At 43.6% G+C, this 72,089-nt stretch overlaps 4 protein-coding genes across 7 annotated transcripts in view; 2 read left to right on the forward strand and 2 right to left on the reverse strand.

Moving 5' to 3' along the window:
• Positions 1–5,786: 5,786 nt before the first annotated feature.
• Positions 5,787–36,748, reverse strand: cep76 (centrosomal protein 76). The gene is made up of 12 exons (XM_071395611.1): positions 36,489–36,748; positions 35,435–35,590; positions 32,932–33,019; positions 32,601–32,825; positions 28,459–28,644; positions 27,117–27,214; positions 26,859–26,987; positions 25,718–25,906; positions 21,491–21,657; positions 16,084–16,417; positions 7,006–7,223; positions 5,787–6,320 (listed from the first exon to the last, which is right to left on the reverse strand). The coding sequence occupies exons 1-12, from the start codon at positions 36,549–36,551 to the stop codon at positions 6,182–6,184; spliced, it is 1,992 nt and encodes a 663-aa protein (XP_071251712.1). The 5' UTR covers positions 36,552–36,748; the 3' UTR covers positions 5,787–6,181.
• Positions 36,749–42,466: 5,718 nt separating this feature from the next.
• Positions 42,467–43,105, forward strand: LOC139572257 (keratin-associated protein 12-2-like). Its single transcript, XM_071394901.1, has one exon. It carries the CDS (start codon positions 42,467–42,469, stop codon positions 43,103–43,105), a length of 639 nt encoding a protein of 212 aa, XP_071251002.1.
• Positions 43,106–43,356: 251 nt separating this feature from the next.
• Positions 43,357–57,389, reverse strand: ptpn2a (protein tyrosine phosphatase non-receptor type 2a). Of its 3 annotated transcripts, XM_071395612.1 has the most exons (9): positions 57,162–57,389; positions 54,382–54,472; positions 54,145–54,245; positions 53,375–53,473; positions 49,174–49,311; positions 48,882–49,091; positions 48,070–48,231; positions 46,938–47,686; positions 43,357–46,687 (listed from the first exon to the last, which is right to left on the reverse strand). In XM_071395612.1, exons 1-9 carry the CDS (start codon positions 57,216–57,218, stop codon positions 46,498–46,500), a joined length of 1,797 nt encoding a protein of 598 aa, XP_071251713.1. In that variant the 5' UTR covers positions 57,219–57,389; the 3' UTR covers positions 43,357–46,497. The 3 variants fall into 3 exon arrangements, with proteins under 3 accessions (XP_071251713.1, XP_071251714.1, XP_071251715.1); XM_071395613.1 differs by lacking the exons at positions 54,145–54,245; positions 54,382–54,472; positions 57,162–57,389 and adding an exon at positions 53,889–54,090; XM_071395614.1 differs by lacking the exons at positions 54,145–54,245; positions 54,382–54,472; positions 57,162–57,389 and adding an exon at positions 53,696–53,744.
• A 4,073-nt stretch (positions 57,390–61,462) lies between these two features.
• Positions 61,463–72,089, forward strand: part of LOC139572825 (nucleoporin SEH1) — a 22,687-nt gene continuing 12,060 nt past the window's right edge. The window contains exons 1-7 of one of the 2 annotated variants that reach the window (XM_071395615.1): positions 61,463–61,682; positions 62,043–62,093; positions 62,282–62,428; positions 62,628–62,839; positions 66,948–67,046; positions 69,547–69,687; positions 70,685–70,839. In XM_071395615.1, the coding sequence (XP_071251716.1) occupies positions 61,572–61,682; positions 62,043–62,093; positions 62,282–62,428; positions 62,628–62,839; positions 66,948–67,046; positions 69,547–69,687; positions 70,685–70,839 (916 nt within the window). In that variant the 5' untranslated portion in view covers positions 61,463–61,571. The remainder of the gene's footprint in view (positions 61,683–62,042; positions 62,094–62,281; positions 62,429–62,627; positions 62,840–66,947; positions 67,047–69,546; positions 69,688–70,684; positions 70,840–72,089) is intronic. The other variant, XM_071395616.1, reaches the window with a different exon arrangement.

The raw sequence follows: 72,089 nt of genomic DNA on the forward strand, positions 1-72,089 counted from the left end.
CTGTATTAACACCAGGCTAAATCCCCCCCTAAGATCTGTATTAACACCAGGCTAAATCCCCCCTAAGATCTGTATTAACACCAGGCTAAATCCCCACTAAGATCTGTATTAACACCAGGCTAAATCCCCACTAAGATCTGTATTAACACCAGGCTAAATCCCCCCCTAAGATCTGTATTAACACCAGGCTAAATCCCCCTAAGATCTGTATTAACACCAGGCTAAATCCCCCCTAAGATCTGTTTTAACACCAGGCTAAATCCCCCCTAAGATCTGTTTTAACACCAGGCTAAATCCCCCCTAAGATCTGTATTAACACCAGGCTAAATCCCCACTAAGGTCTGTATTAACACCAGGCTAAATCCCCCTAAGATCTGTATTAACACCATGCTAAATCCCCCCTAAGATCTGTATTAACACCAGGCTAAATCCCCATAAGATCTGTATTAACACCAGGCTAAATCCCCCCTAAGATCTGTATTAACACCAGGCTAAATCCTCCCTAAGATCTGTATTAACACCAGGCTAAATCCCCCTAAGATCTGTATTAACACCAGGCTAAATCCCCCTAAGATCTGTATTAACACCAGGCTAAATCCCCCCCTAGGATCTGTATTAACAACAGGCTAAATCCCCCTAAGATTGTATTAACACCAGGCTAAATCCCCCTAAGATCTGTATTAACACCAGGCTAAATCCCCCTAAGATATGTATTAACACCAGGCTAAATCCCCCTAAGATCTGTATTAACACCAGGCTAAATCCCCCCCTAAGATCTGTATTAACACCAGGCTAAATCCCCCTAAGATCTGTATTAACACCGGGCTAAATCCCCCTAAGATCTGTATTAACACCAGGCTAAATCCCCCCTAAGATCTGTATTAACACCAGGCTAAATCCCCCTAAGATCTGTATTAACACCAGGCTAAATCCCCCCTAAGATCTGTATTAACACCAGGCTAAATCCCCCCCTAAGATCTGTATTAACACCAGGCTAAATCCCCCCTAAGATCTGTTTTAACACCAGGCTAAATCCCCCTAAGATCTGTATTAACACCGGGCTAAATCCCCCCCTAAGATCTGTATTAACACCAGGCTAAATCCCCCTAAGATCTGTATTAACACCAGGCTAAATCCCCCCTAAGATCTGTTTTAACACCAGGCTAAATCCCCCCTAAGATCTGTATTAACACCAGGCTAAATCCCCACTAAGGTCTGTATTAACACCAGGCTAAATCCCCCTAAGATCTGTATTAACACCAGGCTAAATCCCCCCTAAGATCTGTATTAACACCAGGCTAAATCCCCCTAAGATCTGTATTAACACCAGGCTAAATCCCCCTAAGATCTGTATTAACACCAGGCTAAATCCCCCCTAAGATCTGTTTTAACACCAGGCTAAATCCCCCTAAGATCTGTATTAACACCGGGCTAAATCCCCCCCTAAGATCTGTATTAACACCAGGCTAAATCCCCCTAAGATCTGTATTAACACCAGGCTAAATCCCCCTAAGATCTGTATTAACACCAGGCTAAATCCCCCTAAGATTTGTATTAACACCGGGCTAAATCCCCCCCTAAGATCTGTATTAACACCAGGCTAAATCCCCACTAAGATCTGTATTAACACCAGGCTAAATCCCCCCTAAGATCTATATTAACACCAGGCTAAATCCCCCTAAGATCTGTATTAACACCAGGCTAAATCCCCCTAAGATCTGTATTAACACCAGGCTAAATCCCCCTAAGATCTGTATTAACACCAGGCTAAATCCCCCTAAGATCTGTATTAACACCAGGCTAAATCCCCCCTAAGATCTGTATTAACACCAGGCTAAATCCCCCTAAGATCTGTATTAACACCAGGCTAAATCCCCCCTAAGATCTGTATTAACACCAGGCTAAATCCCCCTAAGATCTGTATTAACACCAGGCTAAATCCCCCTAAGATCTGTATTAACACCAGGCTAAATCCCCCTAAGATCTGTATTAACACCAGGCTAAATCCCCCTAAGATCTGTATTAACACCAGGCTAAATCCCCCCCTAAGATCTGTATTAACACCAGGCTAAATCCCCCTAAGATCTGTATTAACACCAGGCTAAATCCCCCCTAAGATCTGTATTAACACCAGGCTAAATCCCCCCTAAGATTTGACCCTCTTCCAGCTTCATGCTTAGCCAATGAGACTTAGCCAGCACTCATCACAGTTTAATTGAGTGCTGATAACAGCCAATAAGATAATGAAATAGTCATCACAGTTTAATTGAGGGCCGATAACAGCCAATAAGATAATGAAATAGTCATCACAGTTTAATTGAGGGCCGATAACAGCCAATAAGATAATGAAATAGTCACAGTTTAATTGAGGGCCGATAACAGCCAATAAGATAATGAAATAGTCATGACAATTTAATTGAGGGCCGATAACAGCCAATAAGATAATGAAATAGTCATCACAGTTTAATTGAGGGCCGATAACAGCCAATAAGATAATGAAATCGTCATGACAGTTTAATTGAGGGCCAATAACAGCCAATAACCGGCTACCGGGAAGGACAGTACCGGCTACCGGGAAGGACAGTACCAGCTTCCGGGAAGGACAGTACCGGCTACCGGGAAGGACAGCACCGGCTACCGGGAAAGACAGCACCGGCTACTACTTGGGAAGGACAGTACCAGCTACCGGGAAGAACAGTACCGGCTACCGGGAAGGACAGCACCGGCTACCGGGAAGGACAGCACCGGCTACCGGGAAAGACAGCACCGGCTACTACTTGGGAAGGACAGTACCAGCTACCGGGAAGAACAGCACCGGCTACCGGGAAGGACAGCACCGGCTACCGGGAAGGACAGTACCGGCTACCGGGAAGGACAGTACCGGCTACTACTTGGGAAGGACAGCACCGGCTACTACTTGGGAAGGACAGTACCGGCTACCGGGAAGAACAGTACCGGCTACCGGGAAGAACAGTACCGGCTACCACTTGGGAAGGACAGTACCGGCTACTACTTGGGAAGGACAGTACCGGCTACTACTGGGAAGGACAGTACCGGCACCTACTGGGAAGGACAGTACCAGCTACTGGGAAGGACAGTACCAGCTACTGGGAAGGACAGTACCAGCTACTGGGAAGGACAGTACCGGCTACTGGGAAGGACAGTACCGGCTACTGGGAAGGACAGTACCGGCTACTGGGAAGGACAGTACCGGCTACTGGGAAGGACAGTACCGGCTACTGGGAAGGACAGTACCGGCTACTGGGAAGGACAGTACCGGCTACTGGGAAGGACAGTACCGGCTACTGGGAAACCCAGTACCGGCTACTGGGAAGGACAGTACCGGCTACTGGGAAGGACAGGACCGGCTACTGGGAAGGACAGTACCAGCTACTGGGAAGGACAGTACCAGCTACTGGGAAGAACAGTACCGGCTACTGGGAAGGACAGTACCGGCTACTGGGAAGGACAGTACCGGCTACTGGGAAGGACAGTACCGGCTACTGGGAAGGACAGTACCGGCTACTGGGAAGGACAGTACCGGCTACTGGGAAGGACAGTACCGGCTACTGGGAAGGACAGTACCGGCTACTGGGAAACCCAGTACCGGCTACTGGGAAGGACAGTACCAGCTACTACTTGGGAAGCCCAGTACCAGCTACTGGGAAGAACAGTACCAGCTACTGGGAAGGACAGTACCGGCTACTGGGAAGAACAGTACCGGCTTTTGGGAAGGACAGTACCGGCTACTGGGAAACCCAGTACCGGCTACTGGGAAGGACAGTACCAGCTACTGGGAAGGACAGTACCAGCTACTGGGAAGGACAGTACCGGCTACTGGGAAGGACAGTACCGGCTACTGGGAAGGACAGTACCAGCTACTGGGAAGGACAGTACCAGCTACTACTTGGGAAGGACAGTACCAGCTACTGGGAAGGACAGTACCAGCTACTGGGAAGGACAGTACCAGCTACTGGGAAGGACAGTACCAGCTACTACTTGGGAAGGACAGTACCAGCTACTACTTGGGAAGGACAGTACCAGCTACTACTTGGGAAGGACAGTACCAGCTACTGGGAAGGACAGTACCAGCTACCGGGAAGGACAGTACCAGCTACTGGGAAACCCAGTACCAGCTACTGGGAAGGACAGTACCAGCTACTGGGAAGGACAGTACCAGCTACTACTTGGGAAGGACAGTACCAGCTACTGGGAAGGACAGTACCAGCTACTGGGAAGGACAGTACCAGCTACTACTGGGAAGGACAGTACCAGCTACTACTGGGAAGGACAGTACCAGCTACTACTTGGGAAGGTCAGTACCAGCTACTGGGAAGGACAGTACCAGCTACTGGGAAGGACAGTACCAGCTACTGGGAAGGACAGTACCAGCTACTGGGAAACCCAGTACCAGCTACTGGGAAGGACAGTACCAGCTACTACTTGGGAAGGACAGTACCAGCTACTACTTGGGAAGGTCAGTACCAGCTACTGGGAAACCCAGTACCAGCTACTGGGAAGGACAGTACCAGCTACTGGGAAGGACAGTACCAGCTACTACTTGGGAAGGACAGTACAAGCTACTGGGAAGGACAGTACCAGCTACTGGGAAGGACAGTACCAGCTACTACTTGGGAAGGACAGTACCAGGTACTACTTGGGAAGGACAGTACCAGCTACTGGGAAGGACAGTACCAGCTACTGGGAAGGACAGTACCAGCTACTGGGAAGGACAGTACCAGTTACTACTTGGGAAGGACAGTACCAGCTACTGGGAAGGACAGTACCAGCTACTGGGAAACACAGTACCAGCTACTGGGAAACACAGTACCAGCTACTGGGAAGGACAGTACCAGCTACTGGGAAGGACAGTACCAGCTACTTGGAAACCCAGTACCAGCTACTGGGAAACCCAGTACCAGCTTACTGGGAAGGACAGTACCAGCTACTGGGAAGGACAGTACCAGCTACTACTGGGAAGGACAGTACCAGCTACTGGGAAGGACAGTACCAGCTACTGGGAAGGACAGTACCGGCTACTGGGAAGGACAGTACCAGCTACTACTGGGAAGGACAGTACCAGCTACTGGGAAGGACAGTACCGGCTACTGGGAAGGACAGTACCGGCTACTGGGAAGGACAGTACCGGCTACTGGGAAGGACAGTACCAGCTACCGGGAAGGACAGTACCAGCTAATGGGATGGACAGTACCAGCTACTACTGGGAAGGACAGTACCAGCTAATGGGATGGACAGTACCAGCTACTGGGAAGGACAGTTCCAGCGACTGGGAAGGACAGTACCAGCTACTGGGAAGGACAGTACCGGCTACTGGGATGTCATAAGATCCCTCACTTATCTGTGGTTTGAATCCTAAAGTGCTTTAGCAATACCATCAACTTAGTTCTAAAGTGTTTAACTGGTGTTTTATGAATCCTGTTGTTTGTCAGTGCAGTAGATGTGAATGTGAGGAGGATGAGAGATGTTCTCTAGACAGTAATTACACTGAACAGCATTACTGCTGGAGGAATGGAGCCTTCAGTTCAGTCAGGTCAACCGTCTCCGCTGGTCTTCACTCGCCACCTAGTGGTGGAACCACGCATTACACATCTACTGTTTATTACCTTCATGGTCTTCACTCGCCATCTAGTGGCGGAACCACGCATTACACATCTACTGTTTATTACCTTCATGGTGAACTTAAACTCATTACACCTGGCTGACTAGATAACAGGAACAAGTTCTGATCAATCAAATTTAGTTCAATTACAATTCAGACTCACTCATTAAAAAAAAAGTTCTTTATTTATTTAGAAAAAAATATATGTAGCTATAAATACATTCTCATATTGTAAACAAAGTCTGTAAATAGACAATATAAAGATAAAACATTGTAGTGACGGGGGGATCAATAGTTACATATCAGGATATGACATGTTATGATATGTTTGGACAATGGGGATCAATAGTTACATATCAGGATATGACATGTTATGATATGATTGGACAATGGGGATCAATAGGTACATATCAGGATATGACATGTTATGATATGATTGGACAATGGGAATCACAATAAAATCACAGTATCGAACCGCAATACATACAGAATGGTGAGAATATGGCTTCAACTTGATGTTCCTCCAGCGCTGGGGGCGTGTCAAAGGTTAGGGGTCAGGGGTCAGAGTACAGAACGATACTTGCAGGCGAACATCACCCAGACGGCACAGGCAGACTCAGGGTACGCAAACACCCGGACACGCACCGCCAGCCTCACGTGGTCCCCACGGCAACACACTATCTCATCGCAGAACGGAGACCTGCCCAAACAACGACAGTCACACATCACTTCAGTATCCATGACAACACACACTTCTCCTGTCGTTCAGCTCTTCATTGATCTGATCAACTTGTAAAACTGTGAGGTGTTTATAGGCTGGACATATTCAGTGTTGCCGTGCGTTGCTATAGTTACCTGAGGCAGGTAGCGAAGGCTCGCCGTGTGTTGCGGTGCATTGCTATAGTTACCTGAGGCAGGTAGCGAAGGCTCGCCGTGTGTTGCGGTGCGTTGCTATAGTTACCTGAGGCAGGTAGCGAAGGCTCGCCGTGTGTTGCGGTGCATTGCTATAGTTACCTGAGGCAGGTAGCGAAGGCTCGCCGTGTGTTGCGGTGCATTGCTATAGTTACCTGAGGCAGGTAGCGAAGGCTCGACGTGTGTTGCGGTGCGTTGCTATAGTTACCTGAGGCAGGTAGCGAAGGCTCGACGTGTGTTGCGGTGCGTTGCTATAGTTACCTGAGGCAGGTAGCGAAGGCTCGCCGTGTGTTGCGGTGCATTGCTATAGTTACCTGAGGCAGGTAGCGAAGGCTCGACGTGTGTTGCGGTGCGTTGCTATAGTTACCTGAGGCAGGTTGCGAAGGCTCACCGTGTGTTGCGGTGCATTGCTATAGTTACCTGAGGCAGGTAGCGAAGGCTCGGCGTGCGTTGCGGTGCGTTGCTATAGTTACCTGAGGCAGGTAGCGAAGGCTCGGCGTGCGTTGCGGTGCAGGAAGTGGATAGGGAAACCTTTGAAGGTGTGTCCGTCCGGCACCGCCCTCCGCACAGCGTCCTGGAACTCCTCGTTACCGCAGGAAGTCCCCGTGCAGCGCTCCAGCTCGTACGCCGCCAGGGCGGAGGACAGGACGTAGGACAGGTGGTCATCCCACACTGTGGCCAGGCCCAGGTCCTGGAGGGACACACAGAGATCTACTATAATACAGGTCCTGGAGGAGACATAGAGATCTATTATAATACAGGTCCTGGAGGAGACACAGAGATCTACTATAATACAGGTCCTGGAGGAGGGAGACACAGAGATCTACTATAATACAGGTCCTGGAGGAGACACAGAGATCTACTATAATACAGGTCCTGGAAGAGACACAGAGATCTACAATAATACAGGTCCTGGAAGGAGACACAGAGATCTACTATAATACAGGTCCTGGAGGAGACACAGAGATCTACTATAATACAGGTCCTGGAGGGAGACACAGAGATCTACTATAATACAGGTCCTGGAGGAGACACAGAGATCTACTATAATACAGGTCCTGGAAGAGACACAGAGATCTACTATAATACAGGTCCTGGAGGGAGACACAGAGATCTACTATAATACAGGTCCTGGAGGAGACACAGAGATCTACTATAATACAGGTCCTGGAGGGACACAGAGATCTACTATAATACAGGTCCTGGAGGAGACACAGAGATCTACTATAATACAGGTCCTGGAAGAGACACAGAGATCTACTATAATACAGGTCCTGGAGGAGACACAGAGATCTACTATAATACAGGTCCTGGAGGAGACAAAGAGATCTACTATAATACAGGTCCTGGAGGAGACACAGAGATCTACTATAATACAGGTCCTGGAGGAGACACAGAGATCTACTATAATACAGGTCCTGGAGGAGACACAGAGATCTACTATAATACAGGTCCTGGAGGAGACACAGAGATCTACTATAATACAGGTCCTGGAGGAGACACAGAGATCTACTATAATACAGGTCCTGGAGGAGACACAGAGATCTACTATAATACAGGTCCTGGAGGGAGACACAGAGATCTACTATAATACAGGTCCTGGAGGGAGACACAGAGATCTACTATAATACAGGTCCTGGAGGAGACACAGAGATCTACTATAATACAGGTCCTGGAAGAGACACAGACATCTACTATAATACAGGTCCTGGAGGAGACACAGAGATCTACTATAATACAGGTCCTGGAGGAGACACAGAGATCTACTAAAATACAGGTCCTGGAGGAGACACAGAGATCTACTATAATACAGGTCCTGGAGGAGACACAGAGATCTACTATAATACAGGTCCTGGAGGAGACACAGAGATCTACTATAATACAGGTCCTGGAGGGACACACAGAGATCTACTATAATACAGGTCCTGGAGGGACACACAGAGATCTACTATAATACAGGTCCTGGAGGGACACACAGAGATCTACTATAATACAGGTCCTGGAGGAGACACAGAGATCTACTATAATACAGGTCCTGGAGGAGGGAGACACAGAGATCTACTATAATACAGGTCCTGGAGGAGACACAGAGATCTACTATAATACAGGTCCTGGAGGAGACACAGAGATCTACTATAATACAGGTCCTGGAGGAGGGAGACACAGAGATCTACTATAATACAGGTCCTGGAGGAGGGAGACACAGAGATCTACTATAATACAGGTCCTGGAGGAGGGAGACACAGAGATCTACTGTAATACAGGTCCTGGAGGAGACACAGAGATCTACTATAATACAGGTCCTGGAGGAGGGAGACACAGAGATCTACTATAATACAGGTCCTGGAGGAGACACAGAGATCTACTATAATACAGGTCCTGGAGGAGACACAGAGATCTACTATAATACAGGTCCTGGAGGAGACACAGAGATCTACTATAATACAGGTCCTGGAAGGACACAGAGATCTACAATAATACAGGTCCTGGAGGAGACACAGAGATCTACTATAATACAGGTCCTGGAGGAGACACAGAGATCTACTATAATACAGGTCCTGGAGGAGACACAGAGATCTACTATAATACAGGTCCTGGAGGAGACACAGAGATCTACTATAATACAGGTCCTGGAGGAGACACAGAGATCTACTATAATACAGGTCCTGGAGGAGACACAGAGATCTACTATAATACAGGTCCTGGAAGGACACAGAGATCTACAATAATACAGGTCCTGGAGGAGACACAGAGATCTACTATAATACAGGTCCTGGAGGAGACACAGAGATCTACTATAATACAGGTCCTGGAGGAGACACAGAGATCTACTATAATACAGGTCCTGGAGGAGACACAGAGATCTACTATAATACAGGTCCTGGAGGAGACACAGAGATCTACTATAATACAGGTCCTGGAGGGACACAGAGATCTACTATAATACAGGTCCTGGAGGAGACACAGAGATCTACTATAATACAGGTCCTGGAAGAGACACAGAGATCTACTATAATACAGGTCCTGGAGGAGACACAGAGATCTACTATAATACAGGTCCTGGAGGAGACACAGAGATCTACTATAATACAGGTCCTGGAAGGACACAGAGATCTACAATAATACAGGTCCTGGAGGAGACACAGAGATCTACTATAATACAGGTCCTGGAGGAGACACAGAGATCTACTATAATACAGGTCCTGGAGGAGACACAGAGATCTACTATAATACAGGTCCTGGAGGAGACACAGAGATCTACTATAATACAGGTCCTGGAGGAGACACAGAGATCTACTATAATACAGGTCCTGGAGGAGACACAGAGATCTACTATAATACAGGTCCTGGAGGAGACACAGAGATCTACTATAATACAGGTCCTGGAGGAGACACAGAGATCTACTATAATACAGGTCCTGGAGGGACACAGAGATCTACTATAATACAGGTCCTGGAGGAGACACAGAGGTCTACTATAATACAGGTCCTGGAGGAGGGAGACACAGAGATCTACTATAATACAGGTCCTGGAGGAGGGAGACACAGAGATCTACTATAATACAGGTCCTGGAGGAAGGAGACACAGAGATCTACTATAATACAGGTCCTGGAGGAGGGAGACACAGAGATCTACTATAATACAGGTCCTGGAGGAGACACAGAGATCTACTATAATACAGGTCCTGGAGGAGACACAGAGATCTACTATAATACAGGTCCTGGAGGTGGGAGACACAGAGATCTACTATAATACAGGTCCTGGAAGGAGACACAGAGATCTACTATAATACAGGTTCTGGAGGAGACACAGAGATTTACTATAATACAGGTCCTGGAGGAGACACAGAGATCTACTATAATACAGGTCCTGGAAGGAGACACAGAGATCTACTATAATACAGGTCCTGGAGGAGACACAGAGATCTACTATAATACAGGTCCTGGAGGAGACACAGAGATCTACTATAATACAGGTCCTGGAAGGAGACACAGAGATCTACTATAATACAGGTCCTGGAGGAGACACAGAGATCTACTATAATACAGGTCCTGGAGGAGACACAGAGATCTACTATAATACAGGTCCTGGAGGAGACACAGAGATCTACTATAATACAGGTCCTGGAGGGAGACACAGAGATCTACTATAATACAGGTCCTGGAAGGAGACACAGAGATCTACTATAATACAGGTCCTGGAGGAGACACAGAGATCTACTATAATACAGGTCCTGGAGGAGACACAGAGATCTACTATAATACAGGTCCTGGAAGGACACAGAGATCTACAATAATACAGGTCCTGGAGGAGACACAGAGATCTACTATAATACAGGTCCTGGAGGAGACACAGAGATCTACTATAATACAGGTCCTGGAGGAGACACAGAGATCTACTATAATACAGGTCCTGGAGGAGACACAGAGATCTACTATAATACAGGTCCTGGAGGAGACACAGAGATCTACTATAATACAGGTCCTGGAGGAGACACAGAGATCTACTATAATACAGGTCCTGGAGGAGACACAGAGATCTACTATAATACAGGTCCTGGAGGGAGACACAGAGATCTACTATAATACAGGTCCTGGAGGAGACACAGAGATCTACTATAATACAGGTCCTGGAGGAGACACAGAGATCTACTATAATACAGGTCCTGGAGGAGACACAGAGATCTACTATAATACAGGTCCTGGAGGAGACACAGAGATCTACTATAATACAGGTCCTGGAAGGACACAGAGATCTACTATAATACAGGTCCTGGAGGAGACACAGAGATCTACTATAATACAGGTCCTGGAGGAGACACAGAGATCTATTATAATACAGGTCCTGGAGGAGACACAGAGATCTACTATAATACAGGTCCTGGAGGAGACACAGAGATCTACTATAATACAGGTCCTGGAGGAGACACAGAGATCTACTATAATACAGGTCCTGGAGGAGACACAGAGATCTACTATAATACAGGTTCTGGAGGAGACACAGAGATCTACTATAATACAGGTCCTGGAAGGACACACAGAGATCTACTATAATACAGGTCCTGGAGGAGACACAGAGATCTACTATAATACAGGACCTGGAGGAGACACAGAGATCTACTATAATACAGGTCCTGGAGGAGACATAGAGATCTACTATAATACAGGTCCTGGAGGAGACACAGAGATCTACTATAATACAGGTCCTGGAGGAGACACAGAGATCTACTATAATACAGGTCCTGGAGGAGACACAGAGATCTACTATAATACAGGTCCTGGAGGAGACACAGAGATCTACTATAATACAGGTCCTGGAGGAGACACAGAGATCTACTATAATACAGGTCCTGGAGGAGACACAGAGATCTACTATAATACAGGTCCTGGAAGGACACAGAGATCTACAATAATACAGGTCCTGGAGGAGACACAGAGATCTACTATAATACAGGTCCTGGAGGAGACACAGAGATCTACTATAATACAGGTCCTGGAGGAGACACAGAGATCTACTATAATACAGGTCCTGGAGGAGACACAGAGATCTACTATAATACAGGTCCTGGAGGAGACACAGAGATCTACTATAATACAGGTCCTGGAGGAGACACAGAGATCTACTATAATACAGGTCCTGGAGGAGACACAGAGATCTACTATAATACAGGTCCTGGAGGAGACACAGAGATCTACTATAATACAGGTCCTGGAGGAGACACAGAGATCTACTATAATACAGGTCCTGGAGGGAGACACAGAGATCTACTATAATACAGGTCCTGGAGGAGACACAGAGATCTACTATAATACAGGTCCTGGAGGAGACACAGAGATCTACTATAATACAGGTCCTGGAGGGAGACACAGAGATCTACTATAATACAGGTCCTGGAGGGAGACACAGAGATCTACTATAATACAGGTCCTGGAGGAGACACAGAGATCTACTATAATACAGGTCCTGGAGGAGACACAGAGATCTACTATAATACAGGTCCTGGAGGAGACACAGAGATCTACTATAATACAGGTCCTGGAGGAGACACAGAGATCTACTATAATACAGGTCCTGGAAGGACACAGAGATCTACTATAATACAGGTCCTGGAGGAGACACAGAGATCTACTATAATACAGGTCCTGGAGGAGACACAGAGATCTACTATAATATCCTGTACTGTTAATATCCTGTACTCACACAGGGACCATGTTAATATCCTGTACTCACACAGGGACCATGTTAATATCCTGTACTCACACAGAGACCATGTTAATATCCTGTACTCACACAGAGACCTTGTTAATATCCTGTACTGTAGATATACAACATGACTAGACACACAGAGACCATGTTAATATCCTGTACTGTAGATATACAACATGACTAGACACACAGGGACCATGTTAATATCCTGTACTGTAGATATACAACATGACTAGACACACAGGGACCATGTTAATATCCTGTACTCACACAGGGACCATGTTAATATCCTGTACTGTAGATATACAACATGACTAGACACACAGGGACCATGTTAATATCCTGTACTGTAGATATACAACATGACTAGACACACAGGGACCATGTTAATATCCTGTACTCACACAGAGACCATGTTAATATCCTGTACTGTAGATATACAACATGACTAGACACACAGGGACCATGTTAATATCCTGTACTGTAGATATACAACATGACTAGACACACAGGGACCATGTTAATATCCTGTACTCACACAGAGACCATGTTAATATCCTGTACTGTAGATATACAACATGACTAGACACACAGGGACCATGTTAATATCCTGTACTCACACAGGGACCATGTTAATATCCTGTACTGTAGATATACAACATGACTAGACACACAGGGACCATGTTAATATCCTGTACTGTAGATATACAACATGACTAGACACACAGGAACCATGTTAATATCCTGTACTGTAGATATACAACATGACTAGACACACAGGGACCATGTTAATATCCTGTACTGTAGATATACAACATGACTAGACACACAGGGACCATGTTAATATCCTGTACTGTAGATATACAACATGACTAGACACACAGGAACCATGTTAATATCATGTACTGTAGATATACAACATGACTAGACACACAGGGACCATGTTAATATCCTGTACTCACACAGGGACCATGTTAATATCCTGTACTGTAGATATACAACATGACTAGACACACAGGGACCATGTTAATATCCTGTACTGTAGATATACAACATGACTAGACACACAGGGACCATGTTAATATCCTGTACTGTAGATATACAACATGACTAGACACACAGGGACCATGTTAATATCATGTACTGTAGATATACAACATGACTAGACACACAGGGACCATGTTAATATCCTGTACTCACACAGGGACCATGTTAATATCCTGTACTGTAGATATACAACATGACTAGACACACAGGGACCATGTTAATATCCTGTACTGTAGATATACAACATGACTAGACACACAGGGACCATGTTAATATCCTGTACTGTAGATATACAACATGACTAGACACACAGGGACCATGTTAATATCCTGTACTCACACAGGGACCATGTTAATATCCTGTACTGTAGATATACAACATGACTAGACACACAGGGACCATGTTAATATCCTGTACTCACACAGGGACCATGTTAATATCCTGTACTGTAGATATACAACATGACTAGACACACAGGGACCATGTTAATATCCTGTACTGTAGATATACAACATGACTAGACACACAGGGACCATGTTAATATCCTGTACTCACACAGGGACCATGTTAATATCCTGTACTGTAGATATACAACATGACTAGACACACAGGGACCATGTTAATATCCTGTACTCACACAGAGACCATGTTAATATCCTGTACTGTAGAGACACAACATGACTAGACACACAGGGACCATGTAAATATCCTGTACTCACACAGGGACCATGTTAATATCCTGTACTCACACAGGGACCATGTTAATATCCTGTACTGTAGATATACAACATGACTAGACACACAGGGACCATGTTAATATCCTGTACTCACACAGGGACCATGTTAATATCCTGTACTGTAGATATACAACATGACTAGACACACAGGGACCATGTTAATATCCTGTACTGTAGATATACAACATGACTAGACACACAGGGACCATGTTAATATCCTGTACTCACACAGGGACCATGTTAATATCCTGTACTGTAGATATACAACATGACTAGACACACAGGGACCATGTTAATATCCTGTACTGTAGATATACAACATGACTAGACACACAGAGACCATGTTAATATCCTGTACTGTAGATATACAACATGACTAGACACACAGGGACCATGTTAATATCCTGTACTGTAGATATACAACATGACTAGACACACAGGAACCATGTTAATATCCTGTACTCACACAGGGACCATGTTAATATCCTGTACTCACACAGAGGCCATGTTAATATCCTGTACTGTAGATATACAACATGACTAGACACACAGGGACCATGTTAATATCCTGTACTCACACAGGGACCATGTTAATATCCTGTACTGTAGATATACAACATGACTAGACACACAGGGACCATGTTAATATCCTGTACTCACACAGAGACCATGTTAATATCCTGTACTGTAGATATACAACATGACTAGACACACAGGGACCATGTTAATATCCTGTACTCACACAGGGACCATGTTAATATCCTGTACTGTAGATATACAACATGACTAGACACACAGGGACCATGTTAATATCCTGTACTCACACAGAGACCATGTTAATATCCTGTACTGTAGATACACAACATGACTAGACACACAGGGACCATGTTAATATCCTGTACTCACACAGGGACCATGTTAATATCCTGTACTGTAGATATACAACATGACTAGACACACAGGGACCATGTTAATATCCTGTACTGTAGATATACAACATGACTAGACATACAGGGACCATGTTAATATCCTGTACTCACACAGGGACCATGTTAATATCCTGTACTCACACAGAGGCCATGTTAATATCCTGTACTCACACAGAGGCCATGTTAATATCCTGTACTCACACAGGGACCATGTTAATATCCTGTACTCACACAGGGACCATGTTAATATCCTGTACTCACACAGAGACCATGTTAATATCCTGTACTCACACAGGGACCATGTTAATATCCTGTACTCACACAGAGGCCATGTTAATATCCTGTACTCACACAGAGGCCATGTTAATATCCTGTACTCACACAGGGACCATGTTAATATCCTGTACTCACACAGGGACCATGTTAATATCCTGTACTCACACAGGGACCATGTTAATATCCTGTACTCACACAGAGGCCATGTTAATATCCTGTACTCACACAGGGACCATGTTAATATCCTGTACTCACACAGGGACCATGTTAATATCCTGTACTGTAGAGACACAACATGGCTGACAGGTGTTACAGGTTAAACTGAGCCAACCCGTACGCTGTTTGTACTCTCACCTTCCTGTGTTCCACCACCAGGTACCTCAGCTCCAGTTCCAGCTGGTTGGAGGCAGCGCCGGGATCCAGGGAGGGGCCACAGAGAGGAGGTAGAGGGGGCAGAGAGGTGGTGCTGCCCGGGGAGCAGACTGAGTCAACAGCCTCCTCACTCATAGCCTTCCACTGGGACTGGTTGTGGAAGTCAAACACACAGAGTTCCACGGCGTCCGACGGCTGGCAGTTGGCCAGGAAGGCCCTGTGGTTGAACACACAGCCGATGGTCCTGTATGGATAGGAGGGGCGGGGCTGGGGGGCCAGGGGAGGGGCGTCTGGGTCAATGGCCTGGTGGAGGTACCTAAAAAAAAAAAAAAAAGTTGAACAGATAGAAATATATTGTGTAGAACAGACATGCCACTGACGTACAGACTAGAGTAAGGGATCATCACAGCTCTATACACAACATTGCTGCACCCTGGTGTTAGGATTGATGTTTATGCACTATAGCCTGCTACCATATTGTATGAATATTGTTTTGTTACATCTGCATTGTCTGTCTGTGTGTGTGTGTATGTGTGAGCAACATAGAGTGACATGCTATAAAAGCTGTGGTCAATCTGGAGAGGGGAGGGGTGCATATCTCCAGGCCAACCAGGGAGGGTAGAACACTGGACAATACCATATAAGGAACTGTTTGAGTGTAGCATCTGGGGAGCGGAACAAGACAGATCTAATCTACCCAAAGACCAGATGCGGACACCTGCGAGCACCAAGGGACTGGGACCAGTCTGAGTGCCAGCGATAGGCTGAGCAAAGTTTAAACCACGCTCAGCCTCTACTGTGATAGGCCAACGGATGGCTGTCATAGTATATTAACTGTTGTTTGTGCACATTCCAGAGTTCCCTGTTCTACCCTGCGCGGTGATACAGCGAACCCGTATATACGAAAATTGCATTTGCCATTCATTACTTGCGTTAATTAAACATAATTAAAGAGAGTTAGCAGACCTTGCTTTTTATTTATCCTGATAGCGGATTCGATTAACGTACCACTTACCCTGGTGAAGGGGACTCAGTTAACCTATCGGAAACTCTCTGCCAGAGAGACAGAGCACAAACTGTTGCAGGTGTTTCTAAGCCCAGTTCACATCTAAAACACCTGATGTGTTGATGCAGTTGAAGAACAAAGTCTGTTTGATCTGAACACGTCTGGGTTTTAGGAACATCTCATGTTGGCTGATGGAGATTCCAAAACGCAACATGTCAAATCTTAGCGGAAAACTCTCGACTCGCTTTAGCCAATCAGAGAATAGTGCGCTGACTTTCTGTGTTCAGCCAAGCAGACAGCGAGCTAGCTGTTTTGTTGCAGTAATAGCTAGCTGTTTTGCTGCAGTAATAGCTAGCTGTTTTGCTGCAGTAATAGCTAGCTGTTTTGCTGCAGTAATAGCTAGCTGTTTTGCTGCAGTAATAGCTAGCTGTTTTGCTGCAGTAATAGCTAGCTGTTTTGCTGCAGTAATAGCTAGCTGTTTTGTTGCAGTAATAGCTAGCTGTTTTGTTGCAGTAATAGCTAGCTGTTATGCTGCAGTAATAGCTAGCTGTTTTGCTGCAGTAATAACTAGCTGTTTTGTTGCAGTAATAACTAGCTGTTTTGCTGCAGTAATAACTAGCTGTTGTGCTGCAGTAATAACTAGCTGTTTTGCTGCAGTAATAACTAGCTGTTTTGCTGCAGTAATAACTAGCTGTTTTGTTGCAGTAATAACTAGCTGTTTTGTTGCAGTAATAACTAGCTGTTTTGTTGCAGTAATAACTAGCTGTTTTGTTGCCGTAATAACTAGCTGTTTTTCTGCAGTAATAACTAGCTGTTTTGTTGCAGTAATAACTAGCTGTTTTGTTGCAGTAATAACTAGCTGTTTTGTTGCAGTAATAACTAGCTGTTTTGCTGCAGTAATAACTAGCTGTTTTGTTGCCGTAATAACTAGCTGTTTTGTTGCCGTAATAACTAGCTGTTTTGTTGCAGTAATAACTAGCTGTTTTGTTGCAGTAATAACTAGCTGTTTTGCTGCAGTAATAACTAGCTGTTTTGTTGCCGTAATAACTAGCTGTTTTGTTGCCGTAATAACTAGCTGTTTTGTTGCAGTAATAACTAGCTGTTTTGTTGCAGTAATAACTAGCTGTTTTGCTGCAGTAATAACTAGCTGTTTTGTTGCAGTAATAACTAGCTGTTTTGCTGCAGTAATAACTAGCTGTTTTGTTGCCGTAATAACTAGCTGTTTTGTTGCCGTAATAACTAGCTGTTTTGTTGCAGTAATAACTAGCTGTTTTGTTGCAGTAATAACTAGCTGTTTTGTTGCAGTAATAACTAGCTGTTTTGTTGCAGTAATAACTAGCTGTTTTGTTGCAGTAATAACTAGCTGTTTTGTTGCCGTAATAACTAGCTGTTTTTCTGCAGTAATAACTAGCTGTTTTGTTGCAGTAATAACTAGCTGTTTTGTTGCAGTAATAACTAGCTGTTTTGTTGCAGTAATAACTAGCTGTTTTGTTGCAGTAATAACTAGCTGTTTTGCTGCAGTAATAACTAGCTGTTTTGTTGCCGTAATAACTAGCTGTTTTGTTGCCGTAATAACTAGCTGTTTTGTTGCAGTAATAACTAGCTGTTTTGTTGCAGTAATAACTAGCTGTTTTGTTGCAGTAATAGCTAGCTGTTTTGTTGCAGTAATAACTAGCTGTTTTGCTGCAGTAATAACTAGCTGTTTTGTTGCAGTAATAACTAGCTGTTTTGTTGCAGTAATAACTAGCTGTTTTGTTGCAGTAATAACTAGCTGTTTTGTTGCAGTAATAACTAGCTGTTTTGTTGCAGTAATAACTAGCTGTTTTGTTGCCGTAATAGCTAGCTGTTTTGTTGCAGTAATAACTAGCTGTTTTGTTGCAGTAATAACTAGCTGTTTTGTTGCAGTAATAACTAGCTGTTTTGTTGCAGTAATAACTAGCTGTTTTGTTGCAGTAATAACTAGCTGTTTTGTTGCAGTAATAACTAGCTGTTTTGTTGCAGTAATAGCTAGCTGTTTTGTTGCAGTAATAACTAGCTGTTGTGCTGCAGTAATAACTAGCTGTTTTGCTGCAGTAATAACTAGCTGTTTTTCTGCAGTAATAACTAGCTGTTTTGTTGCCGTAATAACTAGCTGTTTTGTTGCAGTAATAACTAGCTGTTTTGCTGCAGTAATAACTAGCTGTTTTGTTGCCGTAATAACTAGCTGTTTTGTTGCCGTAATAGCTAGCTGTTTTGTTGCAGTAATAGCTAGCTGTTTTGTTGCCGTAATAACTAGCTGTTTTGCTGCAGTAATAACTAGCTGTTTTGTTGCAGTAATAACTAGCTGTTTTGTTGCAGTAATAACTAGCTGTTTTGTTGCCGTAATAACTAGCTGTTTTGTTGCAGTAATAACTAGCTGTTTTGTTGCAGTAATAACTAGCTGTTTTGTTGCAGTAATAACTAGCTGTTTTGTTGCAGTAATAACTAGCTGTTTTGTTGCAGTAATAACTAGCTGTTTTGTTGCAGTAATAGCTAGCTGTTTTGTTGCAGTAATAACTAGCTGTTTTGCTGCAGTAATAACTAGCTGTTTTGTTGCAGTAATAGCTAGCTGTTTTGTTGCAGTAATAACTAGCTGTTGTGCTGCAGTAATAACTAGCTGTTTTGCTGCAGTAATAACTAGCTGTTTTGCTGCAGTAATAACTAGCTGTTTTGTTGCAGTAATAACTAGCTGTTTTGTTGCCGTAATAACTAGCTGTTTTGTTGCAGTAATAACTAGCTGTTTTGCTGCAGTAATAGCTAGCTGTTTTGTTGCCGTAATAACTAGCTGTTTTGTTGCAGTAATAACTAGCTGTTTTGTTGCAGTAATAACTAGCTGTTTTGTTGCAGTAACAACTAGCTGTTTTGTTGCAGTAATAACTAGCTGTTTTGTTGCAGTAATAGCTAGCTGTTTTGTTGCAGTAATAACTAGCTGTTGTGCTGCAGTAATAACTAGCTGTTTTGCTGCAGTAATAACTAGCTGTTTTTCTGCAGTAATAACTAGCTGTTTTGTTGCCGTAATAACTAGCTGTTTTGTTGCAGTAATAACTAGCTGTTTTGCTGCAGTAATAGCTAGCTGTTTTGCTGCAGTAATAACTAGCTGTTTTGCTGCAGTAATAACTAGCTGTTTTGTTGCCGTAATAACTAGCTGTTTTGTTGCAGTAATAGCTAGCTGTTTTGCTGCAGTAATAGCTAGCTGTTTTGCTGCAGTAATAGCTAGCTGTTTTGTTGCAGTAATAACTAGCTGTTTTGTTGCCGTAATAACTAGCTGTTTTGTTGCAGTAATAACTAGCTGTTTTGTTGCCGTAATAACTAGCTGTTTTGTTGCCGTAATAACTAGCTGTTTTGTTGCAGTAATAGCTAGCTGTTTTGCTGCAGTAATAGCTAGCTGTTTTGCTGCAGTAATAACTAGCTGTTTTGCTGCAGTAATAACTAGCTGTTTTGTTGCAGTAATAACTAGCTGTTTTGTTGCCGTAATAACTAGCTGTTTTGTTGCCGTAATAACTAGCTGTTTTGCTGCAGTAATAACTAGCTGTTTTGTTGCAGTAATAGCTAGCTGTTTTGCTGCAGTAATAACTAGCTGTTTTGCTGCAGTAATAACTAGCTGTTTTGTTGCCGTAATAACTAGCTGTTTTGTTGCAGTAATAGCTAGCTGTTTTGCTGCAGTAATAGCTAGCTGTTTTGTTGCAGTAATAGCTAGCTGTTTTGTTGCAGTAATAACTAGCTGTTTTGTTGCAGTAATAACTAGCTGTTTTGTTGCAGTAATAACTAGCTGTTTTGTTGCAGTAATAACTAGCTGTTTTGTTGCAGTAATAACTAGCTGTTTTGTTGCAGTAATAGCTAGCTGTTTTGTTGCAGTAATAACTAGCTGTTTTGTTGCAGTAATAACTAGCTGTTTTGTTGCCGTAATAACTAGCTGTTTTGTTGCAGTAATAACTAGCTGTTTTGTTGCAGTAATAACTAGCTGTTTTGTTGCCGTAATAACTAGCTGTTTTGTTGCCGTAATAACTAGCTGTTTTGCTGCAGTAATAACTAGCTGTTTTGCTGCAGTAATAACTAGCTGTTTTGCTGCAGTAATAGCTAGCTGTTTTGTTGCAGTAATAGCTAGCCTAGCTTGTTGATATTTCTCTGACCAGTTGCAAAGCGTGTAACTTTTCTGGTGAATGTACTTCATGAAACTTGTTTGCTACAACACAGCAGTAAGCGCCTCAGACCGCTGGCCACTCGGACCGCTGGCCACTAGGGAGGCCCTGGGCTGGTCTTTTTGATCTAAATGTCTCGTCTTCAATCAGCTACAACATTGTGAAACAGTCTGGTTCTGTCTCGTCTCACGTGGGCTGTTGTATCTGAACCAGGCTTCAGTCTCACCTGTGTGCGGTCAGGCTCTCCCAGAAGGTGATGGTGCCGTCAGTGCCCCTGGTCATCACCCAGGTGTGTGCCAGGCCCTTGGGCTTAGTGCCAACACACACGTAGGCATCCAGGCCGAAGCCCAGCAACAGACTGCACAGCAGGGTGGCATGGTCCTCACAGTCGCCCTGGAAACACACAACCAATCAGATCAGAGAGATGTCACAATCGCCCTGGAAACACCAAAAACATCATGTCTCAGTTCCTAACTCTAACAGGGCTGGTCATCATGTCTCAGTTCCTAACTCTAACAGGGCTGGTCATCATGTCTCAGTTCCTAACTCTAACAGGGCTGGTCATCATGTCTCAGTTCCTAACTCTAACAGGGCTGGTCATCATGTCTCAGTTCCTAACTCTAACAGGGCTGGTCATCATGTCTCAGTTCCTAACTCTAACCTACAGGGCTGGTCATCATGTCTCAGTTCCTAACTCTAACAGGGCTGGTCATCATGTCTCAGTTCCTGACTCTAACAGGGCTGGTCATCATGTCTCAGTTCCTAACTCTAACCTACAGGGCTGGTCATCATGTCTCAGTTCCTAACTCTAACCTACAGGGCTGGTCATCATGTCTCAGTTCCTAACTCTAACAGGGCTGGTCATGATGTCTCAGTTCCTAACTCTAACAGGGCTGGTCATCATGTCTCAGTTCCTAACTCTAACAGGGCTGGTCATCATGTCTCAGTTCCTAACTCTAACAGGGCTGGTCATCATGTCTCAGTTCCTAACTCTAACAGGGCTGGTCATCATGTCTCAGTTCCTAACTCTAACAGGACTGGTCATCATGTCTCAGTTCCTAACTCTAACCTACAGGGCTGGTCATCATGTCTCAGTTCCTAACTCTAACCTACAGGGCTGGTCATCATGTCTCAGTTCCTAACTCTAACCTACAGGGCTGGTCATCATGTCTCAGTTCCTAACTCTAACAGGGCTGGTCATCATGTCTCAGTTCCTAACTCTAACAGGACTGGTCATCATGTCTCAGTTCCTAACTCTAACAGGGCTGGTCATCATGTCTCAGTTCCTAACTCTAACAGGGCTGGTCATCATGTCTCAGTTCCTAACTCTAACAGGGCTGGTCATCATGTCTCAGTTCCTAACTCTAACCTACAGGACTGGTCATCATGTCTCAATTCCTAACTCTAACAGGGCTGGTCATCATGTCTCAGTTCCTAACTCTAACAGGGCTGGTCATCATGTCTCAGTTCCTAACTCTAACAGGGCTGGTCATCATGTCTCAGTTCCTAACTCTAACAGGACTGGTCATCATGTCTCAGTTCCTAACTCTAACAGGGCTGGTCATCATGTCTCAGTTCCTAACTCTAACAGGGCTGGTCATCATGTCTCAGTTCCTAACTCTAACAGGACTGGTCATCATGTCTCAGTTCCTAACTCTAACAGGGCTGGTCATCATGTCTCAGTTCCTAACTCTAACAGGGCTGGTCATCATGTCTCAGTTCCTAACTCTAACAGGGCTGGTCATCATGTCTCAGTCCCTAACTCTAACAGGGCTGGTCATCATGTCTCAGTTCCTAACTCTAACAGGGCTGGTCATCATGTCTCAGTTCCTAACTCTAACAGGACTGGTCATCATGTCTCAGTTCCTAACTCTAACAGGACTGGTCATCATGTCTCAGTTCCTAACTCTAACAGGGCTGGTCATCATGTCTCAGTTCCTAACTCTAACAGGGCTGGTCATCATGTCTCAGTTCCTAACTCTAACAGGACTGGTCATCATGTCTCAGTTCCTAACTCTAACAGGACTGGTCATCATGTCTCAGTTCCTAACTCTAACAGGGCTGGTCATCATGTCTCAGTTCCTAACTCTAACAGGGCTGGTCATCATGTCTCAGTTCCTAACTCTAACAGGACTGGTCATCATGTCTCAGTTCCTAACTCTAACAGGACTGGTCATCATGTCTCAGTTCCTAACTCTAACAGGGCTGGTCATCATGTCTCAGTTCCTAACTCTAACCTACAGGGCTGGTCATCATGTCTCAGTTCCTAACTCTAACAGGGCTGGTCATCATGTCTCAGTTCCTAACTCTAACAGGGCTGGTCATCATGTCTCAGTTCCTAACTCTAACAGGGCTGGTCATCATGTCTCAGTTCCTAACTCTAACAGGACTGGTCATCATGTCTCAGTTCCTAACTCTAACAGGACTGGTCATCATGTCTCAGTTCCTAACTCTAACAGGGCTGGTCATCATGTCTCAGTTCCTAACTCTAACAGGGCTGGTCATCATGTCTCAGTTCCTAACTCTAACAGGGCTGGTCATCATGTCTCAGTTCCTAACTCTAACAGGACTGGTCATCATGTCTCAGTTCCTAACTCTAACAGGACTGGTCATCATGTCTCAGTTCCTAACTCTAACAGGACTGGTCATCATGTCTCAGTTCCTAACTCTAACAGGACTGGTCATCATGTCTCAGTTCCTAACTCTAACAGGGCTGGTCATCATGTCTCAGTTCCTAACTCTAACAGGGCTGGTCATCATGTCTCAGTTCCTAACTCTAACAGGGCTGGTCATCATGTCTCAGTTCCTAACTCTAACAGGGCTGGTCATCATGTCTCAGTTCCTAACTCTAACAGGGCTGGTCATCATGTCTCAGTTCCTAACTCTAACAGGACTGGTCATCATGTCTCAGTTCCTAACTCTAACAGGACTGGTCATCATGTCTCAGTTCCTAACTCTAACAGGGCTGGTCATCATGTCTCAGTTCCTAACTCTAACAGGGCTGGTCATCATGTCTCAGTTCCTAACTCTAACAGGGCTGGTCATCATGTCTCAGTTCCTAACTCTAACAGGGCTGGTCATCATGTCTCAGTTCAGTAATGTGGACTGTACTGTAGAGGGAGGACTGATGTAATGTGGACTGTACTGTAGAGGGAGGACTGATGTAATGTGGACTGTACTGTAGAGGGAGGACTGATGTAATGTGGACTGTACTCTACTGTAGAGGGAGGACTGATGTAATGTGGACTCTACTGTAGAGGGAGGACTGATGTAATGTGTACTCTACTGTAGAGGGAGGACTGATGTAATGTGTACTCTACTGTAGAGGGAGGACTGATGTAATGTGGACTGTACTGTAGAGGGAGGACTGATAAAATGTGGACTGTACTGTAGAGGGAGGACTGATGTAATGTGGACTCTACTGTAGAGGGAGGACTGATGTAATGTGGACTCTACTGTAGAGGGAGGACTGATCCATGTTTCCTGGAAGGGTAAAGAAGGAGGACAGTCGTGCAGAGCTGGAGACAGAGCAAGCAGGGACTGACCAAGCTAAATTAATTTCCCTGGAATGGAACCATCTGTGACAAAGACGACTTTGTGAGAGCTGTGTCTGCCATCGTAGAGGAGAGGAAGGGAGAGAGGAGAGAGGAGAGGAGGAAGAGAGGGGGAGGGGAGGATAGAAGAGGAGAGGATGGGAGAGAGGAGAGAGGAGGAAGAGAGGAGGAAGAGGGGAGGGGGAGAGGAGAGGATAGAAGAGAGGGGAGGGGGAGAGGGGAGAAGATGAGAGGAGGAGAGGGGGGAGAGGAGAGGATATAAGAGAGGGGAGGGGGAGAGGAGAGAAGAGAGGAGAGGGGAGGAGAGGGGGGAGAGGAGAGGATAGAAGAGAGGGGAGGGGGAGAGGGGAGAAGAGAGGGGAGGAGAGGGGGGAGAGGAGAGAAGAGAGGGGAGGGGGAGAGGGGAGAAGAGAGGGGAGGAGAGGAGAGGATAGAAGAGAGGGGAGGGGGGGAGGGGGAGAGGAGAGAAGAGAGGGGAGGAGAGGGGGGAGAGGAGAGGATAGAAGAGGAGACGAGGCATTTGTTCATTCTGCTGCACTGGGGAAATCCCAGAACCGTCCATCAGGATATAAATACATCTTCTCATAATAGACAGTTTAACCGTTTCATAAATCAATTATTTTACAATTCCCCCACTGAGGATTAGAACACAGAGAGAGATGAGTTCTCAGAGGTTAAACACTTAATAGTATTACAGCTGTCTAAATGATTCAGGCTCTGTGTGTGTGTGTGTGTGGTGTGTGGTGTGTGGTGTGTGGTGTGTGGTGTGTGTGGTGTGTGGTGTGTGTGTGGTGTGTGTGTGTGTGGTGTGTGGTGTGTGGTGTGTGTGTGGTGTGTGTGTGTGTGGTGTGTGGTGTGTGGTGTGTGTGTGTGTGGTTCAGAACAGAGCCAGTCCTCACCTTGTTTCTACAGAGGAAGGCGAGAAGGGAGCACCACTGCTCCTGTTTGCCCCCTCCTCCCACCACGGGGGCTTTCTCCAGGCCCAGCATGCTAACGAAGCGGGCCGCCTGACGGGGACTCTCCAGGAGACGACCAGCACGCAGGACACGCACGTAGGAACACACCGGCCTGTTGACGCCGTTCTCATCCTGCAAGCAACACAGCAAAGTTCAAATACAGCCCAGCTAACACACAGCAAAGTTCAAATACAGCCCAGCTAACACACAGCAAAGTTCAAATACAGCCCAGCTAACACACAGCAAAGTTCAAATACAGCCCAGCTAACACACAGCAAAGTTCAAATACAGCCCAGCTAACACACAGCAAAGTTCAAATACAGCCCAGCTAACACACAGCAAAGTTCAAATACAGCCCAGCTAACACACAGCAAAGTTCAAATACAGCCCAGCTAACACACAGCAAAGTTCAAATACAGCCCAGCTAACACACAGCAAAGTTCAAATACAGCCCAGCTAACACACAGCAAAGTTCAAATACAGCCCAGCTAACACACAGCAAAGTTCAAATACAGCCCAGCTAACACACAGCAAAGTTCAAATACAGCCCAGCTAACACACAGCAAAGTTCAAATACAGCCCAGCTAACACACAGCAAAGTTCAAATACAGCCCAGCTAACACACAGCAAAGTTCAAATACAGCCCAGCTAACACACAGCAAAGCTACCGCCCAGCACGGCTAACATGGCTAAAACCCGGCACGGCTAACACACTGGCCGGTTGACACCCAGCTCAGCTAACGCCCGGCACGGCTGCCGCCCGGCACTGCTAACACCCGGCACGCTAACACCCGGCACGGCTAACACCCGGCACGGCTAACACCCGGCACGGCTAACACCCAGCACAGCTAACACACTGGCCGGTTGACACCCAGCACAGCTAACACCCGGCACGGCTAACACCCGGCACGGCTAACACCCGGCACGGCTAACACCCGGCACGGCTAACCCCCAGCACGGCTAACGCACTGGTCGGTTGACACCATTCTCAACACACACACCAATGTTTTTGAATATTATTAAACACTAATACATCAGCATTATATTAAAACACAAGTATTACAACTAAAACATTGTGAGGAACCTGAGCAAAGATCTTGACCAGTTTGGACTGGTTTGTCTGTCTGATCTCTAGAAACTCTCTCCACCACTGTTTAGCGTAAACCAGAAACAGCCTCTCCTTCTCCGCCGTCTTCTGCCGCTCCAGGGATTGCTGCAGACAACAAACACCAGGAACAACCATTATCGACGGCTGCCTCTTAGGGAGGAACAACATCAGATGTCAGTGAATCGTAGCGTGACAACATGACAGAGCATAGCAGCATTACGACCAGTCTCTGACCTGGGTGGTGATGATGTCAGGTGACAGGATCTCTGACAGAGGAGGGTACAGTTCAAGACTCATGTTGAGTACACCAGCCGTCACCTTACACTCACTACCTGTTAGGATACAGAGACATACTGAACACCTGTTAGGACAGACCAGCTGTTACCTTACATTCACTACCTGTTAGGACACAGAGACATACTGAACACCTGTTAGGACACAGAGACATACTGAACACCTGTTAGGACACAGAGACATACTGAACACCTGTTAGGACAGACCAGCTGTTACCTTACATTCACTACCTGTTAGGACACAGAGACATACTGAACACCTGTTAGGACAGACCAGCTGTTACCTTACATTCACTACCTGTTAGGATACAGAGACATACTGAACACCTGTTAGGACAGACCAGCTGTTACCTTACATTCACTACCTGTTAGGACACAGAGACATACTGAACACCTGTTAGGACAGACCAGCTGTTACCTTACATTCACTACCTGTTAGAATACAGAGGAGACATACTGAACACCTGTTAGGACAGACCAGCTGTTACCTTACATTCACTACCTGTTAGGATACAGAGACATACTGAACACCTGTTAGGACAGACCAGCTGTTACCTTACACTCACTACCTGTTAGGATACAGAGACATACTGAACACCTGTTAGGACAGACCAGCTGTTACCTTACACTCACTACCTGTTAGGATACAGAGACATACTGAACACCTGTTAGGACAGACCAGCTGTTACCTTACATTCACTACCTGTTAGAATACAGAGGAGACATACTGAACACCTGTTAGGACAGACCAGCTGTTACCTTACATTCACTACCTGTTAGGATACAGAGACATACTGAACACCTGTTAGGACAGACCAGCTGTTACCTTACATTCACTACCTGTTAGAATACAGAGGAGACATACTGAACACCTGTTAGGACAGACCAGCTGTTACCTTACATTCACTACCTGTTAGGATACAGAGACATACTGAACACCTGTTAGGACAGACCAGCTGTTACCTTACATTCACTACCTGTTAGGATACAGAGACATACTGAACACCTGTTAGGACAGACCAGAAACACCTTACATTCACTACCGACAGTTGGAACAGAACAGAAACCCAGAACAGCAGACAGACCAGTCACTACCTTACATTCACTACCAGTTGGAACAGAACATAAACCCAGAACAGCAGACAGGATGTTTTCCCTCTCTTTAATCTTTAATTTCTATGTATTTAACTGGGTGTGTAAATCAGGCTAATTAATAGAAAATGCAGGTTAATTATCCTTCAGAAAATTAAACCTCAAATAGTTTAACCCCCCAGTGTCCCTACCGACTCCAAGCAGCTCTACAGCAATGCTGGTCTTCCCAGAGGGAGAGGAGAGGACGGTCCTCCAGTCCAGGAAGTAAGAGGAGACCAGGGTGGTTTCGCTGGACGTGTCTCTCTTTATCAACACCAGGTGGACCGGGTCACAGATAGACAACATCGTGGTGGAATCTGCCATCTTACTGCCATCGCCTGTAAGACACAGAGACAAAGGAAGGTCAGGAACAATAAGCCCCTCTTTCTGGTATTCTGGTATTACCCCCACTTTCTCATCAATTTCAATCTTGTCTCATCGCTGTAACTCCCCAACGGGCTCGGGAGACGAAGGTCGAGTCATGCGTCCTCTGAAACATGACCCGCCCGCCTAACCCAGAAGCCGCACCAATGTGTCGGAGTAAACACTGTTCAACTGACGACCGCAGTCAGCCTGCAGGCACCCGGCCCGCCACAAGGAGTCGCTAGAGTGGGATGAGCCAAGTATAGCCCCCCCCCGGCCAAACCCTCCCTAACCCAGACAACACTGGGCCAATTGTATGCCGCCCTATGGGACTCCCGATCACAGCCGGTTGTGATACAGCCCGGGATCGAACTCGGGTCTGTAGTGACACCTCTAGCACTCCTTGTGGCGACTCGTTGTGGCGATGCAGAGCCTTAGACCGCTGCGCCACTCAGGAGGCCCCGATACTTTTGTTGTTGTAGTGACAGGCTTATTGTTCCTGAGTAAACTCAATGCAGGCCTGTAAAACTAGCACTAAAATATACACCCACTATTGTACAATAAGGATCAATGAGAAGATAAATGAAAGGAGGCAATGTTGTTCCTATCCAAAGTAAACACTTGTGGAACAACAGGCAGGTGAAGTAAACAGGACTACTAGTAAACAGGCCAACTAAAGTAAACAGGACTACTAGTAAACAAAACTACTAGTAAACAGGCCAACTAAAGTAAACAGGACTACTAGTAAACATAACTACTAGTAAACAGGACTACTAGTAAACATAACTACTAGTAAACAGGACTACTAGTAAACAGGACTACTAGTAAACAGGACTACTAGTAAACAGGTCAACTAGTAAACAGGACAGCTAGTAAACATGACTACTAGTAAACAGGCCAACTATAGTAAACAGGACTACTAGTAAACAGGCCAGCTATAGTAAACAGGACTACTAGTAAACAGGTCAACTATAGTAAACAGAACTACTAGTAAACAGGTCAACTATAGTAAACAGGACTACTAGTAAACAGGACTACTAGTAAACAGGTCAACTATAGTAAACAGGACTACTAGTAAACAGGTCAACTATAGTAAACAGGACTACTAGTAAACAGGTCAACTATAGTAAACAGGACTACTAGTAAACAGGTCAACTATAGTAAACAGGACTACTAGTAAACAGGACTACTAGTAAACAGGTCAACTATAGTAAACAGGTCAACTATAGTAAACAGGACTACTAGTAAACAGGTCAACTATAGTAAACAGGACTACTAGTAAACAGGTCAACTATAGTAAACAGGACTACTAGTAAACAGGACTACTAGTAAACAGGACTACTAGTAAACAGGACTACTAGTAAACAGGACTACTAGTAAACAGGACTACTAGTAAACAGGACTACTAGTAAACAGGTCAACTATAGTAAACAGGACTACTAGTAAACAGGACTAGTAGTAAACAGGACTACTAGTAAACAGGACTACTAGTAAACAGGACTACTAGTAAACAGGACTACTAGTAAACAGGACTACTAGTAAACAGGTCAACTATAGTAAACAGGACTACTAGTAAACAGGACTACTAGTAAACAGGACTACTAGTAAACAGGTCAACTATAGTAAACAGGACTACTAGTAAACAGGTCAACTATAGTAAACAGGACTACTAGTAAACAGGACTACTAGTAAACAGGACTACTAGTAAACAGAACTACTAGTAAACAGGTCAACTATAGTAAACAGGACTACTAGTAAACAGGACTACTAGTAAACAGGACTACTAGTAAACAGGTCAACTATAGTAAACAGGACTACTAGTAAACAGGACTACTAGTAAACAGGTCAACTATAGTAAACAGGACTACTAGTAAACAGGACTACTAGTAAACAGGACTACTAGTAAACAGGACTACTAGTAAACAGGACTACTAGTAAACAGGACTACTAGTAAACAGGACTACTAGTAAACAGGTCAACTATAGTAAACAGGACTACTAGTAAACAGGACTACTAGTAAACAGGACTACTAGTAAACAGGTCAACTATAGTAAACAGGACTACTAGTAAACAGGTCAACTATAGTAAACAGGACTACTAGTAAACAGGACTACTAGTAAACAGGACTACTAGTAAACAGAACTACTAGTAAACAGGTCAACTATAGTAAACAGGACTACTAGTAAACAGGACTACTAGTAAACAGGACTACTAGTAAACAGGTCAACTATAGTAAACAGGACTACTAGTAAACAGGTCAACTAGTAAACAGGTCAACTAATATCAGGAAGTCAGGAAGTAAACCAGTCTGTACCCAGTCCCTCTCTGTGTATCTCCAGCAGGAAGCCAGTTGTGTAATATCAGGCAGTCAGGAAGTAAACCAGTCTGTACCCAGTCCCTCTCTGTGTATCTCAAGCAGGAAGCCAGTCGTGTAATATCAGGAAGTCAGGAAGTAAACCAGTCTGTACCCAGTCCCTCTCTGTGTATCTCCAGCAGGAAGCCAGTTGTGTAATATCAGGCAGTCAGGAAGTAAACCAGTCTGTACCCAGTCCCTCTCTGTGTATCTCCAGCAGGAAGCCAGTTGTGTAATATCAGGAAGTCAGGAAGTAAACCAGTCTTTACCCAGTCCCTCTCTGTGTATCTCCAGCAGGAAGCCAGTTGTGTAATATCAGGCAGTCAGGAAGTCAACCAGTCTGTACCCAGTCCCTCTCTGTGTATCTCCAGCAGGAAGCCAGTTGTGTAATATCAGGCAGTCAGGAAGTAAACCAGTCTGTACCCAGTCCCTCTCTGTGTATCTCCAGCAGGAAGCCAGTTGTGTAATATCAGGCAGTCAGGAAGTAAACCAGTCTGTACACAGTCCCTCTCTGTGTATCTCCAGCAGGAAGCCAGTTGTGTAATATCAGGCAGTCAGGAAGTAAACCAGTCTGTACCCAGTCCCTCTCTGTGTATCTCCAGCAGGAAGCCAGTTGTGTAATATCAGGCAGTCAGGAAGTAAACCAGTCTGTACCCAGTCCCTCTCTGTGTATCTCCAGCAGGAAGCCAGTTGTGTAATATCAGGAAGTCAGGAAGTAAACCAGTCTGTACCCAGTCCCTCTCTGTGTATCTCCAGCAGGAAGCCAGTTGTGTAATATCAGGCAGTCAGAAAGTAAACCAGTCTGTACCCAGTCCCTCTCTGTGTATCTCCAGCAGGAAGCCAGTTGTGTAATATCAGGCAGTCAGGAAGTAAACCAGTCTGTACACAGTCCCTCTCTGTGTATCTCCAGCAGGAAGCCAGTTGTGTAATATCAGGCAGTCAGGAAGTCAACCAGTCTGTACCCAGTCCCTCTCTGTGTATCTCCAGCAGGAAGCCAGTTGTGTAATATCAGGAAGTCAGGAAGTAAACCAGTCTGTACCCAGTCCCTCTCTGTGTATCTCCAGCAGGAAGCCAGTTGTGTAATATCAGGAAGTCAGGAAGTAAACCAGTCTGTACCCAGTCCCTCTCTGAGTATCTCCAGCAGGAAGCCAGTTGTGTAATATCAGGCAGTCAGGAAGTAAACCAGCCTGTACCCAGTCCCTCTCTGAGTATCTCCAGCAGGAAGCCAGTTGTGTAATATCAGGCAGTCAGGAAGTAAACCAGTCTGTACCCAGTCCCTCTATGTGTATCTCCAGCAGGAAGCCAGTTGTGTAATATCAGGCAGTCAGGAAGTAAACCAGTCTGTACCCAGTCCCTCTCTGTGTATCTCCAGCAGGAAGCCAGTTGTGTAATATCAGGCAGTCAGGAAGTAAACCAGTCTGTACCCAGTCCCTCTCTGTGTATCTCCAGCAGGAAGCCAGTTGTGTAATATCAGGCAGTCAGGAAGTAAACCAGTCTGTACCCAGTCCCTCTATGTGTATCTCCAGCAGGAAGCCAGTTGTGTAATATCAGGCAGTCAGGAAGTAAACCAGTCTGTACCCAGTCCCTCTCTGTGTATCTCCAGCAGGAAGCCCTCCTGCAGGTCTGGCTCACAGGCACAGGGGACAGGCTTGGAGTGGAAGCGTTGGTTCCTGAAGTGCAGGTAGAGGGTGAAGGTGGAGCAGACCTGACCAGGTAGAGGCTCTGGCTCCTGGAGGTGCTCTAGAAAGGCCTTACCCCCCAGGACCTGGAGGTACAGGTACCTCCTCGCTGGGTCCATGTTGGCTGGGAGGACAGAAATACAAATCATTTGACACTGAACAGTAGTAAGGGAACTTTAGGTGCTACAAGAGACTGCTCGTTCAATCTGCCCGGTAACAGTTGTTCTTACTTTTCTTGAGCTTTGTCGGGTCCTTGTCAATAAAGTGAGTTGCAGGCTTTGGAGTGCTCTGGAGTCCTAACTCTGTGTCAGGCACTTCCTATCAAAACAGAGTCAACGTTAAGGTACGGAAGCCCAGAGAGGACATATGAACAAATACATAATACAAACCCCTCATTATGTTGAGATCACATGTTATTTATGTCATGAACAATACAAACCCCTCATTATGTTGAGATCACATGTTATTTATGTCATGAACAATACAAACCCCTCATTATGTTGAGATCACATCTTATTTATGTCATGAACACTACATAACAAAAGTTGTTTTGTTGAGATGACGAGAAAAACTATAAATTGGAGTGGATCAGTGTTGATGATAGACTGACAGTCTGGCTGAGGCAGCAGAGCCCACGGTGGATAAGTATCGATGATAGACTGACAGTCTGGCTGAGGCAGCAGAGCCCACAGTGGATCAGTGTTGATGATAGACTGGCAGTCTGGCTGAGGCAGTAGAGCCCACGGTGGATAAGTATCGATGATAGACTGGCAGTCTGGCTGAGGCAGCAGAGCCCACAGTGGATCAGTGTTGATGATAGACTGACAGTCTGGCTGAGGCAGCAGAGCCCACAGTGGATCAGTGTTGATGATAGACTGACAGTCAGAGCCCACAGTGGATCAGAGCCCACGGTGGATCAGTGTTGATGATAGACTGACAGTCTGGCTGAGGCAGCAGAGCCCACGGTGGATCAGTGTTGATGATAGACTGACAGTCAGAGCCCACAGTGGATCAGAGCCCAAGGTGGATCAGAGCCCACGGATGGATCAGAGCCCATGTTTTTGTTGACTGCCACACTAAGGGATGGTACATTTCATGCTGACATCATGCTTTCATTTGTGTTTGGAGATCATCATCAGTTTCTACTTTAGAATGTTAACAAGATAAATGTCCCTTTAGAGCTAACGGGGCATCTATGCCCTTAACTATGCCTGACAGGCAGCCCTGTCTACCAGGCTGTGTGCCACCTCCGAGACCACACCCAATCGCATGCGAGCAACAACGCAGCTAACTTGGCTCGTCTGGTGAGTGAGTAAGCGAGCTAGCAAGGTAGTCTAGTTAGCTAGCTAGCTTGTTATCCGTGCTGGTTGTTAGCTTGCATAACTGATATGTGTGTAATTGTAAGGGACACTGCATGTTTTATGGATAATATTTACATTTACAGAGTGGGTGAGCTTCATTCCTGACAGGCTGATCAGATTCAATAGCAGCCTCAGGATGCTGCCTTGTAGGCTGTTTCATGTGTAAGGCTCCTTGCAGACAGCATACTGACTTATCAGCCTCTGAGGCTGCTGTTGAATCTGATCTAGCTCTGAGGCTGCTGTTGAATCTGATCTAGCTCAGAGGCTGCTATAAAATCTGATCTAGCTCTGAGACTGCTGTTGAATCTGATCTAGCTCTGAGGCTGCTGTTGAATCTGATCTAGCTCTGAAGCTGCTATAGAATCTGATCTAGCTCTGAGGCTGCTGTTGAATCTGATCTAGCTCTGAGGCTGCTGTTGAATCTGATCTAGCTCTGAGGCTGCTGTTGAATCTGATCTAGCTCTGAGGCTGCTATTGAATCTGATCTAGCTCTGAGGCTGCTGTTGAATCTGATCTAGCTCTGAGGCGGCTATAGAATCTGATCTAGCTCTGAGGCTGCTATTGAATCTGATCTAGCTCTGAGGCTGCTGTTGAATCTGATCAGCCTGCCAGGAATAGAGCACAACTACTCTGGATTCTATGCATCAACCTATAAAGCACTGTCAGCTAATCCGCCTGCAAGGAGCTTTACCTATGAAACAGCCTATAAGGCAGCATCCTGATTCATCAGCCTCTGAGGCTGAAATTGAATCTGATCAGCCTGTCAGTAATGGAGTTGATCCAGTGTACATTTTAATATTATCAACAAAACAAATATTGTTCATTATAATTATACACATATCAGTTATGCAAGCTAACAACCAGCATAGACAACGTTCTAGTAAGACTACCTAGCTAACTAGCTTACAAGACTAGCCAAGTTAGCTGCGTTGTTCCTTGCATGCGATTGGCTGTGGTCTTGGGGGCGGCACACAGCTTGTCAGGCATTGTTCAGGGCTTAAATTCCCCAGGAGTGCATTGTGAACTGCTTGTCAGGCATTGTTCAGGGCTTAAATGCCCCAGGAGTGCATTGTGACCAGCTTGTCAGGCATTGTTCAGGGCTTAAATGCCCCAGGAGTGCATTGTGATCAATACAGCCACAGGGCTCCTTGATGAGGTGGTTAATCCTGCATGGTGCATCTGAACAAATGAATGATGTGTGGTACTTTCAATTACCTCGTGGTCTCAATTTAAACAACGTTTGTTATGTGGTGATCATCAGATAAGTCTTGATCTTGTGTATTCATGTCCTCTCTGGACTTCCGTAGAAAGTTCCATTCAACCTCTGATAATAAATGTGTCGTCTGAACGGAAGACTTTCCCATTAACTCACCTTGGAGAAACGAAGATCCTTCATGACATCGTCTACGATTCCCCTGCGTTGCAGAGCCCGGAGGAAGTCCTCCTCAGAGAGAGAGCTCTGTCCAGGGTCCAGATCCTCTCTCACGGTCTCCGCCAACACATCTCTGATCTTCCCATGGATGTTCATCTGACAAAACACACGTTACTACTAGTCACAGAATCTTAGAACAGAATGGTTCAAGCCCCCACTCCTGGCTGTTCTCGCTCAATGGCAACAGTGGGATAATTCAACAGTCTCTCTTTAACTAGAAGTGTGTCCCTGTACATAGCTAGCTACAGTTGAAGTTGGGAAGTTTACATACACCTTAGCCAAATACATTTAAACTCAGTTTTTCACAATTCCTGACATTTAATCCTTGGAAAAATTATCTGTTTTAGGTCAGCTAGGATCACCACTTTATTTTAAGAATGTGAAATGTCAGAATAATAGTAGAATGATTTATTTCAGCTTTTATTTCTTTCATCACATTCCCAGTGGGTCAGAAGTTTACATACACTCAATTATTATTTTGTAGCATTGCCTTTAAATTGTTTAACTTGGGTCAAATGTTTCGGGTAGCCTTCCACAAGCTTCCCTCAATAAGTTGGGTGAATTTTGGTCCATTCCTCCTGACAGAGCTGGTGTAACTGAGTCAGGATTGTAGGCCTCCTTGCTCGCAGATGCTTTTTCAGTTCTGCCCACTAATTTTCTATGAGCTTGAGGTCAGGGCTTTGTAATGGCCACTCAAATACCTTGACTTTGTTGTCCTTAAGCCGTTTTGCCACAACATTGATGTCGGTTAGATGTCCTAACCGACTTGCCTAAACTATAGTTTGTTAACAAGAAATTTGTGGAGTGGTTAAAAAACGAGTTATAATGACTCCAACTGTATGTCTATTCATGTTTTAGCTCGTGTTCTCTATCAGTAAGAGAAACGTCGTGGTACCAATTCCAAGTAGCTAGCGCCATTGTATTGAACACATAAGCTATCAGATTGGTCATGAAAATGGATGTGTTTTGTTTAAATGCTTCGGTAACTAGCTACCTTGATCAGATGGTTGTGTATGATCTGCTTTAGTTCAGATGCTTTCTCCGGTGGCAGAGACATCTCCGCAGACTTCCACCCGCGTTTCGCCTGTTTTACTAAATGAACACTACACTGTAAGTGTGGTAAGAAGTGCTATATGTAAATGGGTTATTAGTTGTCTTATCTTATTTGCCTGAATAACACGAAGGATCGGAAAATCCATCTGCAAAAACTTCAATCCCAGACCTCCACAACAATAACTGTCAGTTTAAACTGTGTGGCGGAAAAGGAAGCGGGGATGTGTCCTCCTCAGTGCCTGAAGTGGTTAGTCTAATTAAAGTCTCAACTAAGGACAAAACCATTCCATTAAATAACAATAATCACACCAAGTATTAGATAAATCCATCACTTTGAAGACTGAGTCTTGTTTAACGTGTATTTGCTATATTTTCATTAAATATTTAACATTTCTATAAATCGTCAGCGATAAAATACTCGGTTATAGAAGGACCCACAAGGACCAGTTTGTAGTTTGAGAACTGATTGTAGTTTTCTCAGAGATACTTTTCAGGAGATGTGAAACGCCCATTGTGTACGTTGTCCATGCGTCGTCGACGTGCCGCGCCGTGCAATGCCCGTAAAGGCGAAAACAACCGACTGAAAACGAGAGTTGAGGGGAGTGAATTCAGCGGAGGTGTTTCTGCAACTGATGAAAGTCGGACACTAATATGGTTTTTCGACAGCAAGGCTCAGGTCGACATGGCGCTGTGGCCATTGTTTAGAAGTTAACATAGCTCCAACCCCCATATCACACACTCACAAGCTGAAATAATGTGGGTACATTATACAATCAATCATTGAGAGAGCCTCAAATATCACATTTATTTGGATTTCTTCACTGTACATGAATCGTGGCAAAGTTGGTCCCTTACAAAAATGTACCATGGTAGTACAATGAAATAAAAAATACCATGGTAACGTTACTATTATGGTTTTTGGGGCACTACCATGGTAGGAAAATACCATAGTACTGGTGCAAATACCATTGTATATTCCTGCCATGGTAGTGACCAAAAAAACATGAACGTGCCATGGTAGTTTTTTCATTGTACTACTATGGCAGGAAAATACCATGTATTTTGCTGCCATGGTAGTGACCATAAAACATTTTTACATGTTATTAGCTACCATGGTAAACATGAACCATGGTACTTCAATGAATAAAACACCATGGTTTTGTACTAGCAGCATGTAGTGAAACATGAAAGCATGGGAGTTGTATACAATGTATTATGATGGTCTGTGTCCCACCGTTTTTGGGGGTAAAGTGACCAAAAACGTAGTAATTTATGGTACTCACATAATGCAACATTGACTACTCGCTCTGCAAAGGCAAAGCGTAGGCCTAGTACCCTATTAAACCCCTTTAACTCAGTGAAAACCCACAGCAGACAGGGTCTAGTAGTGTACCCTATTAACTCATAGTGAAAAACCACAGCAGACAGGGTCTAGTGGTGTACCCTATTAACTCATAGTGAAAAACCCCAGCAGACAGGGTCTAGTAGTGTACCCTATTAACTCATAGTGAAAAACAACAGCAGACAGGGTCTAGTAGTGTAGTGTACCCTATTAACTCACAGTGAAAAACCCCAGCAGACAGGGTCTAGTAGTGTACCCTATTAACTCATAGTGAAAACCACAGCAGACAGGGTCTAGTGGTGTACCCTATTAACTCATAGTGAAAACCACAGCAGACAGGGTCTAGTGGTGTACCCTATTAACTCATAGTGAAAACCACAGCAGACAGGGTCTAGTAGTGTACCCTATTAAACCCCTTTAACTCAGTGAAAACCCACAGCAGACAGGGTCTAGTAGTGTACCCTATTAACTCATAGTGAAAAACCCACAGCAGACAGGGTCTAGTGTACCCTATTAACTCACAGTGAAAACCACAGCAGACAGGGTCTAGTAGTGTAGTGTACCCTATTAACTCATAGTGAAAACCCACAGCAGACAGGGTCTAGTAGTGTAGTGTACCCTATTAACTCATAGTGAAAACCCACAGCAGACAGGGTCTAGTGGTGTAGTGTACCCTATTAAACCCCTTTAACTCAGTGAAAAACCCCAGCAGACAGGGTCTAGTGGTGTAGTGTACCCTATTAAACCCCTTTAACTCAGTGAAAAACCCCAGCAGACAGGGTCTAGTGGTGTAGTGTACCCTATTAAACCCCTTTAACTCAGTGAAAAACCCCAGCAGACAGGGTCTAGTGGTGTAGTGTACCCTATTAAACCCCTTTAACTCAGTGAAAAACCCCAGCAGACAGGGTCTAGTGGTGTAGTGTACCCTATTAAACCCCTTTAACTCAGTGAAAACCCCCAGCAGACAGGGTCTAGTAGTGTACCCTATTAACTCATAGTGAAAAACCCCAGCAGACAGGGTCTAGTAGTGTACCCTATTAAACCTTGGGACCTGGATAGGGTATGGTGAGAGGAATGAAGGGAGTCTGAAACCTTGAAGATTTAAAATAGTTTATCAGGTGGTTCTCTCTTCAATGCAGTTTTCAGTTTTCTCTCTCTTATTCAACTGACTTGGATACTCAATTCTAAATAGCCAACATACTCTAAACAATTTGTAAAAAAGTATACATCCTCATCTTATCTCAGAGACATTTTCATCATATACTTCTCAACATATCCCTAAAAACAGCAAGTTATGTGTTTCTGTGTGAACGACCGTTCGTTGGTCCTGTTGCCATGACACCCCCAGGCTAGCTTGACTGGAGCTAACTTTAGCCGACGTTAGTTTAATTAGTTCATCCGTTAGCATAGAAGCTATCAAAACGTCAAAAAATATACCATTACACTCTGCTTCTTGGTGTTTCATACCATATGCTTTATAACTTGCTCACCCTGAAAACGTTTAAAACATATTAGTTTATCTGGTGTTTGTCTCTCCGGTTGTCAGTTGTCTCTGTCATTCAGCTGACGAGGCAGGCTGGTGAGAGAGCCGCTGTAGAGAGAGAGTACCGGAAGAGACCACTAGAGCGACCGGCTCCCTCTGCCGGCCGAAACAAGCGCTACACCCCTGGACGATAAATACTGTAAATGATTAAAACATGCCAAAGATTAAGCTACCATATCTCTCAGATTTCAGGTGAGAGGAGAGGAACGAGGGAAACAGGCGAGACAGATGGACATCTGTGGATTAGAGGGGGCTGAGAGGAGAGCAACGTGTGAAACAGGGGAGACAGATGGACATCTGTGGATTAGAGGGGGGTGAGAGGAGAGCAACGAGTGAAACAGGAGAGAGATGGACATCTGTGGATTAGAGGGGGGTGAGAGGAGAGCAACGAGTGAAACAGGAGAGAGATGGACATCTGTGGATTAGAGGGGGATGAGAGGAGAGCAACGTGTGAAACAGGAGAGAGATGGACATCTGTGGATTAGAGGAAGGAGGGGTTGAGGTCTTGGAGGTGAGGACAGATTCTCTTAAGGCAGTAATAAATGTTTGTTATCCTGTTACCCTCTTTATTAGCTTCCTGTGGAGCCATAAACTGTAAGGAGGAGGAGTGTCTTAAGTAGGATGTATATAAACTGTAAGGAGGAGGAGTGTCTTAAGTAGGATGTATATAAACTGTAAGGAGGAGGAGTGTCTTAAGTAGGATGTATATAAACTGTAAGGAGGAGGAGTGTCTTAAGTAGGAGGTATATAAACTGTAAGGAGGAGGAGTGTCTTAAGTAGGATGTATATAAACTGTAAGGAGGAGGAGTGTCTTAAGTAGGAGGTATATAAACTGTAAGGAGGAGGAGTGTCTTAAGTAGGATGTATATAAACTGTAAGGAGGAGTGTCTTCAGTAGGAGGTATATAAACTGTAAGGAGGAGGAGTGTCTTCAGTAGGAGGTATATAAACTGTAAGGAGGAGGAGTGTCTTAAGTAGGAGGTATATAAACTGTGAAGATATACATTTTTTGCTGTCTGATTACAGCTGTACAGAACCTTTGGGAATTATTAAACTTGGTTAAAGCTTCTCTAGTGTCCGTGAGTTATTTACTCTGAAATATAAGAACCTAACAGTACATTTCCATGATTCAGACTATACCATGGTATCAGTGAAAGCACCATGGTACATTTCTGTAAGGGGTTCCTGTTTCAGTCATGTCTTTCGGTCACATTCGCATGGGTCATACAAAAAAACACCTTAAATGATTGGTTGGTGACAGATCCTCCCACAATGCAGGCGATGGCTGCAGGATGAAGTTGCTAAAGAGCAACTGCAGGAACTCTGCAGTCAAAACTCCATGACCTTTAAATCACATGCTTTTTTTGGGTCAATTTCATACATTTGACATGTAGTCAGCGAGTCACAACAGTGATCTGCTGGAACGCATCCAGTGGGAGTCCATTGGGCGCTAGCTCAAAAAGCCCAACATTAGCATTGAATTTCATGAAGAAGTACAACATTACAAATCTTTAATAATTAACTTATTCTCTGTAATATCGTTTAGCTTTAGAAAAGTCACATTATGTTGGATACTATCGATGAAAACAGGCAGGTTTCTCCACTATTACTGCCAGGTAATAGTACTATCCCCCGTAGTACAAAAGTTCAACGATTCTATTGGTCATCTTGTCCTTCTCTACGAGAAATACATTTTCTAAAAACAGACTCTGGTGCAGTTTTGGAAGCGTCAGATCACAAATGAATACAAGCACTGTACATTAGAAAAAACTTTTAAAAAGCAATGAGGCTGATGCAAAAAGAATCAGAATGTTTAGCTTAAAATGTTGATAAACTATTAGGGTATTTCTTCACATTATAAAAACACAGCAATGCCCACGAGGCAGGAGGCTAGATGCCCACGAGGCAGGAGGCTAGATGCCCACGAGGCAGGAGGCTTGATGCCCACGAGGCAGGAGGCTTGATGCCCACGAGGCAGGAGGCCCACGAGGCAGGAGGCTAGATGCCCACGGGGCAGGAGGCTTGATGCCCACGAGGCAGGAGGCTAGATGCCCACAAGGCAGAAGGCTTGATGCCCACAAGGCAGGATTATAAAAGCACAAGGCAATAGGCTATATGCACAAATGTTCCAAAATAGCAATTAGTGGGAATACACTGTTCTCAAAAGTGCATCAGAAATGCAAGCGGTTTCATATGACAAAAATATCCTTCAGAAATGGTCACTAAATTCCAGGCCTGATTGCTGCGTTCACGTGCTTGTCGGAACTCAGGAAACGTTCGACTTGCTAACTGGTTGAACGTCGAACGTGCATATCTACAACCAGTTATCAAGTTGGACATTTTTAGAACGTGGCATCATACCCCGACTTTGAAAAGGGATTGCGTGGCGATTATCTTAGCATCTCTCATTCCCATCTCCTACTTTCTCTAATATCTCTGGTTGTGATTCCCATCTCTAATATCTCTGGTTGTGTGATTCCCATCTCCTCCTTTCTCTAATATCTCTGGTTGTGTGATTCCCATCACCTCCTTTCTCTAATATCTCTGTTTATGGGATTCCCATCTCCTCTTTTTTCTAATATCTCCTCCTTTCACTAATATATCTGGTTGTGGGATTCCTATCTCCTCCTTTCTCTAATATCTCTGGTTGTGGGATTCCTATCTCCTCCTTTCTCTAATATATCTGGTTGTGGGATTCCCATCTCCTCCTTTATCTAATATCTCTGGTTGTGGGATTCCTATCTCCTCCTTTCTCTAATATCTCTGGTTGTCAGAAAGTATTCACACCCGTTGACTTTTTCCACATTTTGTTGTTACAAAATGGGATTAACATTTATTTCATTGTTGTTGTTTATCAAATATCTACACAAAATACTTGTAAAAAAAAAAGAATATTTGTAAAAAAAAAAATATATATATATATATGTTGATTGACAAAAAAAACTACATTTTAAATTCAGTCTGTAACAAAACAAAACATGGAAAAAGTCAAAGGGTGTATAGACATGTACTGTCTGAAGGCCCTGTATATAAACATGTACTGTCTGAAGGCCCTGTGTATTAACATGTACTGTCTGAAGGCCCTGTGTATTAACACGTACTGTCTGAAGGCCCTGTGTATTAACACGTACTGTCTGAAGGCCCTGTGTATTAACATGTACTGTCTGGAGGCCCTGTGTATTAACATGTACTGTCTGAAGGCCCTGTGTATTAACATGTACTGTCTGAAGACCCTGTGTATTAACACGTACTGTCTGAAGGCCCTGTGTATAAACACGTACTGTCTGAAGGCCCTGTGTATTAACACGTACTGTCTGAAGGCCCTGTGTATTAACATGTACTGTCTGAAGGCCCTGTGTATTAACATGTACTGTCTGAAGGCCCTGTGTATTAACATGTACTGTCTGAAGGCCCTGTGTATTAACATGTACTGTCTGGAGGCCCTGTGTATTAACATGTACTGTCTGAAGGCCCTGTGTATTAACATGTACTGTCTGGAGGCCCTGTGTATTAACATGTACTGTCTGAAGGCCCTGTGTATTAACATGTACTGTCTGAAGGCCCTGTGTATTAACACGTACTGTCTGAAGGCCCTGTGTATTAACACGTACTGTCTGAAGGCCCTGTGTATTAACACGTACTGTCTGAAGGCCCTGTGTATAAACACGTATTAATTATTCCGCTGGATGGTCGGTGGGGATGGAACAGAATTACAAATCATTTGTAGACTGAAATTATGTTTTAGTCAAATATTATTTGTTTGGGCTTCTTGTGGTCAATTTGCAAACCTCGCTTACATTTGTATACAATCACATCTCTCCCCCTCTCCCTCTCCCTCTCCCTCTAAATAAACATGTGATTTCAGTTCCCTCTAAGACCTGTGTAGAAGCATCACTGATTGAAAACAGATCAACTCATAAACATGCACGGTTAGAAAAAATACATTTTATTGAACAAGTTCAGGATGTTTTTCAGAACATCAGTCGTGTTCTAACTGCAGCTCCACAGTGACACAAACCTCCCCTGAATCTCATAATCTCATGGGAAACAACAAACAAATGGAATGTGATGGTCCACGCTGTTCTGAGGCGCCAGTATTTAACTGAGGCGCCAGTATTTACTGAGGCGCCAGTATGTACTGAGGCGCCAGTATGTACTGAGGCGCCAGTATGTACTGAGGCGCCAGTATGTACTGAGGCGCCAGTATGTACTGAGGCGCCAGTATGTACTGAGGCGCCAGTATGTACTGAGGCGCCAGTATGTACTGAGGCGCCAGTATGTACTGAGGCGCCAGTATGTACTGAGGCGCCAGTATTTAACTGAGGCCCAGTATTTACTGAGGCCCAGTATTCCCTGCCTAAACCCTAACCAATGGTGGAGGATCGTCCAGTGTATCACAATGTTTGAGTCACAAATGGCACCCTTTTCCCTATACAGTGCACTACTATTGACCAGAGCCCTATGGCACCCTATTCCCTATATAGTGCACTACTTTAGACCAGAGCCCTATGGCACCCTATTCCCTATATAGTGCACTACGTTAGACCAGAGCCCTATGGCACCCTATTCCCTATATAGTGCACTACTTTAGACCAGAGCCCTATGGCACCCTATTCCCTATATAGTGCACTACTTTAGACCAGAGCCCTTTGCAAAAGTAGTGCACTATAAAGAGAATAGGGCACCTTTAAGAACGTAACCAACGAGTCATTCTATCACGAGGACTTCGTACCTAGGAGGACTCTAAGAAGACCACCTCATCCTAGGTTAGTACATGCTAACAACACATTTGGTATGCGACTGTGGGCCACACAACCATACATTCTGATTTGAGTTATTCACACGGTTTATTTTTGATCAACAGTATTACAGGACAATGACCATTCAGGGTATATGAAGTCAACTCTGTCCTGCTGTCCTAAGAGCAAACAGCGTGCTCCATTCCCCTAGCACGTTACTATGGAAACCCTGGGATTATCCTAAAAGGCACATTCAAGTATTGTGGTGGTGGGGGGGGGGGTTTAAAAGCAACAAACTAAAAGATATATCCACCATCATATTGTCACCTAGCTTGCTTGCTTTCAACAACATTCATTTCCTTAACCTTGGGACTGGCACGTGCTTTGACCAAACCTGCTGCAACACACAGAGGAGTTTCTCTGTCCCTGCCGCAACAGAGACCAAGGCAACTGTTACACATCACTTCTCCTTACTGTCTGCTGGGCATCAGTCAGCCAGCCAGTCAGCCAGGTCAGTCAGTATCAGATGAATAATACTACAACTAAATAAAACAAACTCAGGTTACCAAAGCTTGTCATATCAGATATAACCTCAGAAGCAGACTTTGCACAAGCTCGCTAAGTGAGAAGTCCACCAGTAGAGATATCCTGACTATGGATCAGCTGCCAGTAGAACGAACCCAGCCAGTGGGTCGGTAGGTAGAGACCAGACTAACGGACCACGTGGAACCGGCTGTATGGATCAGCTGCCAGTAGAACAGAACCCAGCCAGTGGGTCGGTAGGTAGAGACCAGACTAACGGACCACGTGGAACCGGCTGTATGGATCAGCTGCCAGTAGAACAGAACCCAGCCAGTGGGTCGGTAGGTAGAGACCAGACTAACGGACCACGTGGAACCCGCTGTATGGATCAGCTGCCAGTAGAACAGAACCCAGCCAGTGGGTCGGTAGGTAGAGACCAGACTAACGGACCACGTGGAACCCGCTGTATGGATCCGGTCCACAACATCTCACCTTTTGTTCGGTTTCATATTTTAAAGAAAAGTGAATGAATTCATTCATGTTGAACCATATAGAGAGCACGTGACCCAAATAGTTCAGACCAAACTCTGCCCGGTCCGGGCCCTGCTGACACAACGGAAGAACCGTTCAGACCAAACTCTGCCCGGTCCGGGCCCTGCTGACACAACGGAGGAACCGTGTCTGGTCTGGAACACGTCAAAGCACCATCAGCATTATGAGGAACCGAGTCTGTTGTTGGTTAGAGAACAGCTCTACTGTTGACCTCTGTGTTCCTGTTGCACTGTGAGCTCTATGAGAGGACCAACAAAAAAAAAGGTGAAACACAGCCTTTGAATTGCTTCATGTGAAATATGTACATCAATCAAATCAAAGAAACAATCTGACCTTTTAAAATGAAATAAAAAAAGAATGAAAGAAAAGGAAAAAGGTCAAGAAGATTTTGTTGTTTTGTACTAAGCCTTTTGCACATGATGTCTGTTGCTGCTGCATGGGGGGGGGGGGTCAGACAGTATATTCACCAGGAGCTGCTGCATAGGGGGGGGGGGGGGGTCAGACAGAATATTCACCAGGAGCTGCTGCATGGGGGGGGGGTCTCAAACAGTATATTCACCAGGAGCTGCTGCATGGGGGGGGGGGGGGTCAGACAGTATATTCACCAGGTGCTGCTGCATGGGGGTGGGGGGGGGGGTCAGACAGTATATTCACCAGGTGCTGCTAACTGGAGCACCAACAGCCTGAGAGAAGATGCTACCATGAAGATTTTTTAACAAGAACCAAAATATAAACACGGGACGGTTTGATCTAGTGCTCTGACCTTTTCCACCAGGGTTGAGCTCAACACCATTTCAATACCATTTCAATTCAGAAAGTAGAACAAAATTTTAAAAAAATTAAATCATTGAAATAAAGCTTGAAGAGAATTGGTGTACTTCCTGAATTGACAGGAATCAAAATGGAATTGACCCCAACCTTGGTTTTGACCTGTAGAAATAAATACCCCTGTTATGCACAAACAGACCATGAGAATGTACCTTACAGAGAGAGAGAGGGGTACCGTGTCCCAGGTACTGGTGCAACAAAGAAGAGAGGGAGGGGGTATCACTGGGAGAAGAGCAAAAACCACCACTAGCCCCAAGGCCACGGCAGTTCAGACAGAGGGAGGGGGTATCACTGGGAGAAGAGCCAAACCACCACTAGCCCCAAGGCCACGGCAGTTCAGACAGAGGGAGGGGGTATCACTGGGAGAAGAGCCAAAACCACCACTAGCCCCAACGCCACGGCAGTTCAGACAGAGGGAGGGGGTATCACTGGGAGAAGAGCCAAACCACCACTAGCCCCAAGGCCACGGCAGCTCCAGCCCCCATGTTGAGCAGGATAGGCCTCCAGTACAGCCAGCGCTCTCTCTGCCTCTCTGTGTCCGTCAGTCTCTGTTTCATCAGGTGAAGCTTCTGGGTCGTGCTGGCGATACGCTCCTCCCTGCATCTCTTCCTCAGACTGGAATCAGATAATAACATGAGGGTTTCATTACATGGTTAGAGAGGTCTGGATGGGTCCTAATTGAAAGCCATCTAAACATGTCTGGAAGGGTCCTAATTGAAAGCCATCTAAACATGTCTGGAAGGGTCCTAATTGAAAGCCATCTAAACAGTCTGCCCGGCACTAAAGGCCCACAGCTTCAGCAGGAGGAGTTAAGCAGACAGTAGAAAGAAGCAGGAGAGGGGAAGACACCTCGAGGTTTACTGACCATGGCACCTCCGCCAGGTCCTTCTCTGAGCTGTCTGGATCTGTCCTGTCTCCTGACGTCCGGTCCTCTCTGGACAACGCCACAGCCTCAGGCTCCACACAGGGCAGTGGCTGGCCGCGGGGCTTTTCTGAGGGACGACTGGGGGACGGGGGGGTGGGGGTGTCTAAAGGCCGTGGCGGGGGTAGAGTGGGGGCGTCTAAAGGCCGTGGCGGGGGTAGAGTGGGGGTGGGGGTGTCTAAAGGCCGTGGTGGGGGTAGAGTGGGGGCGTCTAAAGGCCGTGGCGGGGGTAGAGTGGGGGTGGGGGCGTCTAAAGGCCGTGGCGGGGGTAGAGTGGGGGTGGGGGCGTCTAAAGGCTGTGGCGGGGGTAGAGTGGGGGTGGGGGCGTCTAAAGGCCGTGGCGGGGGTAGAGTGGGGGCGTCTAAAGGCCGTGGTGGGGGTAGAGTGGGGGCGTGGGCGTCTAAAGGCCGTGGCGGGGGTAGAGTGGGGGTGTCTAAAGGCCGTGGTGGGGGTAGAGTGGGGGTGTCTAACGGCCGTGGTGGGGGTAGAGGGGGGGTGTCTAAAGGCTGTGGTGGGGGTAGAGTGGGGGTGTCTAAAGGCCGTGGTGGGGGTAGAGGGGGGGCGTGGGCGTCTAAAGGCCGTGGCGGGGGTAGAGTGGGGGTGTCTAAAGGCCGTGGTGGGGGTAGAGTGGGGGCGGGCGGTGATTCACACACTGTCGCTCTGTCCTCTCTGGACAGCTCGCTCCACTGGCTCTGTAGACAGACCAGTACTTAATGACCAACAGCTTCTAAGACAGGACAGTAGTTAATGACGAACAGCTCAGACAGACAGATAGAGCAGTCTCCCATGATGCTCTTGGATCCCTCTAGCTAGCTAGGTGTGTGGTTAGTGTTAGCTGTGTTACCTGTACAGAGCAGTCCCCCATGATGCTCTTGGCTCCCTCCAGCTAGCTAGGTGTGTGGTTAGTGTTAGCGGTGTTACCTGTGCAGAGCAGTCCCCCATGATGCTCTTGGCTCCCTCCAGCTAGCTAGGTGTGTGGTTAGGGTTAGCGGTGTTACCTGTGCAGAGCAGTCACCCATGATGCTCTTGGCTCCCTCCAGCTAGCTAGGTGTGTGGCTAGTGTTAGCGGTGTTACCTGTACAGAGCAGTCCCCCATGATGCTCTTGGCTCCCTCCAGGACAGCCCTGTAGGAGAAACGTAGCTGGTCAGGAGTCTGGATCAGACCCATCCGGTACTCCCTCATGTCCAGCAGAACCCTCTGGATGTCCACTGACGACGGGTCCTTCCTCTTGTCCATCTGGACGGGAGAGAGAGAGAGAATGACTTGACCTTCAACATCAGGGACAAGTGAAGACTGGCTGTTCTACATAATGCTGAACAGTGAATTTAGACTGGAGACATAGCCCATCTGTAAATAGCCCACCCAACTACCTCATCCCCATATTGTTATTTATTTTTTGCTCCTTTGCACCCCAGTATCTCTACTTGCACATTCATCTTCTGCACATCTATCACTCCAGTGTTAATTGCTAAATTGTAATTATTTCACCTTTATGGCCTATTTATTGCCTTACCTCCCTACTCTTACTACATTTGCACACACTGTATATAGACTTTTCTATTGTGTTATTTGACTGTACGTTTGTTTATGTGTAACTCCGTGTTGTTGTTTGTGTCGCACTGCTTTGCTTTATCTTGGCCAGGTCGCAGTTGTAAATGAGAACTTGTTCTCAACTGGCCTACCTGGTTAAATAAAGGTGAAATAAAAATAAAATAAAATAAAATACAGTTTGACCAGGAGCTGATGTGAAACACCAAGTAGTGAAGCCTTGTCTGAGACAGAATCTCCTGTGTCTGTAGCGGGAACAAGCTGAATGTCCAAGTACAGCCCCTGAACAGGAGTAGGGCATTCAATTTCAATGTAAAAACAGGAAGTATTGATGTTACCAGGATGAGACACGTGTCAACCAATGAGAAGGTCCCCGAGCGTCCAATCCCAGCGCTGCAGTGGACCACGGAGGGCCCGTGCTCCGTCCCCAATGAGCCAGACTCCCGCACCTTGACCAGGAAGTTGAGGAAAGAGGCCGGGGATTCTGGGACGCCAAAGTCAGGCCAGGTGGTGTAGTGAAAGTGGTATATCTCTCTGGTTCCTCCTGTCTGGACAAAAGGCATGTGATTTTATTACAGTGACTGTGTTAACTTCCTCATGACACAGAGTCCGTGGAGAAGCAGAGCTCACCTCTGTGTTCCTCAGCTCCAACACTCGTATGATGTAGTAGGACTTGTCCTCTTCCTTCACGAGCGTCACAACGAACCCCGTGTCAGTGTAAGACAGCTGGTGTTCCTCAGCTGTAGGCCAGTACTGAGCACACTTCTCCTGTTGGGGGGGGGACAATACATCAGTCAGTCTGTCCCTCAGCTGTAGTACTGAGCACACTTCTCCTGTTGGGGGGGGACAATACATCAGTCAGTCTGTCCCTCAGCTGTAGTACTGAGCACACTTCTCCTGTTGGGGGGGGACAATACATCAGTCAGTCTGTCCCCCAGTGGGACAATACATCAGTCAGTCTGTCCCTCAGCTGTAGTACTGAGGACACTTCTCCTGTTGGGGGGGGACAATACATCAGTCAGTCAGTCTGTCTCTCAGGGGGACAATACATCAGTCAGTCTGTCTCTCAGGGGGACAATACATTAGTGATTAGCCCAACCTGAACACCTGATGGGATGGCTAACTAGCTACTGCAGCTCCCTGGTCTATCTGTGCATGATGATCACAGTACCCTGGACAGAGATACAATGAACCGCGGTGTGTTGGTCCACACTTGGTGTAGTGGCCTAGAGTGTGGTGGAAACCTAAAGCACAGGCTTGTCTGTCAGAGAGGGATGCCAACCCCTTCTCTAGGATTCTGTTCAGCATTATAACATGTACGCTACTTACAGATCCCTTCTCTAGGATTCTGTTCAGCATTATAACATGTAGGCTACTTACAGACCCCTTCTCTACGATTCTGTTCAGCATTATAACATGTATGTAGGCTACTTACAGATCCCTTCTCTAGGATTCTGTTCAGCAGTATAACATGTAGGCTACTTACAGATCCCTTCTCTATGATTCTGTTCAGCATTATAACATGTAGGCTACTTACAGATCCCTTCTCTGGGATTCTGTTCAGCATTATAACATGTAGGCTACTTACAGATCCCTTCTCTAGGATTCTGTTCCGCATTATAACATGTAGGCTACTTACAGATCCCTTCTCTGGGATTCTGTTCTGCATTATAACATGTAGGCTACTTACAGATCCCTTCTCTAGGATTCTGTTCAGCATTATAACATGTAGGCTACTTACAGATCCCTTCTCTAGGATTCTGTTCAGCATTATAACATGTAGGCTACTTACAGATCCCTTCTCTAGGATTCTGTTCAGCATTATAACATGTAGGCTACTTACAGATCCCTTCTCTAGGATTCTGTTCAGCATTATAACATGTATGTAGGCTACTTACAGATCCCTTCTCTATGATTCTGTTCAGCATTATAACATGTAGGCTACTTACAGACCCCTTCTCTAGGATTCTGTTCAGCATTATAACATGTAGGCTTACAGATCCCTTCTCTAGGATTCTGTTCAGCATTATAACATGCAGGCTACTTACAGATCCCTTCTCTAGGATTCTGTTCAGCATTATAACATGTAGGCTACTTACAGATCCCTTCTCTAGGATTCTGTTCTGCATTATAACATGTATGTAGGCTACTTACAGATTCCTTCTCTAGGATTCTGTTCTGCATTATAACATGTATGTAGGCTACTTACAGATTCCTTCTCTAGGATTCTGTTCAGCATTATAACATTATGTAGGCTACTTACAATTTCCTTCTCTTGGATTCTGTTCCGCATTATAACATGTAGGCTTACAGATGCCTTCTCTAGGATTCTGTTCCGCATTATAACATGTAGGCTACTTACAGATCCCTTCTCTAGGATTCTGTTCAGCATTATAACATGTAGGCTACTTACAGATCCCTTCTCTAGGATTCTGTTCTGCATTATAACATGTATGTAGGCTACTTACAGATCCCTTCTCTGGGATTCTGTTCAGCATTATAACATGTAGGCTACTTACAGATCCCTTCTCTAGGATTCTGTTCAGCAATATAACATGTAGGCTACTTACAGACCCCTTCTCTACGATTCTGTTCAGCATTATAACATGTATGTAGGCTACTTACAGATCCCTTCTCTAGGATTCTGTTCAGCATTATAACATGTAGGCTACTTACAGATCCCTTCTCTATGATTCTGTTCAGCATTATAACATGTAGGCTACTTACAGATCCCTTCTCTGGGATTCTGTTCAGCATTATAACATGTAGGCTACTTACAGATCCCTTCTCTAGGATTCTGTTCCGCATTATAACATGTAGGCTACTTACAGATCCCTTCTCTAGGATTCTGTTCAGCATTATAACATGTAGGCTACTTACAGATCCCTTCTCTAGGATTCTGTTCAGCATTATAACATGTATGTAGGCTACTTACAGATCCCTTCTCTAGGATTCTGTTCAGCATTATAACATGTAGGCTACTTACAGATCCCTTCTCTAGGATTCTGTTCAGCATTATAACATGTAGGCTACTTACAGACCCCTTCTCTGGGATTCTGTTCAGCATTATAACATGTAGGCTACTTACAGACCCCTTCTCTAGGATTCTGTTCAGCATTATAACATGTATGTAGGCTACTTACAGATCCCTTCTCTAGGATTCTGTTCAGCATTATAACATGTAGGCTACTTACAGACCCCTTCTCTAGGATTCTGTTCAGCATTATAACATGTAGGCTTACAGATCCCTTCTCTAGGATTCTGTTCAGCATTATAACATGTAGGCTACTTACAGATCCCTTCTCTAGGATTCTGTTCAGCATTATAACATGTAGGCTACTTACAGATCCCTTCTCTAGGATTCTGTTCTGCATTATAACATGTATGTAGGCTACTTACAGATTCCTTCTCTAGGATTCTGTTCTGCATTATAACATGTATGTAGGCTACTTACAGATTCCTTCTCTAGGATTCTGTTCAGCATTATAACATTATGTAGGCTACTTACAATTTCCTTCTCTTGGATTCTGTTCCGCATTATAACATGTAGACTTACAGATGCCTTCTCTAGGATTCTGTTCCGCATTATAACATGTAGGCTACTTACAGATCCCTTCTCTAGGATTCTGTTCAGCATTATAACATGTAGGCTACTTACAGATCCCTTCTCTAGGATTCTGTTCTGCATTATAACATGTATGTAGGCTACTTACAGATCCCTTCTCTAGGATTCTGTTCCGCATTATAACATGTATGTAGGCTACTTACAGATCCCTTCTCTAGGATTCTGTTCAGCATTATAACATGTAGGCTACTTACAGATCCCTTCTCTAGGATTCTGTTCAGCATTATAACATGTAGGCTTACAGATGCCTTCTCTAGGATTCTGTTCCGCATTATAACATGTAGGCTACTTACAGATCCCTTCTCTAGGATTCTGTTCCGCATTATAACATGTATGTAGGCTACTTACAGATCCCTTCTCTAGGATTCTGTTCAGCATTATAACATGTAGGCTACTTACAGATCCCTTCTCTAGGATTCTGTTCAGCATTATAACATGTATGTAGGCTACTTACAGATCCCTTCTCTAGGATTCTGTTCCGCATTATAACATGTATGTAGGCTACTTACAGATCCCTTCTCTAGGATTCTGTTCAGCATTATAACATGTAGGCTACTTACAGACCCCTTCTCTAGGATTCTGTTCAGCATTATAACATGTAGGCTTACAGATCCCTTCTCTAGGATTCTGTTCAGCATTATAACATGTATGTAGGCTACTTACAGATTCCTTTTCTAGGATTCTGTTCTGCATTATAACATTATGTAGGCTACTTACAGATCCCTTCTCTAGGATTCTGTTCAGCATTATAACATTATGTAGGCTACTTACAGATTCCTTCTCTAGGATTCTGTTCTGCATTATAACATTATGTTGGCTACTTACAGATCCCTTCTCTGGGATTCTGTTCAGCATTATAACATGTATGTAGGCTACTTACAGATCCCTTCTCTATGATTCTGTTCTGCATTATAACATGTAGTCTACTTACAGATCCCTTCTCTGGGATTCTGTTCAGCATTATAACATGTATGTAGGCTACTTACAGATCCCTTCTCTAGGATTCTGTTCCGCATTATAACATGTATGTAGGCTACTTACAGATTCCTTCTCTAGGATTCTGTTCCGCATTATAACATGTATGTAGGCTACTTACAGATTCCTTCTCTAGGATTCTGTTCCGCATTATAACATGTATGTAGGCTACTTACAGATTCCTTCTCTAGGATTCTGTTCCGCATTATAACATGTATGTAGACTACTTACAGATCCCTTCTCTACGATTCTGTTCAGCATTATAACAGCTTTGGAGTTCTGCTCCCAGACCATCAACCAGAAGTGGCCGCAGGTGTTCTTCAGGGGGCCCTTTGGGAGAAAACACAACACTGCCTCATCACCAACTGAAACACAGACCAACCCTCAAAATGTAGATCCACAAGTCTTAGTACATGTTTAGTGAAAACCTCATTTCAGTGATCAGTACATAATGAATGGAAACGTCTGAGCTACTTGTATGTACTGACCTGAGACAGAATATAGGATCTTTGGGCTTCCTCCACCATGACTAAACTAATTGTATGTACTGACCTGAGACAGAATATAGGATCTTTGAGCTTCCTCAAGCCATGACTAAACTACTTGTATGTACTGACCTGAGACAGAATATAGGATTTTTGGGCTTCGTCCACCATGACTAAACTACTTGTATGTACTCACCTGAGACAGAATATAGGATCTTTGGGCTTCCTCCGCCATGACTAAACTACTTGTATGTACTGACCTGAGACAGAATATAGGATCTTTGAGCTTCCTCCACCATGACTAAACTACTTGTATGTACTGACCTGAGACAGAATATAGGATCTTTGGGCTTCCTCCACCATGACTAAACTACTTGTATGTACTGACCTGAGACAGAATATAGGATCTTTGAGCTTCCTCCACCATGACTAAACTACTTGTATGTACTGACCTGAGACAAAATATAGGATCTTTGAGCTTCCTCCACCATGACTAAACTACTTGTATGTACTGACCTGAGACAGAATATAGGATCTTTGAGCTTCCTCCACAATGACTAAACTTGCATTGATGTAGTCATTTTCAGATTTTTCAAGTTTAACGCGACTGTGATCATCTGAAACCAGAGACAAAAGATATTTAAAATGTGTAAATTAAAACTATTGTGAATCGTCAAGGTGTAAACATTCATCACATTGATGACTAGTGTAGGGTACTTCATGAATGATAGTTGAACAGACAAAAATACTTACAGGGGCTGACATCTCTATATCGGTTTCGATTCTGATTCTCTGGAAGTTTTGCCATCTTATATGAATAGTCGCTGGCTTGGTTTCGGATTTCCTGAGAAAGAACGAGAACAAATACCAGCCAGTGACTGAATTTGATTGTCATTGATCAGGTCAGCTTGCTTCTGGGTAAACCTCTACTATAACTGTCTATAACATATATCCTGTCCCTAGACACTCTACTATAACCCTGTCTATAACATATATCCTGTCCCTAGACCCTCTACTATAACCCTGTCTATAACATATATCCTGTCCCTAGACCCTCTACTATAACCCTGTCTATAACATATATCCTGTCCCCAGACCCTCTACTATAACCCTGTCTATAACATATATCCTGTCCCCAGACCATCTACTATAACCCTGTCTATAACATATATCCTGTCCCCAGACCCTCTACTATAACTGTCTACAACCATATATCCTGTCCCTAGCCCAGACCCTCTACTATAACCCTGTCTATAACATATATCCTGTCCCTAGCCTAGACCCTCTACTATAACTGTCTACAACCATATATCCTGTCCCTAGCCCAGACCCTCTACTATAACCCTGTCTATAACCATATATCCTGTCCCTAGCCTAGACACTCTACTATAACCCTGTCAATAACATATATCCTGTCCCTAGCCTAGACCATCTACTATAACATATATCCTGTCCCTAGCCCATCTACTATATCTGTCTATAACCCTGTGTCCTATCCCTAGCCTAGAACCTCTATAACCCTGCTACTATAATACTAAAAGTAATATAATTGGCCTCAACAGGCCCAACACTGGATTTGACTACATTGTAATGGAATGCAGGCATTCGGATTATAGTCCTCATAATGAAACCAGCTACTGGGACACCGTTGTAATCAACTCACATCCATGACTCTTCACATGTACATATCCATTTCACATGTTTGAAAATTAAATGTTGCCATTATTGATCAGAACATCAGAAATCAGCGATTCAGAAAGATTTCGGGCTACATTCTAACAATTATGTGAATAATTCAACATATTTATATATATCTGGCTCATGTGGTTGTTAATTCTACATCACTATGAACATTTATGGGCATAGTACAATTATATTTCATGCAGGTCCTGTGAAATTGTCCAATAAGACTCCATAGAGTTGTTGGGGCGGCCATATTGGGAAAAGGCTTCTGTGGGGTTAATGGTGTGAATTCTGTGACGGCCCTGTAAATACAAATCCCTTTAAACACCTGTTCTAGCTGTGTGTGAATTCTGTGAAGGCCCTGTAAATACAAATCCCTTTAAACACCTGTTCTAGCTGTGTGTGAATTCTGTGACGGCCCTGTAAATACAAATCCCTTTAAACACCTGTTCTAGCTGTGTGTGAATTCTGTGACGGCCCTGTAAATACAAATCCCTTTAAACACCTGTTCTAGCTGTGTGTGAATTCTGTGACGGCCCTGTAAATACAAATCCCTTTAAACACCTGTTCTAGCTGTGTGTGAATTCTGTGACGGCCCTGTAAATACAAATCCCTTTAAACACCTGTTCTAGCTGTGTGTGAATTCTGTGACGGCCCTGTAAATACAAATCCCTTTAAACACCTGTTCTAGCTGTGTGTGAATTCTGTGACGGCCCTGTAAATACAAATCCCTTTAAACACCTGTTCTAGCTGTGTGTGAATTCTGTGACGGCCCTGTAAATACAAATCCCTTTAAACACCTGTTCTAGCTGTGTGTGTGAGCAACTTGGTGATTCTATAACCAAAGTCACATTTCAAAAACATAGCTGCCCCATTACAATGGCACCTTTATGGGCGATTTATAAACAATAGTTGTTGTTGGTGCTTTCAAAGTTGGTTACATTATATATGAAATTGGAAAGGTAATTTCATGACCTTTCAGAACCACTTGTCAGATAGGGTTTCCTTTTTTAAACCCATTTATACAAGTCATTCTGATATGTACACTAGAGGTCTGTTGACCGGAACATTCTGAAAATATGTCTGATGGATAACTGTGAATCTAAGCTTTCCAATTATATATATGATTAAAAGGTTATAAGTGAGCAATACCTTGTTGTCTACTGACATTGTTTGTCATAGTAAAATCCCTATTGGAAAAATTAACGGGATAAAACAAACTGTGATAACACACAGAAAGCTACCGTTGCTACACTGCTATCACACATGTTTCAACTCTAGGGATATAAACCTTCAACAGAATCGTTGACCCAAGTGAGCTGACTGGCCCCCTGGCTCATGGACTACTAGCGTGCATGTAAATGCATGAAAAATAAATCAAACATGAACTATAACACTCTCATAATAACTAGAATTAGAAAACAGGACTGTGTGTTCCTTGTGGCCGAGAAGCTGGTTATATAGGTTGTTAACTTGTTCTAGACATCCACTTCACAGTAATCTGCCCAGTTTCCTAGACATGGCATTGGCAACACATGCGCACATATTATTTCAGGAAGTCTTTGCGACTTCTCAGAAACAGGCTAGCCAGCTAATGTTGATGCACGTTTTCCGGAAGTCTGAGTCTTTTCCTGTAAAGCTTAGTTTATCTTTCAGGATGAACACCAATTTGACTAGTATTATCCATTCAATATACCGTTAAAATTACATAGTTTGGGCTAGCTAGTATGATGGATAATGTGCATAATTGCTAGCTGGTAACCGGCAGATAGCTAGCCTATTTAGTTAGCAACATAGCTAACGTTTGCTAGGTTAGCAACCAAAAATAACACATTGAATGACCAACTTACATTATAAAGGTTTTGCCACTGCCCAGACGAATCTATTTCCTCAAACTGTTGATCCATTTTGGTATTGCTATTTCTGTCTTGCGAAAATAGTCTGAATGTTATCGTTGTCAAAGGTGAGTTAGCTGGCTAGCCCCAACTGACAGCCATCTACGGCGGAGAGTCAGCCAACTGTGTGTGGGGGGGTATCTACGTCATCTACGCCAGGGGTTCCCAAACTCGGTCCTGGGTGCCGGTTTTGGTTGTTGCTCTAACGCGACACAGCTGATTCAAATAATCAAAGCTTGATTATGAGTTGGTTATTTTAATCAGCCATAACGTACACCCAGGACGGAGGTTGGGAAACCCCAGACCCTTTTTTATTTAGTTTTTATTTCACCTTTATTTAACCAGGTAGGCTGGTTGAGAACATGTTCTCATTTACAGTTGCGACCTGCCCAAGATAAAGCAAAGCAGTGCGACACAAACAATAACACAGAGTTACACATGGAATAAACAATAAACAAGCCAATAACATAATCAACAAGTCAATGACAAAGTAGAAACAAAAGAAAGTCTATATACAGTGTGTGCAAAAGACACGAGGTGGTAAGGCAAAAAATAGGCCATAGGAGCGAATAATTACAATTTAGCAGATTAACACTGGAGTGATACATGAGCAGATGATGATGTGCAAGTAGAAATACTGGAGCAGAAAAGTAAATAAAAACAGTATGGGGATGAGGTAGGTAGATTGGGTGCGCTATTTACGGATGGACTATGTAAAGCTGCAGCGATCGGTTAGCTGCTCAGATAGCTGATGTTTAAAGTTGGTAAGGGAAATAAAAGTCTCCAACTTCAGCGAATTTTGCAATTAGTTCCAGTCACTGGCAGCAGAGAACTGGAAGGAAAGGTGGCCAAATGAGGTGTTGGCTTTGGGGATGATCAGTGAGATATACCTGCTGGAACGTGTGCTACGGGTGGGTGTTGTTATCGTGACCAGTGAACTGAGATAAGGCGGAGCTTTACCTAGCATAGACTTATAGATGACCTGGAGCCAGTGGGTCTGGCGACGAATATGCAGTGAGGGCCAGCTGACTAGAGCATACAGGTCGCAGTGGTGGGTGGTATAAGATGATTTGGTAACAAAACGGATGGCACTGTGATAGACTGCATCCAGTTTGCTGAGTAGAGTATTGGAAGCTATTTTGTAGATGACATCGCCGAAGTCGAGGATCGGTAGGATAGTCAGTTTTACTAGGGTAAGTTTGGCGGCGTGAGTGAAGGAGGCTTTGTTGCGAAATAGAAAGCCGATTCAAGATTTGATTTTGGATTGGAGATGTTTAATATGAGTCTGGAAGGAGAGTTTACAGTCTAACCAGACACCTAGGTATTTATAGTTGTCCACATATTCTAGGTCGGAACCGTCCAAGGTGGTGATGCTAATCGGGCGGGCGGGTGCGGGCAGCGAACGGTTGAAAAGCATGCATTTGGTTTTTACTAGCGTTTAAGAGCAGTTGGAGGCCATGGGAAGGAGTGATGAGGAGAACTATCCGTCAGGCAAAGAGGTCATGTTGGCATCGGTTCTGTGACCCCATTGGAAGGGCGACACCTGTGGGAGAAGTGTGGGGGATGATTAAGAGGATGAGTGGGGTCAGAAGGGAGTGGGATTATCCAGTGTTGACGAGTGGGAAGGATGTGGCAGTAACAGGTGTGGAGAAGGCAGAGATGATGGCCAAAGTGTTTGTCTAAGTGCATTGCTCGGTAAATTTGTCAGAGGAGGGGGAGAGAGAGAACAAGAGAGGAGGAGCATCCTGGAGTGCTGGATAGGAGGGAGGATGTAAATGATGCGTTGAATGTGCCATGCCAGAGGTGAAAAGGGCAATAGGTAAGGCTGGGTTAACTTCACCTGGGAAAGATGAGGTGTGCTATGTAATGTTGGCCCATCTTAGTGATGAGGCTCTGGATAAGGTATTGGTGTTGAACAACAGAGTGTGGGAGGAGGGGAAACTACCAGGCAGTTGGAAGGAGGCAGTAGTGGTACCAATTTGGAAGCCAGGGAAGGACCCAACGAGGCCAACAAGCTATCGGCCAATAGCCTTAACATCACATGTATGTAAGATTATGGAGCGTATGATAACGGAAAGGCTAACTTACTTCCTGGAGAGCAGGGGGTTAGTATCGCCACATCAGAGTGGATTCAGGAAGGGGAGGGGAACAATGGACCCAGTTCTCTGCTTAGAAGCAGAGGTCAGGAAGGCTCAGGTGAACAAGAAGACTGTTGTAGCTGTATTTTTTTGATGTGGAAGGAGGGGTTTGTTAATCAAGCTTAGGGGTAGGAGGAAGAACATACAACTGGATAAAGGATTTCCTGTTTGGAAGGTCTATCCAGGTGAGGGTGGGGAAGTCCGGTACACCACAGGGCAGCGTGATTAGTCCTCTGTTGTTCTCAGTCACGATCAATGATGTTTACTCTCAGGTACAGACGGATATTGGGAGATGGTTATTTGCAGATGACGAGGCCTTATGGAAGAGAGGAATACTATGTAGTGGGGTGTTTCGTACGTCCCCAGTGGCTGCACAGGTGGAGATAGGGGGGGAAATGCCATTGCAGATTAGGAGACAGCAGCTGGCAATTCATTATTGGGTCAGATTACAGGGATATGGGGTATCTCATCCTGCGAAAGGGATTTTACAGGCATGTTTGGGAACATGAGCGAAGACAGAACACGAGCTTTGGGTAGGTGGGTAATACCCAGGCAAAGGAGATGGGACTGTATGGAAGGGAGTTTAGTCCAACGGTAGCCATTCCTGTAAATCCACCATGGCTACTCTGTTGGAGAGACTACGGAAAGATAGGGAGGGTGATGATCCATCTGATTGGAGAGACTACAGAAAGATAGGGAGGGTGATGATCCATCTGATTGGAGAGACTACACAAAGATAGGGAGGGTGATGATCCATCTGATTGGAGAGACTACAGAAAGATAGGGAGGGTGATGATCCATCTGATTGGAGAGACTACGGAAAGATAGGGAGGGTGATGATCCATCTGATTGGAGAGACTACACAAAGATAGGGAGGGTGTTGATCCATCTGATTGGAGAGACTACAGAAAGATAGGGAGGGTGATGATCCATCTGATTGGAGAGACTACAGAAAGATAGGGAGGGTGATGATCCATCTGATTGGAGAGACTACAGAAAGATAGGGAGGGTGATGATCCATCTGATTGGAGAGATTACACAAAGATAGGGAGGGTGATGATCCATCTGATTGGAGAGACTACACAAAGATAGGGAGGGTGATGATCCATCTGATTGGAGAGACTACACAAAGATAGGGAGGGTGATGATCCATCTGATTGGAGAGACTACAGAAAGATAGGGAGGGTGATGATCCATCTGATTGGAGAGACTACACAAAGATAAGGAGGGTGTTGATCCATCTGATTGGAGAGACTACAGAAAGATAGGGAGGGTGTTGATCCATCTGATTGGAGAGACTACACAAAGATAGGGAGGGTGTTGATCCATCTGATTGGAGAGACTACAGAAAGATAGGGAGGGTGTCGATCCATCTGATTGGTTTAAGAGAAGTCTGGATACTGTGTATCAGGATGTTGTGGCCATATACACAGATGGTTCAAAAGATCCAAGGACAGGAAGTACTGGGTCAGCGTTTGTAGAGCAGGAATATGGGGTGAAAGTCAGGAAACGTATTACAGATCATCTGGCTGTATATACGGTGGAGATGATGGCCGTACTGTTGGCCTGGCAGTGGGTGGAGGAAGGTATTTGCTCTGATTCATGTGCAGTGTTAAGGAGTCTCCAGTCCTTTATATCATGTATCAAACAAGACCTGATTCATGTGCAGTGTTAAGGAGTCTCCAGTCCTTTATATCACGTAGCAGACAAGACCTGATTCATGTGCAGTGTTAAGGAGTCTGTTAGGTAGTGTATACACTACCTGTACTGACTGTTACTTCTTGATTTTGACCCCTCCTTTGTTCAGGGACACATTATTCCATTTCTGTTAGTCACATGTCTGTGGAACTTGTTCAGTTTATGTCTCAGTTGTTGAATCTTGTTATGTTGATACAAATATTTAAGTTTGCTGAAAAATAAACGTATTTTTTTGCTGAGTTTAGTTGTATTGATGATAAGGTTTTTATGGTTTTAAATTAGTACTAAAGACTGGCACCTTTAACCAGTGAAGTTTCTTTAAGATTGTACATTAGTTTAGCGTAGCTACACTCTCTTGATTGAATCTAGTAAATACAAATGTTTTTACTCCCCTTTGTGGTCACTATGTGAAGTGTGAACACTAGCAAGCTACTGGCGCCAAGACTGGGAGTCGCGGCCACATGACAGCAGCATCTGTTCTGAGAAGCGGAGGCTCAGTGGGGGAAATAACGAAGCTATTAAAATAAACATGTTTGTGGCTCGTAGCATTGCAGCAGATCACAAAGATCTAATCCACGATGTTTCCTACGATTTTCACGGCCGGAGAATGGCAACTTGTTCAAGTGACCAAAGTGTCAAGGTAAAAAAAACTAGTGAGCTAGCTAGCTAGTAGCAGGCTAGCTTGCTTGCTAACTCTTTACCTTATTGATATTGAACTAAACAGCTAATTCGGGAAACAAATTAACTGCAGCTAGCTAGTTTACTTGATTACTATTACCCATTTTTAGAGAAGTAATTCACTGACAATATTTGCAGTTTTAAAACAGTTAGCTAGCTAACGTTAACTAAGCTAGCCAGCTAGCTAACGTTAACTAAGCTAGCAAGCTAGATTGCAAGCCATGCAGCTAGCTTGCTATACTAGCTAGGATGTAAACAAAATGCCCAGACTGTAACCAGAGCTTGCTTTAGTGAACCATTGTCAATGTTCTGCATCCTTCAGGTTTGGGACAAGAGTGAAAGTGGGGAGTGGCACTGCACTGCCAGCTGGAAGGCAAGTCTGTTTTATTTCTTACATGCCAAGATTTAAAAGTGTGTTTTAAAGTATTTGCTTTGAATTGTAGCTAGCTACTAGGCCTAGCTGTAGCTAGCTCCTCTCCCTTTTTGAAAGGACTTTCTTTGCTTATTCAATTCCGAAATGGGTCTGGAGAATGAAGGTTTGTTATTGACTGGTCTTTGCAGACACACAGCGGGTCAGTATGGAGGGTGACCTGGGCCCACCCTGAGTTTGGACAGGTGCTGGCCTCCTGCTCCTTTGACCGAACAGCCGCTGTGTGGGAAGAGATAGTTGGGGAATCTAACGACAAACAGAGGGGGCAGAGCCACTGGGTAAGACTCCTTTCAGCTTCGAGCCTGGTCCCACATCTATTTTTACTGTCTCAACAATTCCACTTGTCTTTGTCCTGCCGATCTTGTACCAGGCTATTATCCAGCCACTGCTGTGAGGTGATTCTTTACCCAAGTTATCGGGTCAAAGAGACATGTGCCTTGGTGTGCAGTATCGGCAACACATTCTCGTTCTGTTTAGATAAAGAGGACGACTCTGGTGGACAGCAGGACGTCGGTGACGGACGTGAAGTTCGCTCCTAAACACATGGGTCTGATGCTGACGACGTGCTCAGCAGACGGGGTGGCGAGGATCTACGAGGCTCCAGACGTGATGAACCTCAGCCAGTGGTCCCTGCAGCACGAGATCTCCTGTAAACTCAGCTGCTCCTGTATCTCCTGGAACCCCTCCAGGTCAGCTTCACTGAGTCCATAGATTTAGGCCCAATTCACTCCAGGTGAAACCAGTCAGTGATTTTAAGATTAATATCACTTTATTTGTCAATCGTACACAATGTCCAATGAACTGAAATGTTGACTTCTGCTTTGATGAACCAATGGCAGTGTTGCTGATTGTACACTGCGCAACACACTGTAACACCCCTGTGTCACATTCTCTATAGCAGGGGTATTTAACTCTAACCTGACGAGGTCCTGAGCCTGCTGGTTTTCTGTTCTACCCGATAATGAATTGCACGTACCTGGTGTCCCCGGTCTAAATTAGAACAATGACACAATGCAGTGACACTGGCTTCGAGGTCCAGAGTCGAGCTTTAGAGTTTCTCAGGATGTCACTTGAGTTTTCCACTGCTGTGAAAATGCATTTGGAGCTTCAGCTGTAGATAATAATGGGCTATTGTATTGATGCCCTATTAACATGTTACCTAGTTTAATAACTGTCTATTTATCCTTCAGCTGTAGATAATAATGGGCTATTGTATTGATGCCTATTAGCATGTTACCTAGTTTAATAACTGTCTATTTATCCTTCAGCTGTAGATACTAATGGGCTATTGTATTGATGCCCTATTAACATGTTACCTAGTTTAATAACTGTCTATTTATCCTTCAGCTGTAGATAATAATGGGCTATTGTATTGATGCCTATTAGCATGTTACCTAGTTTAATAACTGTCTATTTATCCTTCAGCTGTAGATACTAATGGGCTATTGTATTGATGCCTATTAGCATGTTACCTAGTTTAATAACTGTCTATTTATCCTTCAGCTGTAGATACTAATGGGCTATTGTATTGATGCCCTATTAACATGTTACCTAGTTTAATAACTGTCTATTTATCCTTCAGCTGTAGATACTAATGGGCTATTGTATTGATGCCTATTAGCATGTTACCTAGTTTAATAACTGTCTATTTATCCTTCAGCTGTAGATACTAATGGGCTATTGTATTGATGCCTATTAGCATGTTACCTAGTTTAATAACTGTCTATTTATCCTTCAGCTGTAGATACTAATGGGCTATTGTATTGATGCCCTATTAACATGTTACCTAGTTTAATAACTGTCTATTTATCCTTCAGCTGTAGATACTAATGGGCTATTGTATTGATGCCTATTAACATGTTACCTAGTTTAATAACTGTCTATTTCTCCTTCAGCTGTAGATACTAATGGGCTATTGTATTGATGCCTATTAACATGTTACCTAGTTTAATAACTGTCTATTTCTCCTTCAGCTGTAGATACTAATGGGCTATTGTATTGATGCCTATTAACATGTTACCTAGTTTAATAACTGTCTATTTCTCCTTCAGCTGTAGATACTAATGGGCTATTGTATTGATGCCCTATTAGCATGTTACCTAGTTTAATAACTGTCTATTTATCCTTCAGCTGTAGATACTAATGGGCTATTGTATTGATGCCTATTAGCATGTTACCTAGTTTAATAACTGTCTATTTATCCTTCAGCTGTAGATACTAATGGGCTATTGTATTGATGCCTATTAGCATGTTACCTAGTTTAATAACTGTCTATTTATCCTTCAGCTGTAGATACTAATGGGCTATTGTATTGATGCCTATTAGCATGTTACCTAGTTTAATAACTGTCTATTTCTCCTTCAGCTGTAGATACTAATGGGCTATTGTATTGATGCCTATTAACATGTTACCTAGTTTAATAACTGTCTATTTCTCCTTCAGCTGTAGATACTAATGGGCTATTGTATTGATGCCTATTAACATGTTACCTAGTTTAATAACTGTCTATTTCTCCTTCAGCTGTAGATACTAATGGGCTATTGTATTGATGCCTATTAACATGTTACCTAGTTTAATAACTGTCTATTTCTCCTTCAGCTGTAGATACTAATGGGCTATTGTATTGATGCCTATTAACATGTTACCTAGTTTAATAACTGTCTATTTCTCCTTCAGCTGTAGATACTAATGGGCTATTGTATTGATGCCTATTAGCATGTTACCTAGTTTAATAACTGTCTATTTCTCCTTCAGCTGTAGATACTAATGGGCTATTGTATTGATGCCTATCAACATGTTACCTAGTTTAATAACTGTCTATTTATCCTTCAGCTGTAGATACTAATGGGCTATTGTATTGATGCCTATTAGCATGTTACCTAGTTTAATAACTGTCTATTTATCCTTCAGCTGTAGATACTAATGGGCTATTGTATTGATGCCTATTAGCATGTTACCTAGTTTAATAACTGTCTATTTATCCTTCAGCTGTAGATACTAATGGGCTATTGTATTGATGCCTATTAGCATGTTACCTAGTTTAATAACTGTCTATTTATCCTTCAGCTGTAGATACTAATGGGCTATTGTATTGATGCCTATTAGCATGTTACCTAGTTTAATAACTGTCTATTTATCCTTCAGCTGTAGATACTAATGGGCTATTGTATTGATGCCTATTAGCATGTTACCTAGTTTAATAACTGTCTATTTATCCTTCAGCTGTAGATACTAAGGGGCTATTGTATTGATGCCTATTAGCATGTTACCTAGTTTAATAACTGTCTATTTATCCTTCAGCTGTAGATACTAATGGGCTATTGTATTGATGCCCTATTAACATGTTACCTAGTTTAATAACTGTCTATTTATCCTTCAGCTGTAGATACTAATGGGCTATTGTATTGATGCCTATTAACATGTTACCTAGTTTAATAACTGTCTATTTATCCTTCAGCTGTAGATACTAATGGGCTATTGTATTGATGCCCTATTAACATGTTACCTAGTTTAATAACTGTCTATTTATCCTTCAGCTGTAGATACTAATGGGCTATTGTATTGATGCCCTATTAGCATGTTACCTAGTTTAATAACTGTCTATTTCTCCTTCAGCTGTAGATACTAATGGGCTATTGTATTGATGCCTATTAGCATGTTACCTAGTTTAATAACTGTCTATTTATCCTTCAGCTGTAGATACTAATGGGCTATTGTATTGATGCCTATTAGCATGTTACCTAGTTTAATAACTGTCTATTTATCCTTCAGCTGTAGATACTAATGGGCTATTGTATTGATGCCTATTAGCATGTTACCTAGTTTAATAACTGTCTATTTATCCTTCAGCTGTAGATACTAATGGGCTATTGTATTGATGCCTATTAGCATGTTACCTAGTTTAATAACTGTCTATTTCTCCTTCAGCTGTAGATACTAATGGGCTATTGTATTGATGCCCTATTAGCATGTTACCTAGTTTAATAACTGTCTATTTATCCTTCAGCTGTAGATACTAATGGGCTATTGTATTGATGCCCTATTAACATGTTACCTAGTTTAATAACTGTCTATTTATCCTTCAGCTGTAGATACTAATGGGCTATTGTATTGATGCCCTATTAACATGTTACCTAGTTTAATAACTGTCTATTTCTCCTTCAGCTGTAGATACTAATGGGCTATTGTATTGATGCCCTATTAACATGTTACCTAGTTTAATAACTGTCTATTTCTCCTTCAGCTGTAGATACTAATGGGCTATTGTATTGATGCCTATTAACATGTTACCTAGTTTAATAACTGTCTATTTATCCTTCAGCTGTAGATACTAATGGGCTATTGTATTGATGCCTATTAACATGTTACCTAGTTTAATAACTGTCTATTTATCCTTCAGCTGTAGATACTAATGGGCTATTGTATTGATGCCTATTAACATGTTACCTAGTTTAATAACTGTCTATTTCTCCTTCAGCTGTAGATACTAATGGGCTATTGTATTGATGCCTATTAGCATGTTACCTAGTTTAATAACTGTCTATTTATCCTTCAGCTGTAGATACTAATGGGCTATTGTATTGATGCCTATTAGCATGTTACCTAGTTTAATAACTGTCTATTTATCCTTCAGCTGTAGATAATAATGGGCTATTGTATTGATGCCTATTAGCATGTTACCTAGTTTAATAACTGTCTATTTATCCTTCAGCTGTAGATACTAATGGGCTATTGTATTGATGCCCTATTAACATGTTACCTAGTTTAATAACGGTCTATTTATCATTGTCTCCTTAGCTCTCGCGCCCACCCTCCCATGTTAGCAGTGGGAAGTGATGACAGCAACGTGATGTACGGTGGGAAGGTTCAGATCTACGAGTACAATGAAAACACTAGGTCAGTCCTATTACATTATTAGTACAATGAAAACACTAGGTCAGTCCTATTACATTATTAGTAATGAAAACACTAGGTCGGTCCTATTACATTATTAGTATAATGAAAACACTAGGTCAGTCCTATTACATTATTAGTAATGAAAACACTAGGTCCTATTACATTATTAGTACAATGAAAACACTAGGTCAGTCCTATTACATTATTAGTAATGAAAACACTAGGTCCTATTACATTATTAGTAATGAAAACACTAGGTCAGTCCTATTACATTATTAGTATAATGACAACACTAGGTCAGTCCTATTACATTATTAGTATAATGACAACACTAGGTCAGTCCTATTACATTATTAGTAATGAAAACACTAGGTCAGTCCTATTACATTATCAGTACAATGAAAACACTAGGTCAGTCCTATTACATTATCAGTACAATGAAAACACTAGGTCAGTCCTATTACATTATCAGTATAATGAAAACACTAGGTCAGTCCTATTACATTATCAGTACAATGAAAAAACTAGGTCAGTCCTATTACATTATTAGTACAATGAAAACACTAGGTCAGTCCTATTACATTATTAGTAATGAAAACACTAGGTCAGTCCTATTACATTATTAGTAATGAAAACACTAGGTCAGTCCTATTACATTATCAGTATAATGAAAACACTAGGTCAGTCCTATTACATTATTAGTATAATGACAACACTCGGTCAGTCCTATTACATTATTAGTAATGAAAACACTAGGTCAGTCCTATTACATTATTAGTAATGAAAACACTAGGTCAGTCCTATTACATTATCAGTATAATGAAAACACTAGGTCAGTCCTATTACATTATTAGTAATGAAAACACTAGGTCCTATTACATTATTAGTAATGAAAACACTAGGTCAGTCCTATTACATTATTAGTAATGAAAACACTAGGTCCTATTACATTATTAGTACAATGAAAACACTAGGTCAGTCCTATTACATTATTAGTAATGAAAACACTAGGTCCTATTACATTATCAGTATAATGAAAACACTAGGTCAGTCCTATTACATTATTAGTAATGAAAACACTAGGTCCTATTACATTATTAGTACAATGAAAACACTAGGTCAGTCCTATTACATTATTAGTAATGAAAACACTAGGTCAGTCCTATTACATTATTAGTAATGAAAACACTAGGTCAGTCCTATTACATTATCAGTATAATGAAAACACTAGGTCAGTCCTATTACATTATTAGTATAATGACAACACTCGGTCAGTCCTATTACATTATTAGTAATGAAAACACTAGGTCAGTCCTATTACATTATTAGTAATGAAAACACTAGGTCAGTCCTATTACATTATCAGTATAATGAAAACACTAGGTCAGTCCTATTACATTATTAGTAATGAAAACACTAGGTCCTATTACATTATTAGTAATGAAAACACTAGGTCAGTCCTATTACATTATTAGTAATGAAAACACTAGGTCCTATTACATTATTAGTACAATGAAAACACTAGGTCAGTCCTATTACATTATTAGTAATGAAAACACTAGGTCCTATTACATTATCAGTATAATGAAAACACTAGGTCAGTCCTATTACATTATTAGTAATGAAAACACTAGGTCCTATTACATTATTAGTACAATGAAAACACTAGGTCAGTCCTATTACATTATTAGTAATGAAAACACTAGGTCAGTCCTATTACATTATTAGTAATGAAAACACTAGGTCAGTCCTATTACATTATTAGTATAATGACAACACTAGGTCAGTCCTATTACATTATTAGTATAATGACAACACTAGGTCAGTCCTATTACATTATTAGTAATGAAAACACTAGGTCAGTCCTATTACATTATCAGTAGAATGAAAACACTAGGTCAGTCCTATTACAATATTAGTATAATGAAAACACTAGGTCAGTCCTATTACATTATCAGTATAATGAAAACACTAGGTCAGTCCTATTACATTATCAGTATAATGAAAAAACTAGGTCAGTCCTATTACATTATTAGTACAATGAAAACACTAGGTCCTATTACATTATTAGTACAATGAAAACACTAGGTCAGTCCTATTACATTATTAGTACAATGAAAACACTAGGTCCTATTACATTATTAGTACAATGAAAACACTAGGTCAGTCCTATTACATTATTAGTAATGAAAACACTAGGTCAGTCCTATTACATTATTAGTAATGAAAACACTAGGTCAGTCCTATTACATTATCAGTATAATGAAAACACTAGGTCAGTCCTATTACATTATACAGGTGGACCAGGTGGTTACATGAACCCCCAGTTCCCTTGGGAGAAATACAGCTGATCTGTTTTCTACCGTATGATGTTGTAATCGTTGTCTGTTCTAGTATTAAATCAATTCTAGACTTTTAGTTCACTTTTACCGACATCACATTATCATGTTGTTAGAGATTCCTCTACTTTACGAGGGAAATCCTCTCATCTTTTGATCAGGAAATATGCGAAAGCCGAGACATTGATGACCGTGACTGATGCGGTGCATGACATAGCCTTCTCCCCTAACCTGGGGCGGTCCTTCCACGTGCTCGCCATAGCAACCAAAGATGTTCGGATCTTTAAGTTGGTACCTTTGCGGTGAGTGTATAAATGTAAATGTTTATTTTAAAACAACTTTTTACTAAGGTTTTCTGTCTTTATAGGAGTACATATTGAGTTTTCTAATAGATATTAGCTGTATATATATATTTTTAAAACGTGCTGCATTGTCTAAGTAGTAGATCACAGCCGTTCGGAGCTTGTACAGTGTCCATATATTATTCTGACCTGTTCTGCATCTCTCTTGTCCGACAGTAAGGAGAGCAGCTCAACAGGCCCTACTAAAGGGAGTTATTCTAGGGATTATTCTGAGCTGTTCTGCATCTCTCTCTCTTGTCTGACAGTAAGGAGAGCAGCTCAACAGGCCCTACTAAAGGGAGTTATTCTAGGGATTATTCTGAGCTGTTCTGCATCTCTCTTGTCCGACAGTAAGGAGAGCAGCTCAACAGGCCCTACTAAAGGGAGTTATTCTAGGGATTATTCTGACCTGTTCTGCATCTCTCTTGTCCGACAGTAAGGAGAGCAGCTCAACAGGCCCTACTAAAGGGAGTTATTCTAGGGATTATTCTGAGCTGTTCTGCATCTCTCTTGTCCGACAGTAAGGAGAGCAGCTCAACAGGCCCTACTAAAGGGAGTTATTCTAGGGATTATTCTGAGCTGTTCTGCATCTCTCTTGTCCGACAGTAAGGAGAGCAGCTCAACAGGTCCTACTAAAGGGAGTTATTCTAGGGATTATTCTAGGGATTATTCTGACCTGTTCTGCATCTCTCTTGTCCGACAGTAAGGAGAGCAGCTCAACAGGCCCTACTAAAGGGAGTTATTCTAGGGATTATTCTGACCTGTTCTGCATCTCTCTTGTCCGACAGTAAGGAGAGCAGCTCAACAGGCCCTACTAAAGGGAGTTATTCTAGGGATTATTCTGACCTGTTCTGCATCTCTCTTGTCCGACAGTAAGGAGAGCAGCTCAACAGGCCCTACTAAAGGGAGTTATTCTAGGGATTATTCTGAGCTGTTCTGCATCTCTCTTGTCCGACAGTAAGGAGAGCAGCTCAACAGGCCCTACTAAATTTGAGGTTCAGATCGTGGCCCAGTTCGACAACCACAACTCCCAGGTGTGGAGAGTCTCCTGGAACATCACCAGCACCTTGCTGGCCTCGTCGGGAGACGACGGCTGTGTCCGACTCTGGAAAGGTGATGTATCTAGACTGAAAAGGCTGTGTCCCACTCTGGAAAGGTGATCTATCCTAGTATAGACTGAAAAGGCTGTGTCCGACTCTGGAAAGGTGATCTATCTAGTATAGACTGAAAAGGCTGTGTCCCACTCTGGAAAGGTGATCTATCTAGTATAGACTGAAAAGGCTGTGTCCCACTCTGGGAAGGTGATCTATCTAGTATAGACTGAAAAGGCTGTGTCCCACTCTGGAAAGGTGATCTATCTAGTATAGACTGAAAACAGAATGGATGACGTAGTGCACAAAAAACAGAATGGATGACGTAGTGCACAAAAAAACAGAATGGATGACGTAGTGCACAAAACACAGAATGGATGACGTAGTGCACAAAAAAACAGAATGGATGACGTAGTGCACAAAAAACAGAATGGATGACGTAGTGCACAAAAAACAGAATGGATGACGTAGTGCACAAAAAAACAGAATGGATGACGTAGTGCACAAAAAAACAGAATGGATGACGTAGTGCACAAAAAACAGAATGGATGACATGGTGCACCAAAAACAGAATGGATGACGTAGTGCACCAAAAACAGAATGGATGACGTAGTGCACCAAAAACAGAATGGATGACGTAGTGCACCAAAAACAGAATGGATGACGTAGTGCACAAAAAACAGAATGGATGACGTAGTGCACAAAAAAACAGAATGGATGACGTAGTGCACAAAAAACAGAATGGATGACGTAGTGCACAAAAAACAGAATGGATGACGTAGTGCACAAAAAACAGAATGGATGACGTAGTGCACAAAAAAACAGAATGGATGACGTAGTGCACCAAAAACAGAATGGATGACGTAGTGCACAAAAAAACAGAATGGATGACGTAGTGCACCAAAAACAGAATGGATGACGTAGTGCACAAAAAACAGAATGGATGACGTAGTGCACAAAAAAACAGAATGGATGACGTAGTGCACCAAAAACAGAATGGATGACGTAGTGCACCAAAAACAGAATGGATGACGTAGTGCACAAAAAAACAGAATGGATGACATGGTGCACAAAAAACAGAATGGATGACATGGTGCACAAAAAACAGGGACCTGTTTCAGCCTTTCAAAACTTCAGGCTAAAATGTTACAAACGTTTGAGAGTCCATCTTTTAAATGACTTAACTAGTTTATTATGTCCTGCAACTTAACCATGACCACTAGAGTTGGCCAGGCAGCAGGGTTGGGACCAGGCTAAAAGTCTATCCAGTCA

The sequence above is a fragment of the Salvelinus alpinus genome, chromosome 4 (assembly GCF_045679555.1).
Source record: "Salvelinus alpinus chromosome 4, SLU_Salpinus.1, whole genome shotgun sequence".
Lineage (NCBI taxonomy): Eukaryota > Metazoa > Chordata > Actinopteri > Salmoniformes > Salmonidae > Salvelinus > Salvelinus alpinus.

Bases quoted from the DNA above. Each gene is read 5' to 3' on its own strand.
- cep76 (XM_071395611.1), bottom strand. From the start codon at position 36,551: ATGTCTCTGCCACCGGAGAAAGCATCTGAACTAAAGCAGATCATACAC. The intron at 35,591-36,488 runs GTAGCTAGTTAC...GTGTTTTGTCAG, and splicing joins TACACAACCATCTGATCAAG to ATGAACATCCATGGGAAGAT. The intron at 25,907-26,858 runs GTTCCTCACAAT...TGTTGCTTGCAG, and splicing joins TGGTCAAGATCTTTGCTCAG to GATGAGAACGGCGTCAACAG.
- LOC139572257 (XM_071394901.1), top strand. From the start codon at position 42,467: ATGTACTGTCTGAAGGCCCTGTGTATTAACATGTACTGTCTGAAGGCC.
- ptpn2a (XM_071395612.1), bottom strand. From the start codon at position 57,218: ATGGATCAACAGTTTGAGGAAATAGATTCGTCTGGGCAGTGGCAAAAC. The intron at 54,246-54,381 runs GTAAGTATTTTT...CTCTGGTTTCAG, and splicing joins ATATAGAGATGTCAGCCCCT to ATGATCACAGTCGCGTTAAA. The intron at 47,687-48,069 runs GTAACACCGCTA...GTCTGTCTACAG, and splicing joins TGGGGGACTGCTCTGTACAG to AGCCAGTGGAGCGAGCTGTC.